Source organism: Oncorhynchus gorbuscha, unplaced genomic scaffold (assembly GCF_021184085.1).
Source record: "Oncorhynchus gorbuscha isolate QuinsamMale2020 ecotype Even-year unplaced genomic scaffold, OgorEven_v1.0 Un_scaffold_1187, whole genome shotgun sequence".
Taxonomy (NCBI): domain Eukaryota; kingdom Metazoa; phylum Chordata; class Actinopteri; order Salmoniformes; family Salmonidae; genus Oncorhynchus; species Oncorhynchus gorbuscha.
The window spans coordinates 15,216-87,304 of NW_025746043.1; the positions used below are offsets into that span (position 1 = coordinate 15,216).

The 72,089-nt window shown below is 41.1% G+C and overlaps 1 protein-coding gene and 1 pseudogene across 9 annotated transcripts; both read right to left on the minus strand.

Annotated features, from left to right (window-relative positions):
* Nucleotides 1–852: 852 nt before the first annotated feature.
* On the minus strand, nucleotides 853–59,474 carry LOC124021730 (zinc finger protein OZF-like). 9 transcript variants are annotated; one of them, XR_006836298.1, is made up of 7 exons: nucleotides 44,929–45,288; nucleotides 39,570–39,818; nucleotides 37,920–38,594; nucleotides 25,405–25,653; nucleotides 21,221–21,304; nucleotides 17,117–17,320; nucleotides 16,702–16,819 (listed from the first exon to the last, which is right to left on the minus strand). XR_006836298.1 is itself a non-coding variant. In XM_046336859.1 (6 exons), exons 2-6 carry the CDS (start codon nucleotides 39,670–39,672, stop codon nucleotides 17,313–17,315), a joined length of 1,119 nt encoding a protein of 372 aa, XP_046192815.1. In that variant the 5' UTR covers nucleotides 39,673–39,818; nucleotides 44,929–45,288; the 3' UTR covers nucleotides 17,071–17,312. The 9 variants fall into 9 exon arrangements, 8 of the variants coding, with proteins under 8 accessions (XP_046192817.1, XP_046192816.1, XP_046192819.1 ...); XM_046336859.1 differs by lacking the exon at nucleotides 16,702–16,819 and having other exon boundaries at nucleotides 17,071–17,320; XM_046336856.1 differs by lacking the exons at nucleotides 16,702–16,819; nucleotides 17,117–17,320 and having other exon boundaries at nucleotides 19,781–21,304; nucleotides 38,511–38,594.
* Nucleotides 59,475–66,785: 7,311 nt separating this feature from the next.
* Nucleotides 66,786–72,089, minus strand: part of LOC124021732 — a 14,458-nt pseudogene continuing 9,154 nt past the window's right edge.

Consider the following 72,089-nt stretch of genomic DNA (forward strand, 5'->3'; position numbering starts at 1 on the left):
CACGGCTGTGACTATAACAGAGCCTGCGTTTCATCGAAAAGCGGAAGAAAAACTGATCACTGAAAACTGGAAAAAGTATCAATGCGCCACTTGCATGTATTGTTGAATGGAAACCAAATTACCTGGAGCCGAGATTGCAATTCCTACAGCTTCCACACGATGTCACCTGTCTTGTCAATTGTCTAGGCTTTGTTTCTTGGTCAAACGAACAAGAGACAGCCCATTTCCTCTGGTCTCCGACAGGATGTTTTGGAGTAGAAATTTCTGAACATGATTTGAAGACGTGGAGCTATAGAATATACATCGCCCAGTGATCATTTTGATAGATTATTAAAGTTTACTAATACCTAAAGTTGCATTACAAAAGTATTTCGAAGTATTTTGTGAAAGTTTATCGTAGACTTTTTTAATTTTTAAAAATGACGTTGCGTTATAAAACGCTGTTTTTTCCTTGATCACATAGTCTTCATAGATCGATATCTAGGCTATATATGGACCGATTTAATCGAAAAAAAGACCCAATAGTGATGTTTATGGGACATCTAGGAGTGCCAACAAAGAAGATCGTCAAAGGTAATGAATGTTTTATATTTTATTTCTGTGTTTTGTGTGCAGGTCTTTTGGGGTGTTGCATGCTATCGACTATGCTAATTATTTTGTTTACGTCCCCATTTGAGCAGGTCTTTTGGGGTGTTGCATGCTATCAGATAATTTTAAAAGCTTCTCATGCTTTCGCCCCTTTCCTCTGCACAGTTCTCTCACAGTGAGAAACATGTTCTAAGCTTTCTTCATTTGATCCAATTCAACATCGCCAATTATTTTATGGGATGAGGATTAATTGATAGAGTGACTTTAATCTTAGTTGGTCTGAGAGAAGTGATGAGGCTTCTCTCCTTTATGTATACATTGATGTGTTTTTAAGGTAGCCAATCGGGAAAAACTCTTCCCACAGTCAGAGCAGTAGTAAGGCTTCTCTCCTGTGTGTGTTCTCTGATGAGATTTTAGCTCAGTTGATGTTGTGAAGCATTTTCCACAGTCAGAACAGGAATAAGGCTTCTCTCCTTTATGTATACGTTGGTGTATTTTTAAGTTGCCCTGTTGGGAGAAACTCTTCCCACAGTCAGAGCAGGAGTAAGGCTTATCTCCTGTATGTATTCGCTGGTGACATTTTAATATATCCAATCGGGTGAAACTCTTTCCACAGTCAGAGCAGGAGTAAGGCTTCTCTCCTGTGTGTATTCGCTGGTGACATTTTAAGTGGACCTGTTGAGAGAAACTTTTCCCACAGTCAGAGCAGCAGTAAGGCTTCTCTCCTGTGTGTGTTCTCTGATGAACTCTTAACTCAGCTGATGTTGTGAAGAATTTTCCGCAGTCAGAGCAGAAGTAATGCTTCTCTCCTGTGTGTATATGTTGGTGGGTTTGTAAGTGGCTCTGTTGAGAGAAACTCGCCCCACAGTCAGAGCAGAAGTAAGGCTTCTCCCCGGTGTGTATTTTTAGGTGTGTTTTTAAGTTGCTTGATACCGAGAAACTCTTCCCACAGTCAGAGCATGAGTAAGGCTTCTCTCCTGTGTGTATACGTTGGTGTGTTTTTAAGCTGCTCTGTTGAGAGAAACTCTCCCCACAGTCAGAGCAGGAGTAAGGTTTTTCTCCAGTGTGGACTCGCAGATGAACTGTCAGAGCCTGTGATGTTGTGAAACTCTTCCCACAGTCAGTGCAGGAATACAGATTATCTCCTGTGTGTATTTTTAGGTGTATTTCTAGTTTTGATAGAATTGGGAAAATCTCCTCACAATGTGGGCAGTGGTGAGACCTCTTAGCTCTGTGATCTTCCTGCTGTTGCTCTCTGGATGTAGAGAATGTCTCAACATGGTCTCCTGTGTGAACAACATCAGAAGAACCAGTCAGTTGGTGTGATATACATATGACTTCATAACAGTAGGCTGTACAATACAGGGAATAAAGCTATTAGGGCTGTCCCGACAAAAAAATTATTCCCGTTCGACCGAGAGTCTTGTTTTCTTTCAACCAAATGTTTTAATTTTAAAAACGTGTATTTTTTCCATATATATGTGCTGGAAAAAAATCACCTATATGGAGGCTACAGAGCTTGTCTGATGCTTTAAGCAACTTAAAAATGCAACTTAAAAAATGAAGACACACAAAATACTCAAGAGGGAGCCAGAGATCAATATAGTGTAACCAAAATAAAATACATCTGTTCTGGACTCTCCTCCTCCCGCTGCTGCGTTATGATTTTCATTTCATTTATAATAAAGTCTTTACATCTCAAATCAATGTCATGTGATTAATCAAAATTATATCTAAATTAAAATGAATCTAAAAGTAACTTCCATTGCCAATATGTAAAAATAGCCTACATAAAGCCAACAAATAAAAACATTGCAACCTGCAGGTAGAAAATACCCTGATGAAAATAGATATCCTATAAATCAAATTGGCTGCACATGGCCTGTCTGCAAGAAACTTGAAACATAATATCAACTATTAATTTGGTCTGGCCTGTGCTAGCAAACTTGCAACCTTGTATAAAATATTTTGGGCCCTTACAGAGTTTCTCATGCCAGTGAGCTCCAGACAGACAGAGCTGTAGGCTATTTTGCGCAAGGGATAAGAAGTAATCTGGTAGGCCTATTTTATGACATTTCCACTGGATCAGAGCATTACATTTTTTCCCCTGTCATGCTGAGTGGTTATCAAAAGGGAGAGAGATGGAAATACTTTTAAATAGGCTACATTGAGGAACTATTGTCATTCTCAATGGATATAGAAACATACTTTGTTTACTTGCTGTTTCAGGTGAAGACATTTTTTATTTGAGAAACTCCACAGTGACGGTGAGTGAAGACAATCAGAAATAGTTTCAGATCCCCAAATGTGCACATTTATAGGCCTACATTTGCACTAGAGGCCAGCTATCCTATAGGCCTACTTCAATGTGTAATCAGGCCAGCTAGCCTCTAGGCATACTTCAATGTGTAATCAGGCCAGGTAGACTATAGGCCTACTTCTATGTGTAATCAGGCCAGGTAGCCTATAGGCCTACTTCTATGTGTAATCAGGCCAGCTAGCCTATATCTCTACTTCTATGTCTAATCAGGCAGGCTAGCCTATAGGCCTGACTTCAATGTGTATTCAGGTAGACCTATAATCAGACTATATAATGCAAATCAGGCCAGCCTAAATATGCCTACATTTGTAACTCAGGCCAGGTAGATTGTCTTAACTTCCATGTGTAGTTTCTCAAACAGAAAAAGGCCTACTTCTATGTCAAACAGCAATCAGCCTAATAGGCATAATCAGGTGTGTGTCCTTACTCAACATTGACAGGAGCACTCTTAACAAAAGACAAAAAATAAATTGTAAACTCGCAAATGGAAGGAAATACACCAAAACCTTTCTCACAAGTGTAGCCTAGGTTGTACGCTCTGCAAACAATGTGTACACTCCTACAATGACAATGGTACAATGACAATGGTAACCAAAAACATTGTAATAAAATATATTGAATGTATTACTGGTGATAGTGGTGTGCCATCCCCTCCGCAATGGACTAGTCCACCCAGACAAATGGACTAGTCCACCCAGACAGGCAGTGGACTAAAGTCCACCCAGACAGGCAAATGGACTAGTCCACCCAGACAGGCAAATGGACTAGTCCACCCAGACAGGCAAATGGACTAGTCCACCCAGACAGGCAAATGGACTAGTCCACCCAGACAGGCAAATGGACTAGTCCACCCAGACAGGCAAATGGACTAGTCCACCCAGACAGGCAAATGGACTAGTCCACCCAGACAGGCAAATGGACTAGTCCACCCAGACAGGCAAATGGACTAGTCCACCCAGGCAGGCAAATGGACTAGTCCACCCAGGCAGGCAAATGGACTAGTCCACCCAGACAGGCAAATGGACTAGTCCACCCAGACAGGCAAATGGACTAGTCCACCCAGACAGGCAAATGGACTAGTCCACCCAGACAGGCAAATGGACTAGTCCACCCAGACAGGCAAATGGACTAGTCCACCCAGACAGGCAAATGGACTAGTCCACCCAGACAGGCAAATGGACTAGTCCACCCAGACAGGCGTGAATCAGACAGATGGCTTGTGTGCATTTTTTATATATTCAGTACCAGCCAACAGTTTGGACACACCTACTCATTCAAGGGTTTTTCTTTACTTTTACTATTTTCTACATTGTAGAATAATAGTGAAGACATCAAAACTATGAAATAACACATATGGAATCATGTAGTAACCAAAAAAGTGTTAAACAAATCAAAGATAATTTTATATTTGAGATTCTTCAAAGTTGACACCCTTTGCCTTGATGACAGCGCTGCACACTCTTGGCATTCTCTCAACCCGCTTCATGAGGTAGTCACCTGGAATGCATTTCAATTAACAGGTGTGCCTTGTTAAAAGTTCATTTGTGGAATTTCTTATCTTCTTAATGCGTTTGAGCCTAGTATACAGAAGTATACAAAAGAGCCCTATTTGGTAAAAGACCAAATCCATATTATGACAATAACTGCTCAAATAAGCAAAGAGAACCGACAGTCCATCATTACCTTAATACACGGTCAGTCAATCCGGAAGATGTCAAGAACTTTGAAAGATTCTTCAAGTGCATTCGCAAAAAACATCAAGTGCTATGATGAAACTGGCTTTCATGAGGACCGCCACAGGAAAGGAAGACCCAGACTCTGCTGCAGAGGATAAGTTCATTAGAGTTTACCAGCCTCAAAAATTGCAGCCCAAATAACTGCTTCACAGAGTTCAAGTAACAGACATCCCAACATCAACTGAGATTTTTTATTTCAACCACCGTATCTTTGTGAGGAGCAGACTAGGTCCTCCTTCCCACCGTGAAGCATGGAGGAGCAGACTAGGTCCTCCTTCCCACCGTGAAGCATGGAGGAGCAGGACTGATGGTGTGGGGGTGCTCTGCTGGTGACACTGTCAGTGATTTATTTAGAATTCAAGGCACACTTAACCATCATGACTACCACAGCATTCTGCAGCAATACGCCACCCCAACTGGTTTGCGCTTAGTGGGGCTATTATTTGTTTTTCAACAGGACAATGACCCAACACACCTCCAGGCTGTGTAAGGGCTATTTGACCAAGAAGGAAAGTGATGGAGTGCTGCATCAGATGACCCCACTACCCAATTGAGATGGTTTAGAATGAGTTGGACCGCAGAGTGAAGGAAAAGCAGCTAACAAGTGCTCAGCATATGTGGGAACCCCTTCAAGACTGTTGGAAAAGCATTCCTCATGAAGTTGGTTGAGTGAATGCCAAGAGTGTGCAAAGCTGTCATCAAGGCAAAGGGTGGCTACTTTGAACAATCTAAAATAACACTTTTTTGGTTACTACATGATTCTATGTGTTATTTCGTAGTTTTGATGTCATCAGTATTATTCTACAATGTAGAAAATAGTAAAAAATAAAGAATGGGTGTGTCCAAACTTTTGGCTGGTACTGTATATTTGCTTGACTAAAAAAAATATTGGTCAACTAACAGCCTATTGACCAACAATTGACCAGTCGACTAAATGGGGTCTATGGCCCTAAAAGCTGTTCCACAGTTGAGGGCAGAAAGGAGTGAATATTATGAGTCATATAATCCTCCACTCACTATTACAAGGGTTAGTAACTACACAGACTCATTTCGTAGAACTTTAAAACGCTGACAGTTTGTCTACTTCACTTCTTTAGTCTCCTCTCTGATCACTTCAGATAACCCAGTTGTTCAGGGACATGTTGTCAGAATTACAGAATTCAACCTATCAATAGACTGGGTCATAACTTATGGAGGTCTAACTTCTGAAGATATAGTTAGAACCTGTTCTTACCGTGATAAACAGATTTCCCAATCTTCTCCTCCTCTTCTTCATCTTTAATGTTGACATTCAGCTCCAGTGTTTGACTGCAGTCTTCCAGCTTCACTGATGCCATCTCTGGATCCTGCAGTGCAAACTGGGCTCCACTGTCACAATCAGGACCCAGTGACTGTAGGTTTGGACTCAGTGTGGAAGGAGAGAGGCAGGCTGGTTTGTCCTCAATGTTGATGTTACTGGCCTCAGACTTAATCTGAGTCGGCCTGTAGTAATAAAGAGAAAAGTACAAAGTATGAGTCTTGAAAGTTCTGACACAATCTTTATTCTCAAACTATAACTATTTGATCAGGTAGCTAAGAGCTGACAACAAAACATTCAATTCATCCTTACATTAGACACAAAGTTCACACTATAAAGGGTTCACTACGTAAATGAACTTAGCGTCTTCTAAACTAGATTTCCTAAACAGTGCATTCAGATAATATTCAGAACTCGACATTTTACACATTTTGTTACGTTACAGCCTTATTCTAAAATGTATTAAATAGTTTTTTCCCCTCATCAATCTACAGACAATACACCCCATAATGACAAAGCGAAAACAGGTTTTAAGAATATTTTGCAAATGTATTAAAAATGTAAAACAGAAATATCATATTTATATAAGTATTCAGACCCATTTACTCAGTACTTTGTTGAAGCACCTTTGGCAGCCTTAAGTCTTTTTGGGTTTGACATTATAATCTGTATTTGGAGAGTTTCTTTCATTCTTCTCTGCAGATCCTATCAAGCTCTGTCAGGATGGATGGGGAGCGTCGCTGCACAGTCATTTTCAGGTCTCTCCAGAGATGTTCAATCTGGATCAAGTCCGGGCTCTGGCTGGGTCACTCAAGGACATTCAGAGACTTGTCCCAAAGCCACTCCTGCATTGTCTTGGCTGTGTACTTAGGGTCGTTGTCCTGTTGGAAGGTGAACCTTCACCCCAGTCTGAGGTCCTTAGCAGGTTTTCATCAAGGATCTCCCTGCTCCATTCATCTTTCCCTCGATCCTGACTTGTCTCTCAGTCCCTGCCGCTGAAAAACATCCACACAACATGACGCTGCCACCACCATGACTCACTGTAGGGATGGTGCCACGTTTCCTCCAGATGTGACACTTGGCATTCAGCCCAAAGAGATTAATCTTGGTTTCATCAGACCAGAGAATCTTGTTCGTCATGGTCAGAGTCCTTTAGGTGCCTTTTGGCAAACTCCAACCGGGCTGTCATGTGCCTTTACTAAGGAGTTGCTTCCATCTGGCCACTCTACAATAAAGGACTGACTGGTGGAGTGCTGCATAGATGGTTGTCCTTCTGGAAAGTTCTCCCATTTCCACAGAGGAAGTCTGGAGTTCTGTCAGAGTGACCATTGGGTTCTTGGTCACCTCCTGACCAAGGACCTACTCCCCCTATTGCCCAGTTTGGCAGGGCGGCCAGCTCTAGGAAGAGTCAATCCTGTCTCAGAGCTCTACGGACAATTCCTTTGACCTCATGACTTGGTTTTTGCTCTGACATGCACTGTCAAATGTGGGACCTTATATTGCCAGGTGTGTGCCTTTCCAAATCATGTCCGATCAATTGAATTTACTACAGGTGGACAACAATCAAGTTGTAGAAACATCAAGGATGATCAATGGAAACAGGATGCACCTGAGCTCAATTCTGAGTCTCATAGCAAAGGGTCTGAATAAATATGGAAATAAAGCATTGCGGTTTTGAATTTTTTTTGTAAATTTGCAAAAAATTCTAAAAATCTGTTTTTGCTTTGTCATTATGTGTGTAGATTGATGAGGAAAAAACATTTCATTTAATCAATTTTAGTATAAGGGTAAATACAAAATGTGGAAAAGGGGTCTGAAAACCTTCAGAATGCACTGTAAGCAACTTGTTCTCATTCTGAGAAATAAGGTTTTGGCCACTTGATTTAACATCTGAACAAAGCGAACAGGCTAAAATGCTTTTCAAACAGTTGGAGACAGAAATAAGGGTGTGTTCATAACAATTCATAACAATTAAACTGTTCAACCTTGTTAGCAAATAGATCCAATTTGACTAAATGTAACGGATGTGAAACGGCTAGTTAGCGTTTTAATCGTTGACGTCACTTGCTCTGAGACCTTGAAGTCGTAGTTCCCCCCCCCGAGTATGGGCGAGGGGACGGTCTAAAGTTACACTGTTACATAAACTTGAAACATAAAGATTAGCAGGTTAATCACCAGCACCTGGGCTTGAGAGAAGTGATTATTGCAACAACAAAAAATAGCAGGTTAAACTATTTTGATAAAATAATACAATGATTAATGGGTGTTAGACTTCATTAGATTATTGACTGTTAGAAATGCAGTGTATTCAACCTTTAATTGTACAAGGATCATTTAGAGAAGAAAAAAAATATGTATTAATATGTTGTGAATTGCCAATAAATAAATTTAAACATTTAAAAACTCAAGATACACGTTATACTGTACTATACTCTGTATTGTTGTACTCTACTAAACTTTACGTTCCTGTACTCTGCTGTACTATGCGTTCCAATCTTGTGAAACAGTAGCTGTCTCCAATAACTTGTCCAATTATTTTTTTTGTCGACATTTAGAGAAAGTTCGTATAGAAAATAGATCAGACAATGGCCCGCTAGTGCTTTCATTTAATTATCTTGTATCGATAAAAACAGCTGTTAGTAATGACGCACCTCGTACCGTCAAAATGATTCCGCAATCATACGTTGTTGTTTTTTAACACAGCTTCTATCCTCACTTGTCGGGAATAAAGAAACTTTGACAAAAGAAAAATCCATCATCAAACGATTAAAAATGTTGTTGAGCTTTATAACATTTCTCATATCTGCCGCCGCAAAGATTTTTTGTCACATTACTTTTGTCGAACGCACCCGGGTCAATGAAATCCTGCCTAATGATGTGATTGGTTCAGATCTGGTCCGGTCTAATGTTTGGGCCAAGTCAAACAAAGACATTCAAAAGACGTCGGTCTGTGTTTACTGGGGTGTATCCTACAGTGTCGGCCTATAACTTTATGAATGTCCATCCATGTGGAAGGCCTAGCGTTTGTAAAACAGCCAGTTGCATTGGCTTTATTAGTCCTGGTTCCTGTGACTAATCATGTTGTCTATTTAAGCGCTGAATAGGCCCATCAGCTACCCAACTTTATCAGGAGTTATCCTGAGTCTATTGGCAATGAGAATCTATGTGTTTAACACAGAGGGAAATGCAGAAGTATTAATTTATTGTTGTTATCATCTCCTCAAAAATGTACAGAGAAACTTGAAACCACTGATTATCATGACAATTTAGCTGACGGGGTTCAACTCCAGGACAGCAGAGGTTTCAGAGTCCTGCTCCAGTTTCAACTGTTCTGCCTTACTATTATTCGACCATGCTGGTCATTTATGAACATTTGAACATCTTGGCCATGTTCTGTTATAATCTCCACCCGGCACAGCCAGAAGAGGACTGGCCACCCCACATAGCCTGGTTCCTCTCTAGGTTTCTTCCTAGGTTTTGGCCTTTCTAGGGAGTTTTTCCCAGCCACCGTGCTTCTACACCTGCATTGCTTGCTGTTTGGGGTTTTAGGCTGGGTTTCTGTACAGAACTTTGAGATATCAGCTGATGTACGAAGGGCTATATAAATAAATTTGATTTGATTTGCAATAGAGCTGAGATGCTAATATTTGTGTAAACTCTACATAGTTGTGTTCTGTGGGTGTCACTGAGTAGGCTGAACAATCCATAGGTAAGACTGTAGAGTGCAATATGAATGTCCAACACAAACAAAAGACCCTCCATACTCAACTGGTCGACCTCAGTCCGGATCCAGAGTGGGTCAATACGGACCTCGGCCCGGATCCAGAGTGGGTCAATACGGACCACGGCCCGGATCCAGACTGGGTCAATACGGACCACGGCCCGGATCCAGACTGGGTCAATACGGACCACGGCCCGGATCCAGACTGGGTCAATACGGACCACGGCCCGGATCCAGACTGGGTCAATACGGACCACGGCCCGGATCCAGACTGGGTCAATACGGACCTCGGTCCGGATCCAGACTGGGTCAATACGGACCTCGGTCCGGATCCAGACTGGGTCAATACGGACCTCGGTCCGGATCCAGACTGGGTCAATACGGACCTCGGTCCGGATCCAGACTGGGTCAATACGGACCACGGTCCAGATCCAGAGCGGGTCAATACGGACCTCGGTCCAGATCCAGAGCGGGTCAATACGGACCTCGGTCCACATCCAGAACGGGTCAATACGGACCACGGAACCCAAATATATACATAATAATACTTTTTTGGGGTTGGGTTTCGACCCCTGGTATCATATAAACACAGAAGACATGGAAATGTGTAAAATTGCAGGAAATTAGCTTTAAAACTGCAACAACAAAAAATGTTGCCCCACGTCTCAAAATGTATGCCTCACCACACTCGACACAGTAACTCATCCACTATTGTCTTGATTGATTGTTGACACCTTTTATTGTTGGTTATAATTAGTGATTCAGAACCTATTCCCTGAATATTTTTGGTCAAATAACTTGAGCATAGATTAGGAACTTTTTTTCTTCTAATTTGGCAAACAGAAACTCGATGGCCTGGGTTGTCCAAAAGAATGGCACCAATTGGCCTATTTCTGGCGCTGTTATAAGCAGTCTCACTTAAACCCTCATAGCCTTCGCCCTGTTTGACTTCAAACCAATTATATGTAAACTCAGCAAAACGAAACAATTTGTAAGTCGCTCTGGATAAGAGCGTCTGATAAATGACTTAAATGTAAATGTAAAATGTATTGTGTGATATTACATTTAAACCTGCCAACAACAGGGTTGTGAAGATTTTGGGGTTGCAAGTTGGGGGTTTGTTACACCAATAAATTACAATATCCATCTGAACTTTTGGAAATGTGTGTGACTGGACCTTCTCAAATAGTACTGGAGAACCCCTGTAATAGACTGACTGGGAAGGTGATTTTTGAGTCAAAGTCCTGCAATAAGAGCTAAGACATTAATATGTGTTAACTCTTGGTAATTGTATTCTGTGGGTATCACCTGTTTCCTGGGTGCACAATCCAACCAGTTTCATAAGTACATATAAAAATGACCCCAATGCAAATGATGCAGTCCAACATATACACAGTGGGATTTCAAACGTTCTTTTCTCTTTTTTCCCCCAATTTAATCAATTATTGTAATTCATTTTAAATTAAGTAACATTCCAATCATGTTATCATTATCTAACCCAAATATGGAATGATTCCACTATTTTCTATTCGTTCATCACTTTCAATTACCGTAGGTACTTTTACTGTGAGGTTGAACCGCAAATTCCACTATTGTGGCTAATCGTTATTGTAGCAATCTTCACATAGGTAGGGACAAGCGGGGAGGACGGAGACGTTGGCCACGATCAGATATAGATGTATTATGTAGAACAAACATGCATCTGATTCTAAGGAATCATGTCAGTTCTATTCAAGGCATTTCTATCTGCAACTTCCACAGCGTTTTTGTACTGAACATCCCCAGGCGAAACCCACTGAGCTGTATACGAACAATGAAAGCCTTACAATTGAAAACGTGTGGTGGACACCACGCCGTGTGCTCGTAAATGTTTTTTTCTCACGTTCTTCACTCACTCGGTTTGACACAAAACCTTATCCAAACGTTATTTCGATGTTAGTCCGTTTAAACGTTCTATTACATACCTGTAATAATAAAGAGAAACGGTCAGCACAGTTCTGGCGTTTTCTTTATTCTGTAGAATGGTGGGCACCAACCCGGAACTTCCTGTTCCCCCCACTACCACAGCGACATTATTGGACTGATGGACTAACTACTACTAAACCATGTAGAATATAAAAGGGAGATTGATTAGCTAGACAAATAAGCCTTGTTTGTTTTAACTAAGGGGGTGTCTGTTGTAGTGTCTAAGTTTTTCAACTCATTACATATGCATTGTAGATGATCTCTGTGGAAGGCTAGGAAGATCATCAAAAACCTCAGCCACCAGAGACAGGCCTGTTCACCCTGTTACCATCTTGGAAAGGGGGATATCTAGTCAGTTGTACAACTGAATGGCTTCAACGGAAATGTGTCATCAGCATTTAACCAAATCCCTCTGAATCAGAGAGGTGTGAGGGGCTGCCATAATCGACATCCACGTCTTCGGCGCCCGGGGAACAGTGGGTTAACAACAGATAGTTAACTTGTCAGCTCACTCTGACCACTCGGCTACCTGCCGCCCCTAGCAGTTGGAGACAGTACAGGTGCATCAAAGCTGGGACTGAGAGAATGAAGCCACTTCTATCTCCAGGCCATAAGACTGTTAAACAGTCATCACCAATTTGATTTAGAGAATATTGGTGACTAGTAAATTGTCTTGACCCAGTGTGTAGAGGTGTCATGACACGTATTGTGTAGATAAATACAGATATATTTGTTGGAATTTCATGAATTAAACAAAGCATTATATTTAGTGTAAAGTTAACACCCCAAAACTATGATGATTCAGTAGATCAATAAAGAGAATGTCAGATTTAGCTTTGTGATGCTCATTTAAACTTCCTGTCTTGCTAAGCTTCAGAAAAGCACTATATATGTCACTTAAAGTATGTTTTTTTGGTAATTCGTTACAAAAAAAGAGAAGGGTTTGGCCAGTACAAATTAATGTACAATCTTTACTTTTCATTGGAAGATACATTAAGCAGGCTTCAATTAAGTTATCCAAACATATGTAAAATTAATAAATAGTCTAGTTTTAAAATACTATTTCATAAACAAAAATAATCCACCCAACCGAATGGTGAAAACTGATCACACCATCTCTATCTGATACATGTTGTGTCTACCAGCTCATTCCCACAGAAAACTGCAGAGGGAAGCAGCACCACCCAGTCAACCAGCCTCACAGAGGATATTCAACCCTCAGGGCAAATCCAAGGTCATATCAATATCTTTACAGTAGAAGCTATCAAAACGCACCAGAACTGACAAGGTGAATACTGATCAGTAAAGTAGAGGCTAAAATTCTATAACGCTCCCTTTTCTCACAGTGAGAAACAACAGGAATACAATAGAGTATACTATGATTTCTGGAGAATTAAGTGAAGGAATGATTTTAATCTTAGCTAGTCAGAGAACTGATGAGGATTCTCACATGTATGTATATGTTGGTGTCTTTTTAAGTGGCCATGTTGAGAGAAACTCTTCCAACAGTCAGAGCAGGAGTAAGGCTTTTTTTACAAAGACTAAAACTCCACAGAGCAAAGCAATGCAGACGCCCAGTGGCGAGGAAAAACTTCCTAGAATTCTCCCATCTCCACAGAGGAACTCTAGAGCTCTGTCAGAGTGACTATCAGGTTCTGCTCACCTACCTGACCAAGGCCCTTCTCCCCTGCTTCCTCAGTTTGCCCGGGCTGCCAGCTCAAGCAAGCATCTTGGTGGTTCCAAACTTCTTCCATTTAAGAATGATGGAGGCCACTGTGTTCTTGGGGACCTTCAATGCTGCAGATATTTTTTGGTACCCTTCCCCAGATCTGTGCCTCTATACAATTCAGTCTCGGAGCTCTACGGACAATTCCTTCGACATCATGGCTTGGTTTTAGCTCCAACATGCACTGTCAGCTGTGGGACCTTACATAGACAGGTCTGTGCCTTTCCAAAGCATGTCCAATCAATTGAATTTACCACAGCTGGACTCCAATCAAGTTGTAGAAACATCTCAAGGATGATCAATGGAAACAGGATGCACCAGAGCTCAATTTCGAGTCTCATAGCAAAGTGTCTGAATACTTATGTTCATAAAGTTGTTTTTTAAAGATATATTTTGAAAAAATATATATAAAAACCTGTTTTCACTTTGGCATTATGGGGTGTGTGTCGATTGCAGAGGACATTTTAATTTAATCAATTTTAGAATAAGGCTGTAATGTAACAAAATGTGGAAAAAGTCAAGGGTCTGAATACTTTCCGAATGCACTGTAGCTAATTTAGAAAAACGGGATAGTCTTCTTGTCCTCCTTTTTAACATCACAAACAACAATGGAAATCAATAACTATGTCTCTGTTGTCATATGTTTCTTTCTGGTAAGTCTTTCCCATCCTGGAGTCTGAGATCTTGTGGAAATCTGTGGTAGAGAATAATGTATGACAATTTAGACACAACATTATCGTACAATAGTTATCATCATGCTTTCCATAGTTTAGGGCTATAGCTACCTAGGCCTTGACAACTAGTTATTGGGTTATCCAGCTAGCTACAAAAGTGTATACTAACACGAAATATATGTATTACTAACGCAATACTGTTGTTTCCAATTGGGGACTTTTATTGTGAAGGCGAACCGTAAATTCCACTGTTATTTATAATCCTTATTGTGGCTAACTTCACACAAAGGTGAGCCCAGCTAGCTAGCGAGTAGCGACCATATCATAGCTATTTGTCAGCTGTAGGTTAGGTAATTTAGCTAGCTACAGTAGCTAATCAATGTTAGAAAACTAGCTAGCTAATACAAAAACAAACTCAATATACTACATGGAAAGTTTACTCTGTACAATGTGCTATAACTCGTTAGCTAGCTGGCCTAGTTGTTAGGCCTAATATTATCGCCAGCTAACGTTTGCTACCTAGCTAAATGTAGTTAAGTACGTTTGCTAACGTTAGCTAGCTACTGTTATGCCTCTGCAGTTAGCTAGCCAACACTTGGTGAGCATAATAATAAGGAAATCCCCATCAAAAACCTTCTGTTTAAGCATTAGATGTATTTTTGCATGGGCTGCGTCTCAGTCCACCGCATCCGCTGATGTCTCTCCGTGGCAGAGCTGCGGTGTTGTTTGTCACCAGGAGACACCAACTTCTGTCTGTATCGCCCGAAAAATTCGGCCTACAAGCTGAGACTCATGAACAAACACATTTTTCTCTAGGACGCCCACAAGTGTCTGAATGTAGCAGGTACCAGTAACAAACATATTTTAAGTATATATTGAAGTACTTTAGTTTTTTAAAAAGGTGCAAAATACAGGTAAATGTGTTTTACTGATCTTAATCTCTCAGGTTCAGAAACTTCAATACCAATTTGTCTTTGAAAAGTGTTAGCTATATCATCCCCCACTCATTATCGCAAAGGGTTATCAACTGTCAGGGTCAATTCCATTTCAATTAGTCAATTCCACATTTTCCTCATTCAAAAGCGTTGAAGAGAATTGGATGTCAGAATTACAGAATTCAACCTAACAAAAGACTGGGTGATAATTTATGGAGGTCTAATTTATAGTTAGATATAACCTGCTCTTACCATGATTAACAGATTTCCCAATCTTCTCCTCCTCTTCTTCATCTTTAATGTTGACATTCAGCTCCAGTGTTTGACTGCAGTCTTCCAGCTTCACTGATGCCATCTCTGGACCCTGCAGTGCAAACTGGGCTCCACTGTCACAATCAGGACCCAGTGACTGTAGGTTTGGAGTGTGTAATTTGTCAACTCTGTATAGTATCCCAGTCCTAAATAGAAGTCTGGGATCAACTTCCTCCACTGTGCATGCCACACCCCCTCTCATTGTAATGTACATATGAACACAATTTGAACAATAGCTTCCTAAAATGCTGTGGTGCTGGCTAACACAATAGGAAAGGTTGTGGTAGATGTGGGCCATCACAGGAGAGTTCACAGCTCTTTGACTCTGAACATTCATATCAATGACTCACCCTGAAATGGGTCATCAATACCAGAGTTCTACAATACTATTTACATAATCAACTGGGCATTACAACAGTCTGACCCTCATTATAGTCTTGGGTATATATTGAGCTCTAACAAGGGGTCGTGGAAAAGGTCTTCTGAAATGAATACTGTAGTGGTGTGAGAAAGGAAACACAATCTTCCTCTCTGGTTCCATTCCCTAATATTAAGTGGTTCGTTGTTGATTTGTGGTGGTAATGCTGTCCCTGGACTTTGGTACCACATAAAACACTTGAAAAATGACAATTTGTTTTAGTTTTATTTAACTTAATAATAAACATGTTTAAGTCCTTTACACTGCAAAACATTAATTTTTTATGCATTGTAGCAAATTGGCTTGTCCCAATGGTGATGTGTAAAGGTGTAGTGACATGTTTTGACTAGATATATATTTTGAATGCCATGAATTGAACAAAAACGTTTTTTGGGTTTAACTATATAGAAAATACAAAAGGTTAAACCAGCACAAATTCATGTAGAATGTTTATTTGTCATAGTCAGATCAATTACCCAAATAAATGTATCAATGACTACTAAAGTAATCAATCTAGTTTTATAAGACAATAATAAACACGGAGTCATTTCACAGCCTGTGTATCATTAAACACAAGTCATTATGTAGTAAAAAAAGAACCCACCCAAACTAATGTTGAAAACTGATCACACCATCTCTATCTGATACATGTATCTACTAACTCATTCCCACAGAGAACTGATCATCACACCATCTCTATCTGATACCTGTTGTCTACTAACTCATTCCCACAGAGAACTGATCATCACATCATCTCTATCTGATACCTGTTGTCTACTAACTCATTCCCACAGAAAACTGATCATCACATCATCTCTATCTGATACCTGTTGTCTACTAACTCATTCCCACAGAGAACTGATCATCACATCATCTCTATCTGATACCTGTTGTCTACTAACTCATTCCCACAGAGAACTGATCATCACACCATCTCTATCTGATACCTGTTGTCTACTAACTCATTCCCACAGAAAACTGATCATCACACCATCTCTACCTGATACATGTTGTCTACTAACTCATTCCCACAGAGAACTGATCATCACATCATCTCTATCTGATACCTGTTGTCTACTAACTCATTCCCACAGAGAACTGATCATCACATCATCTCTATCTGATACCTGTTGTCTACTAACTCATTCCCACAGAAAAATGATCATCACATCATCTCTATCTGATACCTGTTGTCTACTAACTCATTCCCACAGAGAACTTCATCACATCATCTCTATCTGATACATGTATCTACTAACTCATTCCCACAGAGAACTGATCATCACACCATCTCTATCTGATACCTGTTGTCTACTAACTCATTCCCACAGAGAACTGATCATCACATCATCTCTATCTGATACCTGTTGTCTACTAACTCATTCCCACAGAGAACTGATCATCACACCATCTCTATCTGATACATGTATCTACTAACTCATTCCCACAGAGAACTGATCATCACACCATCTCTACCTGCAGAGGAATAGCTTTTTATTTTATTATCATTGTTGAATATTTAAAACATACGATCTATTTGCAGTGAAGCCGCTTGACATCTACATCACATTAGTCATCTGACAGACGCCCATCCAGAGCGATCCACAGATGCAGCAACGGTCAAAGCCCTGAGGGACAACTTGGTGTCAGATCAAAACGTATTATATCTTACAAAAATCCATACCGCTCACTTTAGTATGACACTGGCCTATGAATGTAATATGAGTCGTACAATATAATACGATTTGTAGGATGTTTAAGTATTTTACGAATTACAATATGTTACAAATATGCAATACGTATGATATTTTACTTATTCCAATTTGATGTTAACATTAATTAACATGCTAAATAGTTGCATGCTAACTTTACATGCTGAGTACACTATATAAACTCAGCAAAAAAAGAAACATCCCTTTTTCAGGACCCAGTCTTTCAAATATAAGTAGTAAAAATCCAAATAACTTAACAGATCTTCATTGGACTGCAGATGTGGCCAGGGCAATAAATTACAATGTCCGTACTGTGAGACGCCTAAGACAGCGCTACAGGGAGACAGGACGGACAGCTGATCATCCTCACAGTGGCAGACCACGTGTAACAACACCTGCACAGGATCGGGAATCAGAACATCACACCTGCAGTACAGGATGGCAACAACAGCTGCCCGAGTTACACCAGGAACGCACAATCCCTCCATCAGTGCTCAGACTGTCCCCAATAGGCTGAGAGAGGCTGGACTGAGGGCTTGTAGGCCTGTTGTAAGGCAGGTCCTCACCAGACCGGCAACAACGTCGCCTATGGGCACAAACCAACCTTTGCAGACAGGACTGGCAAAAAGTGCTCTTCACTGACGAGTCACGGTTTTGTCTCACCAGGGGTGATGGTTGGAATCGCATTTATTGTTGAAGGAATGAGCGTTACACCGAGGCCTGTACTCTCGAGTGGGATCGATTTGGTTGAGTGTCCGTCATTGGTCTGGGGCGGTGTGTCACAGCATCATCAGACTGAGCTTGTTGTCATTGCAGGCGATCTCAACGCTGTGCTTTACAGGGAAGACATCATCCTCCCTCATGAGGTACCCTTCCTGCAGGCTCATCCTGACATGACCCTCCAGCATGACAATGCCACCAGACATACTGCTCGTTCTGTGCATGATTTCCTGCAAGACAGGAATGGCCAACGAAGAGCCCGGATCTCAATCCCATTGAGCACGCCTGGGACCTGTTGGATCGGAGGGTGAGGGCTAGGGCCATTCCCCCCAGAATTGTCCGGGAACTTGCAGATGCATGGGTGGAAGAGTAGGGTAACATCTCACAGCAAGAACTGGTAAATCTGGTGCAGTCCATGAGGAGGAGATGCACTGCAGTACTTAAAGCAGCTGGTGGCCACACCAGATACTGACTGTTACTTTTGATTTTGACCCCCCCCCCCCCCTCCTTTGTTCAGGGACACATTATTCCATTTCTGTTAGTCATGTCTGAGGAACGTGTTCTGTTTATGCCTCAGTTGTTGAATCTTATGTTCATACAAATATTTACACACGTTAAGTTTGCTGAAAATAAACGCACTTGACAGTGAGAGTACGTTTCTTTTTTTTGCTGAGATATCTATATATATACAAAAGTATGTGGACACCCCGTCAAATGAGTGGTTTCGGCCATTTCAGCCACACACTTTACTGACCGGTGTATACAATTGAGCACACAGCCATGCAATCTCCATAGACACATTTTGGCAGTAGAATGGCCTGAAGAGCTCAGCAACTTTCAAAGTGGCATTGTCATAGGATGCCACCTTTCCAACAAGTCAGTTTGTCAAATTTCTGCACTGCTAGAGCTGCCCCGGTCAGTGGTAGGCCACACAAGCTTACAGAACGGGACCGCCAAGTGCTGAAGCGCGTAAAAATAATTTGTCCTCAGTTGCAACACTCACTACCAAGTTCCAAACTGCCTCTGTAAGCAACGTCAACACAAGAACTGTTCGTTAGGAGCTTCACAAAAAAAATGGGTTTCTATGGCCGAGCAGCCACACACAAGACTAAAATCACCAAGATGTGCAATGCCAAGCGTCAGCTGGAGTGGTGTAACGCTATTGGACTTTCTGGAGTGATGAATCACACCTCATCTGGAAGTCTGATGGACAAATCTGGGTTTGGTGGATGCTAGGCGAACGATACCTGCCGCAATGCATAGTGCCAACTGTAAAGTGTGGTGGAGATATAATGGTCAAGGGCTGTTTTTCATGGTTCGGATTAGTCCCCTTAGTTCCAGTGAAGGGAAATCTTAATGCTACAGCATACAATGACATTCTAGATGATTCTGTGCTTCCAACTTTGTGGTAACAGTTTGGGAAGGCCCTTTCCTGTTTCCGCATGACAGTTTCCCTCTGCACAAAGCAAGGTCCATACAAAAATGGTTTATTGAGATCGGTGTGGAAGAACTTGACTGGCCTGCACAGAGCCCTGACCTCAACCCCATCGAACACCTTTGGGATGAATTGGAACGCTGACTTCGAGCCGAATGAAAGAAAGTCCCCACAGCAATGTTCCAGCATCTACTGGAAAGTCTTCCCAGAAGAGTGGAAGCTGTTATAGCAGCAGAGGGCGGAGGACCAAGTCCATATTAATGCCCATGATTTTGTAATGAGATGTTCGACGAGCAGGTGTCCACATACTCCTGGCCATGTAGTGTAGTTGCAAAGTTGCTTATTAGCTAAAATGCAAAAGTTGTCTATGATGAGATTCGAACATGAAACCTTTGGGTTGCAATACGTTCATGTTATATGCAGACCCATCTATACACCCGACCAACCAACCACCCTCCTTTTGTTTTTGCCTTAAAAGGAAAATGTTTAAACTTCATATTCAATATTCATCTCCAGCACCACCCCCTCTGCACAGTTGTCAATGAGAAACAATAGGATTACAATTGAGTGTTCTTCTTAATGTTATCAAATTCACTGTTAACAATTCCTTTATGAGATGAGAATGAAGCGATGGAGTGACTAATCTTAACTGGACTGAGACAACTGATGAGGCTTCTTGCCTTTATGTATACGTTGATGTGTTTTTAAGGTAGCCAATTGGGAGAAACTCTTCCCACAGTCAGAGCAGGAGTAAGGCTTCTCTCCTGTGTGTCTTCTTTGATGAATTTTTAGCTCAGTTGATGTTGTGAAGCACTTCCCACAGTCAGAGCAGGAGTAAGGCTTCTCTCCTTTATGTATACGTTGGTGTATTTTTAAGCTGCCCTGTTGGGAGAAACTCTTCCCACAGTCAGAGCAGGAGTAAGGCTTCTCTCCTGTGTGTCCTCTTTGATGAACTTTTAGCTCAGTTGATGTTGTGAAGCACTTCCCACAGTCAGAGCAGGAGTAAGGCTTCTCTCCTTTATGTATGCGTTGGTGACATTTTAAGTTGCTCTGTTGGGAGAAACCCTTCCCACAGTCAGAGCAGGAGTAAGGCTTCTCTCCTGTGTGTATTCGCTGGTGACATATTAAGTGGATCTGTTGAGAGAAACCCTTCCCACAGTCAGAGCAGTAGTAAGGCTTATCTCCTGTGTGTGTACGTTGGTGTGTTTTAAAATTGCTCTGTTGAGAGAAACTCTCCCCACAATCAGAGCAGTAGTAAGGTTTCTCTCCAGTGTGCATTTTCTGATGAACTGTCAGAGTCCTTGATGTTATGAAACTCCTCCCACAGTCAGAACAGAAGTAAGGCTTCTCTCCTGTGTGTGTTCTCTGATGAACTGTTAGTCCAGTTGATGTTGTGAAACATTTTCCACAGTCAGAGCAGTTGTAAGGCTTCTCACCTGTGTGTATACGTTGGTGTGTTTTTAAGTTGCTCTGATGAGAGAAACGCTCCCCACAATCAGAGCAAGAGTAAGGTTTCTCTCCAGTGTGCACTCTCTGATGAACTGTCAGAGCCTGTGATGTTTTTAAACTCTTCCCACAGTCAGTGCAGGAATACAGATTATCTCCTGTGTGTATTTTTAAGTGTATTTTTAGTTTTGATAGAAATGGGAAAATCTCCTCACAATGTGGGCAGGGATGAGACCTCTTAGCTCTGTGACCTTCCTGCTGTTGCTCTCTGGATGTAGAGAATGTCTCAACATGGTCTCCTGTGTGAACAACATCAGAAGAACCAGTCAGTTGGTGTGATATACATATGACTTCATAACAATAGGCTGTACAATACAGGGAATAAAGCTATTAGGGCCATGCCGACAAAAACAAAACATCCTGGTCGACAGTCATCTGTTCTTTCGACCAATCGATTTGTATACATTTTAAAACGTGTATTTTTCCAAATATTAGACACACTTTTTGTTTGAATAAAATCAAATATATGTAGGCTACTGAGCTTGTCTGATGCTTTAAGCACGGCAATACATTTAAAAAAAAATCAAGACATAAATTACTAAAGAGGGAGCCAGAGATCAACCTGTTCCCGACCCTCCTAATCCTCACTGCTGCTGGCCTTCTCAGACTCTGCTGTTACCCTCCTGAAGTAGCTGATAACAGGCTACACCAGCAGTCAACAGATTTCTCCATTTGGAGTGGCAGATTATCGTGCCATTTCTACTGATCTGCATGTCAGTTATGGTTTTCATGGAACCTTTTCATTTAATTTAAAATAACGTCTAGTAACCTCACCTATCTGCACCTCATTGTCTCACGTCATATACTGTGATCATAATGCCATGGCCGTCTGAGAGGACAATGCATGGCAGACTACTTGAGGTGCAGACATTGTCCCCTGTCCTTGGACTATCCAACTCACTAGCGATGCCTCTTGTATCAATGAATGTGATTGGTAAAAGGAAAGGTAGACATGGTAGGGGCACAATTGGATCCCCAGGTCCATGATAATGTGAGACCTCTTATGTTAGGACATTTCTGAGAAAGAAGAACTGAGTATTTTAAGAGGGAAGTGTTGCATGTAGTCACGCTCACACCTGGAAATGTAGACATAATGATAGTGTTAGGACACAGTTTGGTCACTCGTCAGGGTAGCATGTAGCTAGCTAGTTAGCCACCCATGTGTCGAACGTTGGACCCTGTGTGATTGCCAGAGAAAGCTAACATGTAGCAGTCAATGTAAATGGTGAGAGTCTAAGGACAGCTCTAAACGTACTGGAGAGGTGTTACATGAAAGACAGTTCCATTTCAAATGCATTATACAAGCTTGGAATTGAGTTTCCTTCCCTTGCAATTAACAGCATGTGACTATTATTTGACCCTGCTGGTCAACTATGAATGTTTGAACATCTTGAAGAAAGATCTGGCCTTATTGGCCATGTACTCTTATAATCTCTACCCGGCACAGTCAAAAGAAGACTGGCCACCCCTCAGAGCATGGTTCTTCTCTAGGTTGCTTCCAAGGTTCCTGCCTTTTTAGGGAGTTTTTCCTAGCCACCGTGCTTCTGCATAGCTTGCTGTTTGGGGTTTTCGGCAGAGTTTCTGTATAAGCACTTTGTGACATCTGCTGATGTAAAAAGGGCTTTATAAATACATTTGATGATGATGATGATGATGATGATGATGATGATGATGATGATGTCTTCATATCTCAAATCAATGTCACGTGGTTAATAAATTATATCTAAATTAAAATAATTCAATTCAAAAAGTTACTTCTATTGTCAATATGTAAAAACAGCCTACAAATAGCCAACAATAACACTGCAGCCTGCATGTAGAACATATTTATTATGAAAATAAATATTCTATAAATCACATTGGCTATGCATGGCCTGACTGCAAGGAACTTTAAACATTGCATCCAACTAATAATTTGGTCTGGCCTGTGCTAGCAAACTTGCAACATTGTATAAAATATTCTGGGCCCTCAAGAGTTTCCTTGGCCAGTGAGCTCAGGAAAGACAGACACAGTTGTAGGCTATTTGCGCAAGGGATGAGAAGTAATCAGGTAGGCCTATTTTATGATGTTAAACCGGATCAGAGCATGACATTTTTCCCCTTTCATGCTGAGTCATTATCGAAAGGAAGAGAGATGAAAATATGAGTAAAATAGTCTACATTGAGGAACTATTGTCATTCTCACTGGTTGTAAAAACAGACTTTGTTTACTTGTTGTTTGAGGCGAAGAAAAATGACTTTGAGAAACTCCACAGTGATGGTGAGTTAAGACAATCAAAATTGGAAAGAAGTTGAAGGTGCTCAAGCAATGTGAGTAGAGGTGCAACCTAAAAATGTGTAAACATCATTTTACAGCAAAGGTGCAACACTCTCTCACCATTTAAAAAAATCGTAGTTTTGTTAAGCAAGTTTAAAAGATTGACGTTTCGGTCTTCAATGCCGTTCAAACGGCAATATTTTAAACTTGCTTAATTAAAATTTGAAAAAGTGATTGAGTGAGAGTTGTGCCTTTTCCTGTCCATTGAGTTAAGACATTCAGTAATAGTATCAGATCCCTTCCTGGGCACATTTATAGGCCTACATTTACACAGAGGCCAGGTTGCCTATAGGCCAACATTTACACAGAGAAGTAGGCATACCTTGTAGCCAAGGTTGTTCCTTTGCAAACAAAATGTAAACTCTTACATTGACAACAGTAAGAGTGTTGTAATAATAATATATTGAATTCATCACCATAATTAAACAAACATTGTAGATTAGAAATTATGTGAATTAACAGTAAAAGTACTACTGGTGAGCCATCACACTCAGCGGCCTCTCAGACAGGCAATGGACTAGTCCACAGACAGGCAATGGACAGACAGGCAATGGACTAGTCCACTCAGACAGGCAATGGACTAGTCCACTCAGACAGGCAATGGACTAGTCCACTCAGAGGCAATGGACTAGTCCACTCAGACAGGCAATGGACTAGTCCACTCAGACAGGCAATGGACTAGTCCACTCAGACAGGCAATGGACAGTCCACTCAGACAGGCAATGGACTAGTCCACTCAGACAGGCAATGGACTAGTCCACTCAGACAGGCAATGGACAGGCAATGGACAACTAGTCCACTCAGACAGGCAATGGACTAGTCCACTCAGACAGGCAATGGACTAGTCCACTCAGACAGGCAATGGACTAGTCCACTCAGACAGGCAATGGACTAGTCCACTCAGACAGGCAATGGACTAGTCCACTCAGACAGGCAATGGACTAGTCCACTCAATGGACTAGTCCACTCAGACAGGCAATGGACTAGCAATGGACTAGTCCACACAGACAGGCAATGGACTAGTCCACTCAGACAGGCAATGGACTAGTCCACTCAGAGGCAATGGACTAGTCCACTCAGACAGGCAATGGAGTCCATCTCAGACAGGCAATGGACTAGTCCACTCAGACAGGTGTGAATCTGACAGGTGTCTTGTGTGCCATACATTAATTTATTTATATATATATATGCCACTGCTCGACTAAAAACATATTGGTCGACCAACAGCCTATCGACCAATTGACTAAATTGGGTCAGCCTTAAAAGCTATTCAACAACCTCAGCCGAAAAAAGGGGTGCGAAAATGATGAGTCATATAATCCTCCACTCACTATCACAAGGGTTAGTAACTACACAGACTCATTTCATATCATCCTCTACTCACTATCACAAGGGTTAGTAACTACACAGACTCATTTCATATCATCCTCACTCACTATCACAAGGGTTAGTAACTACACAGACTCATTTCATATCATCCTCCACTCACTACTCAGACTCATTTCATATCATCCTTCAGGGTTATCACAGACTCATTTCATATCATCCTCCACTCACTATCACAAGGGTTAGTAACTACAGACTCATTTCATATCATCCTCCACTCACTATCACAAGGGTTAGTAACTACACAGACTCATTTCATATCATCCTCCACTCACTATCACAAGGGTTAGTAACTACACAGACTCATTTCATATCATCCTCCACTCACTATCACAAGGGTTAGTAACTACACAGACTCATTTCATATCATCCTCCACTCACTATCACAAGGGTTAGTAACTACACAGACTCATTTCATATCATCCTCCACTCACTATCACAAGGGTTAGTAACTACACAGACTCATTTCATAGAACTTTAAAACACTGGCAGTTTGTCTACTTCACCTCTTTAGTCTCCTCTCTGATCACTCCAGACAGACCAGTCATTCAGGGATATGTGTTGTCAAAACTACAGAATTAAACCTATTAATAGACTGGGTCAAAACGTATGGCGGTCTATTACTCCTGCTCTTACCATCAGAAACAGATGTCCCAACCTTCTCCTCCTCATCTTCATCTTTAATGTTGACATTCAGCTCCAGTGTTTGACTGCAGTCTTCCAGCTTCACTGATGTCATCTCTGGATCCTGCAGTGCAAACTGGGCTCCACTGTCACAATCAGGACCCAGTGACTGTAGGTTTGGACTCAGTGTGGAAGGAGAGAGGCAGGCTGGGTTTGTCCTCACTGTTGATGTTACTGGCCTCAGACTTAATCTGAGTCGGTCTGTAGTAATAAAGACAAACGGACACAAAAGTTATTTTCTTGACAGTTCTGCCACTTTATTCTGTAAAAATATTTTCTATTTTTTTCTTGTTCAATTATCTAATTTCAGTAGATCAGGTAGCTAATCCCTGACAAAACATTCATTCACATTAGACACAAAGTACACATTTTAAATTGTACAACATAAGTGCACTTAATCTTTCGTAGATTTCCTAAATTCACATAAATGCATAAATGACTCAAAAAACATTTAGTACAAGATCGCAGTAAGTTACTTTCCGAATACACTGTAAGGAATTAGCCACTCGTTCTTATTCTGAGAAATAAGGTTGGCCACTTGATTTCAACATCTGAACAAAGTGGACAGGCTAACATGCTTTTCAAACAGTTGGAGACAGAAGGGTGTGTTCATAACAATTCAACTGTTCAACCTTGTTAGCTAGCAGATAGATCCATGTTGGCTGAACTTGAAATATAAAGATTAGCTGGCTAGTCACTAGCATGTGGGCTTGAGAGGTTGTTGATGAGACGTGTTAATATTCTGTAGCCTAATGCCTGCTACAAGAAGTAAGTCATTGTTAGTGAATGTGCATTATGCTTGGTTCTAGTTACATTTGTAACAAAAAAAGGGCATTTTCATAGACTTGAAAGCCAGATCAGTGATTATTGCAAAAAACAACAAAAACCAGGTTAAACCATCTTGATAAAACAATACAATGATTAGTGGGTGTCATGGTTGTGGAAGGCTTATATTTAGCCTCAGTATAACTTCACAAGCCCTGAATTCATTAGATTATTGACTGTTAGAAATGCAGTGGATTCAACCTTTAATTGTACAACGCTTATTTAGAGAAAAACTAAATGTAGATATCTCGAATCGCCCAGAAGTTTGAAAAACTGAAGATACAGCTGTATGATATTTAGTCCACATCGCCCAGCCCCAATGGAGTACATTAGAGTAAAGTACAATACTTTATACTGTACTATACTCTGTACTGTTGTACTCTACTGTACTGAATTAAACTTTACTTTCCTGTACTCTGCTGTAGTTCTTTCCAATCTTGTGAAATATTAGCTGTTTCCAAAAACTTGTCCAGTAACTTTTTTGTCGACTTTTAGAAAACATTTGCATAGAAAACAGATCTGACAATTGCCAGCTAGGTTGTTTCCATTTAACAATCTTGTGTTGATAAAAACAGCTGTACTTAATGATGCAACCCGATCCCACAAACATTATTATATATATATATTTTCTAACACTTTCTATCCTCAAATGCAATTTGTTTTTGAGCTTTTGAACATTTCTCCTGCCGTCCAAGTCAAAAAATGACATCCAAAAGACGTCGGTCTGTGTTTACTGGGGTGTATCCTACAGTGTCGGTCTATAACTTTATGAATGTCCATCCATGTGGAAGGCCTAGCGTTAGTAAAACAGTCAGTTGCATTGGCTTTATTAGTCCTGGTTCCTGTGATTAATCATTTTGGCTATTTAAGCTCTGAATAGGCCCATCAGCTACCCAACTTTATCAGGAGTTATCCTGAACCTATTGGCAATGAGAATCAACTCTTATCAGGAGTTATCCTGAACCTATTGGTAATGAGAATCAACTCTATCAGGAGTTATCCTGAACTGATTGGCAATGAGAATCAACTCTATCAGGAGTTATCCTGAACCTATTGGTAATGAGAATCAACTCTATCAGGAGTTATCCTGAACCTATTGGTAATGAGAATCAACTCTATCAGGAGTTATCCTGAACCTATTGGTAATGAGAATCAACTCTATCAGGAGTTATCCTGAGCTGATTGGCAATGAGAATCAACTCTATCAGGACTTATCCTGAACCTATTGGTAATGAGAATCAACTCTATCAGGAGTTATCCTGAACCTATTGGTAATGAGAATCAACTCTATCAGGAGTTATCCTGAGCTGATTGGTAATGAGAATCAATGTGTTTAACACAGCGGGAAATGCAGAAGTTATTATTTTTTGCTGTGATCATCTCGTCAAAAATGCACAGAGAGAAACTTGAAACCACTGATTATCATGACAATTTAGCTGACGGGGTTCAACGGGGTTCAATTTAGCTGACGGGGATATCCCTCTAGTGGTGTGGGGGCTGTGCTTTGGCGAAGTGGGTGGGGTTATATCCTTCCTGTTTGGCCCTGTCCGGGGGTGTCCTCTGACCCCTCCTGTCTCCGCCTCCAGTATTTATGCTGCAGTAGTTTGTGTCGGGGGGCTAGGGTCAGTTTGTTATATCTGGAGTACTTCTCCTGTCCTATTCGGTGTCCTGTGTGAATTTAAGTGTGCGTTCTCTAATTCTCTCTTTCTTTCTCTCTCTCGGAGGACTTGAGCCCTAGGACCATGCCTCAGGACTACCTGACATGATGACTCCTTGCTGTCCCCAGTCCACCTGGCCGTGCTGCTGCTCCAGTTTCAACTGTTCTGCCTTATTATTATTGGACCATGCTGGTCATTTATGAACATTTGAACATCTTGGCCATGTTCTGTTATAATCTCCACCCGGCACAGCCAGAAGAGGACTGGCCACCCCACATAGCCTGGTTCCTCTCTAGGTTTCTTCCTAGGTTTTGGCCTTTCTAGGGAGTTTTTCCTAGCCACCGTGCTTCTACACCTGCATTGCTTGCTGTTTGGGGTTTTAGGCTGGGTATCTGTACAGCACTTTGAGATATCAGCTGATGTACGAAGGGCTATATAAATACATTTGATTTGATTTGTGTAAACTCTACATAGTTGTGTTCTGTGGGTTTCACTGTCAATACGGACCTCGGTCCAAATCCAGACTGGGTCACCTTAGACTGAACAATCCATAGGTAAGACTGTAGAGTGCAATATGAATGTCCAACACAAACAAAAGACCCTCCATACTCAACTGGTGGACCTCGGTCCAGATCCAGACTGGGTCAATACGGACCACGGCCCGGATCCAGACTGGGTCAATACGGACCACGGCCCGGATCCAGACTGGGTCAATACGGACCACAGAACCCAAAATATATATAATAATACTTTTTTGGTTGCAAAAAAAATGCTGCCCCATTGCAAAATGTATAGAATTGAGTGATATTACATTTAAACCTGCCAACAAGAGGGTTGTGAAGATTTTGTGGTTGCAAGTTGGGAGTTTGTTACTACGCCAATAAATGACAATATCCATCTGGACCTTTGCCACCTAGGAAACTTGTGTGACTGGACCTTCTCAAATAGTACTGGAGAACCCCTGTAATAGACTGACTGGGAAGGTGAGTATTCAGTCAAAGTCCTGCAATAAGAGCTAAGACATTAATATGTGTTAACTCTTGGTAATTGTATTCTGTGGGTATCACCTGTTTCCTGGGTGCACAAACCAACCAGTTTCACAAGTACATATAAAAATGACCCCAATGCAATTATATGGTCTAATACATCCACAGTGGGATTTCAAACGTTGTGTTCGGTCTATTTTCAAATTAATTAATTATTGTAATTCATTTTAAATTAAGTTACATTCCAAACATGTTTAGCGTTTCTAGTCCAAATATGACACGATTCCATTCATTTTAATCATTTTCAATGAGAGCGAAACGCAAATTCCACTATTGTGGCTAATCGTTATTGTGGCTATCTTCACATACGTAGGGACAAGCGGGGAGGACGGAGACGTTGTCCACAATCAGATATAAATGTATTATGTAGAACAAACATGCCTCTGATTTTAAGGAATCATGTCAGTTCTATTCAGAGAATTTATATCTGCAACTTTCCACAACGTTTTTGTACTGAACATCCCCAGGCGAAACACACCGAGCTGTATACGAACAATGAAAGCCTCACAATTGAAAACGTGTGGTGCACACCACGCTGTGTGCTTGTAAAACATTTGTTATCACGTTCTTCACTCACTCGGTTTGACATAACCACAAAACCTTTCCCAAACGTGGTAATATATTGACGGATTTGTTTTTTTTAACATGTTATGACGTTCTTTCGATATTAGTGCTATTACATACCTGTAGAAACAACGATAAACGGACAGCACAGTTCTGGCCTTTTCTTTATTCCAAAGAATGGTGGGCGCCAACCCGGAACTTCCTGTCCCCCCTCCACTACCACAGTGCAACAGCGACATTATTGGACTGATGGACTAACTACTACTAAACCATGTAGAATATAAAAGTGAGATTGATTATCTCGACAAATAAACCTTGTTTTAAAAAACTAAAGTGTTGTCTGTTTTAGTGTCTAAGTTTTTCAACTCATTACATATGTATTGTAGATGATCTCTGTGGAAGGCCAAGAAGATCATCAAGAACCTCAGCCACCAGAGACACTCTGCTACCATCAGGCGGAGACGGTTCAGGAGCATAAAAGCTGGTACCAAGAGAATGAAACTGCTTCTATCTCCAGGCCATAAGACTGTTAAACAGTCATCACTGATTTGATTGAGATAATATTGGTGAATAACAAATTGGCTTGTCCCAATGTGTAGAGATGTTGTGAGATGCTCATTTCAACTTCCTGTCCTCCTTGGCTTCAGAAACAAACTAAATATGTCACTTGAAACATTGTTTATTGTAATTTATTATACAAAAGTTTGACCAGCATAAATTCATATGCAAACTTTATTTTTCATTGGCAGATCAATTTAGTTGGCTTGAATATGGTTTTCCCAAACACATTAATTATCAATGACTAACATAATACATCTAGTTTTGAAAAGACAATTTAATAAATATATGACGTCGTTTCATAGCCTGTTTATCATTAAAGAAATAGTCAGTTAGTAGTAAAGAATGATCCCAAACTAGTGGTGAAAACTGATCATCACACCATCTCTATCTGATATAACTGATCATGATACATGTTGTCTACTAGCTCATTCCCACAGAAAACTGCAGAGGGAAGCAGCACCAAAGCACCCTCACACCATCACGCCTCCTCCTCCATGCTTTACGGTGGGAAATACACATGTGGAGATCATCTGTTCACCTACACCACGTATCACAAAGACACAGCGTTTGGAACCAAAAATATCCAATTTGGACTCGAGACCAAAGGACAAATTTCCACCGGTCTAATGAACATTGGTCATGTTTCTTGACCCAAGCAAGTCTCTTCTTCTTATTGGTGTCCTTTAGTTATTGGTGTCCTTTAGTACTGGTTTCTTTGCAGCAATTTGACCATGAAGCCTGATTCACACAGTCTGCAATGAACAGTTGATGTTGAGATGTGTCTGTTACTTGAACTCTGTGAAGCATTTATTTGGGTTGCAATTTCTGAGACTGGTAACTCTAATGAACTTATCCTCTGCAGTAGAGGTAACTCTGGGTCTTCCTTTCCTGTGGCGGTCAAAACGCTTGATGGTTTTGCGACTGCACTTGAAGAAACTTTCAAAGTTCTTGGCATTTTCAGTATTGACTGACCTTCATGTCTTAAGGTAATGATGGACTGTCATTTCTCTTTGCTTATTTGAGCTGTTCTTGCCATAATATGGTATTTAACCAAATAGGGCTATCTTCTGTATAGGCATATTGATTGAGGGATCAATATCTTGTCACAACACAACTAATTGGCTCAAACGCATTAAGAAGGAAAGAAATTCCACAAATTAACTTTTAAGAAGGCTCACCTGTTAATTGAAATGAATTCCAGGTGACTACCTCATGAAGCTGGTTGAGATAATGCCAAGAGTGTGCAAAGCTGTCATCAAGGCAAATGGTGGCTATTTGAAGAATCTCAATTTTGATTTGTTTAACACTTTTTTGTTACTACATGATTCCATGTGTGTTATTTCATAGTTTTGATGTCTTCACTATTATTCTACAATGTAGAAAATAGTAAAAATAAAGAAAAACCCTTGAATGAGTAGGTGTTATAAAACGTTTGACCAGTAGTGTGTATATATATATTTATATGTATATATATATATATTTTTTTATATGTATATATATATATTTGTATGCGGCTTTATTAACTCAATGTTTTTTTACATTGTTTGCAAACTGATACGTGACACGTATTAATGCCAAAATAACCTTTTATTTTTTTAGTTAAACAGGTGGGGCTCAAAACAGGCTCTGTTCCACCTGCACTGAATGAAGCGTTGTTGGAGAATAATCAGAATTAGTTGGTAACATAGGTAAGATGTTTTATATTCATCATATGTTTATAATTCACTTCTCATCAGAATGTGTTTGTATAATACTGTGGCGGGGTTGCAGTATCTGTTCTGTCAAGACTAAGTTACTTGGGCCGGAGAGAGGGGTTGAGGTCAAGCGTAGATCTCTTGGCCCCACAATGTCTGTGTGCCAGTAAATGTGTCTCTGTGATCTTGTCAAGATAGGATGGATTTGATATATGCCTGTTGATATGGAGGATTGGTTTATGGTTCTGAGTTTGAGAAAAGAACATAGTTTAGGAGACAAAGCTGAACAATAAATTATGCCAATGCTGTCTGGCTATGTGTCTTTACGATAAAGGATCTCAATTGCAATGTGTAAGGGACTCTCAGAGAATTCATTGATAGACACTGAATTAATCTGAGAGTCACAGGGTTGTGATGGAGCTCATATAATTAAAGATGGACTTTGTGATAACTAACTCTGACTTGTGTGTGGTTTGCTCTCATGATTTGGTAAATACAGAAAATTTCCACGACAGCGTCACCACTGCCCTAAATCTATCATCACTGCGCTTTCAACCATATAAAAGCACAACAAAGTCCAAATGGGAAAACAATGTTAGATATTTAGTTTATTTATCCAACAACAATGTGTTCTCACTGCTTTAGTTGAGTTTGCATTAATCGTACATGGTGCAAGTGGTAAACGCTGTTCAATAAGGTTCTGACTGATTATTACAACAATTATGAAGATTTCACAGACATATAACCTGCTGTCCTGAGCAAGAATGTTTTGTTTAAGAACATAACATAAGAACATTATAGTTACAGTCACCACAAAATATGTCCATGGATGTTTTATTTGTTTAAAGGTTGAATAAATACTTTTACATTAGTTTGTAAGACAACCAAAAAAGTCAAAAGTGAAGGTTAGTACATGATTCCATGTGTGTTATTTAATAGTTTTGATGTCTTCACTATTCTACAATGTAGAAAATAGTACAAATAAATATCAATTTGAGTTAATAAAGCCGCATACAAACATGGTCTCTTTTTTGCTTTCTTGAGTAAGGCAGCTCCAAAATACAGGTGTTTCAGCCCAGATCAGTGCTTTCTGTGGTGGTGGGGTAGCCAGTGGAGAATACAGGGCGTAGGGGTTGATAATGTTCTCTAGTTGAGCCGTGATTGGCTCAATGTTCTGTCACTCATGGGGACAAAACGTCACCGCAAAATCTATGGGTAGAGCTCAAAAAATTTTAGGCCCTTGGGTGCTGGCATAGACTCACATTATAAATGGCCACCCAAGAAATCTCAAGGTCAGATAAAATGACGTCAAATCACGTGCGCTGCCCTATGAGACCCCTGATCACAGCCGGTTGTGACCCAGCCCAGGATCGAACCAGGATCTGTAGAGAAGAGAAATTATAGATAAAACGTATATTGGTGCTCAGTGCTCAGTTGGAAACTGTAAATTCAACAATGAGTGCCAAGGCGCCACTGCAGCCCCGGGATCAATCCAAGGCTGTATCACATGACCCATGAGGCGCACAATTGGTCCAGCATCGTCCAAGTTAGGGAGGGTTTGGCTGGCTGGGATGTCTTTGTCTCATGGTGCTCCAGCGACCCCTTGTGTGGCGGGCCGGGCGACTGCAAGCTGACTTTGGTCATCAGTTCAACGGTGTTTCCTCCAACACATTGGTGCGGCTTGGCTCTTGAGTTAAACGAGCAGTGTGGCTCTCGACCTTTGCCAAGTCCGTAGGGGAGTTGCAGCAATGAGAAAAAAATCGTAACTACCAATTGGATATCACAAAAAAGGAGGTAACGCCAGGGGCCAGAAGAGTTTGAATACATTGGCCATAATGTCAATCCAGCATGACTTCTGTTGCATTCAAAACAACTGGAAAGTCAGAACTGGGAAATCTCAGACTTCAGTGAGTTCAAGACAACTGGGAACTCGGATAAAACTCCAACTGGTGAAAATACAGAACAAAAAAACATTTTGAACGGTCATCCAACTCTGAATTCCAAGTTGGGAACTCGGGCTTCTTTCTAGAGCACACAAGAAGGACCGCCGCATAACCTTCCTGTTCAAGTGAACACAGCACAACAAGGTGAGTCCAAAAATGTCTTGAATGCTGCTGCATAAATTATGTAATATGCCAGGGAGATGTGTATACTGTAGCTAAGAAAGTAATACTAAGTGTATGTTGTGTAGTAAGATGTTAGTAGCCCCTGTGCCTCACCCTATTTTCAACACAATTGGCTGGAAGACCTCAATGATTCAGGAAACTTTGATTCCCCAGCACTAGAAACAATTAACAAAAAACCTGATGTTTTCAAAATAAATGTACTTACAAAATGTTTCATTGTGTGTGGTCACTGAATGCACACCCAATGTTTTGCAGCATGGTGAATGGGTGTGGTCACTAAGTATACATTCTTCTTCTATGGTGTTTATTGGTAGTGTGCAAACCAACATTAACTGTACATCACTGCCACATTCTGGGCTGGAGTGTAATAGAGACATGTGGTTCTGTCCTGGTGACATCACCGGGTCAGAGAGAACTCCTGACTGTAGTCATACAAAAACACTCCAGGCACTCAGTAAGAACCATTCATCAGATCTAATATGAAGAACTGAATACAACCATAAGAACCATTCATACTGTCAGATCTAATATGAAGAACTGAATACAACCATAAGAACCAATACAACCATAAGAACCATTCATACTGTCAGATCTAATATGAAGAACTGAAGAACTACAACCATATGAAGAACCAGAACCATTCATACTGTCAGATCTAATATTCATGTACAATTGAATGTTTTTTTAAATTGTTTATTATTATTTATTTAGTAAATCGGCAGATCAGTTAAGTTGCAGCTATCTAAACATATTCATCATCAATGACAAAAATAGCTAATCTAGTTTTAAAGTGCAACTGAATAAACAAATGTAGTTGTTTCATAACCTGTATTTAATTAAACAATTAGTTGTTTAGTAAATCAAATAATCCCCCAAACTAGTGGTGAAAACTGATCATCACACCAGGTCTATCTGATACATGTTGTGTCTACCAGCTCATTACCACAGAGACCTGATCATCATCAGTGTCACCATTAAACTGATCATCACACCATCTCTATCTGATACATGTTGTGTCTACCAGCTCATTACCACAGACCTGATCATCACACCATCTCTATCTGATACATGTTGTGTCTACCAGCTCATTACCACAGAGACCTGATCATCACACCATCTCTATCTGATACATGTTGTGTCTACCAGCTCATTACCACAGAGACCTGATCATCACACCATCTCTATCTGATACATGCTGTGTCTACCAGCTCATTACCACAGAGACCTGATCATCACACCATCTCTATCTGATACATGCTGTCTACCAGCTCATTACCACAGAGACCTGATCATCACACCATCTCTATCTGATACATGCTGTCTACCAGCTCATTACCACAGAGACCTGATCATCACACCATCTCTATCTGATACATGCTGTCTACCAGCTCATTACCACAGAGACCTGATCATCACACCATCTCTATCTGATACATGCTGTCTACCAGCTCATTACCACAGAGAACTGATCATCACACCATCTCTATCTGATACATGTTGTGTCTACCAGCTCATTACCACAGAGACCTGATCATCACACCATCTCTATCTGATACATGTCTGTGTCTACCAGCTCATTACCACAGAGACCTGATCATCACACCATCTCTATCATCACACCATCTCTATCTGATACATGCTGTCTACCAGCTCATTACCACAGAGACCTGATCATCACACCATCTCTATCTGATACATGCTGTCTACCAGCTCATTACCACAGAGACCTGATCATCACACCATCTCTATCTGATACATGTTGTGTCTACCAGCTCATTACCACAGAGACCTGATCATCACCACCATCTCTATCTGATACATGCTGCTGTCTACCAGCTCATTACCACAGAGACCTGATCATCACACCATCTCTATCTGATACATGCTGTCTACCAGCTCATTACCACAGAGACCTGATCATCACACCATCTCTATCTGATACATGTTGTCTGTCTGTCTCTATCTGATACATGTTGTGTCTACCAGCTCATTACCACAGAGACCTGATCATCACACCATCTCTATCTGATACATGTTGTGTCTACCAGCTCATTACCACAGAGAACTGATCATCACACCGTCTCTATCTGATACATGTTGTGTCTACCAGCTCATATTACACCACCACAGAGACAGAGAACTGATCATCACACCATCTCTATCTGATACATGTAGTGTCTACCAGCTCATTACCACAGAGACCACTGATCATCACACCATCTCTATCTGATACATGTTGTGTCTACCAGCTCATTACCACAGAGACCTGATCATCACACCATCTCTATCTGATACATGCTGTCTACCAGCTCATTACCACAGAGAACTGATCATCACACCATCTCTATCTGATACATGTTGTGTCTACCAGCTCATTACCACAGAGACCTGATCATCACACCATCTCTATCTGATACATGTTGTCTACCAGCTCATTACCACAGAGACCTGATCATCACACCATCTCATCTGATACATGCTGTCTACCAGCTCATTACCACAGAGACCTGATCATCACACCATCTCTATCTGATACATGTTGTGTCTGCCAGCTCATTACCACAGAGACCTGATCATCACACCATCTCTATCTGATACATGTAGTGTCTACCAGCTCATTACCACAGAGACCTGATCATCACACCATCTCTATCTGATACATGTTGTCTACCAGCTCATTACCACAGAGAACTCACCGTCTCTATCTGATACATGTTGTGTCTACCAGCTCATTACCACAGAGACCTGATCATCACACCATCTCACCATGTTGTGTCTACCAGCTCATTACCACAGAGAACTGATCATCACACCGTCTCTATCTGATACATGTTGTGTCTACCAGCTCATTACACCATCTCTATCTGATACATGTAGTGTCTGCCAGTTCATTACCACAGAGAACTGATCATCACACCATCTCTATCTGATACATGTAGTGTCTGCCAGCTCATTCCCACAGAACTGATCATCACACCATCTCTATCTGATACATCTGTCTACCAGCTCATTACCACAGAGACCTGATCATCACACCATCTCATCTGATACATGTGTCTACCAGCTCATTCTGATTCACACCATCTCTAGATACATGCTGTCTACCAGCTCATTACCACAGAGGATCATTCAATATCTTTACTAGATACAGTCTACCAATTACACCAAAACTGACAAGATCTCTATCTGATACATGTTGTGTCTGACCAGCTCATTACCACAGAGTCACACCAACATGTTGTCTACCAGCTCATTACCACAGAGGCAAATCTCTATCTGATACATGCTGTCTCCAGCTCATTCATTCACACCATCTCTATCTGATACATGTTGTGTCTGCCAGCTCATTACCACAGAGACCTATCACAGGAATCTCAATCTGATACATGTAGTGTCTACCAGCTCATTACCACAGAGAGATCATCACAATCTCTAGATACATGTTTGAGTCATTATTTTACCAGCTCATTACCACAGAACCTGATCATAAAAACTTTACAAGGCATCTTATCTACATAGTGTCTGAATTAACAATCAACACCATCTCTATCTGATACAGTGTCCCAGCTCATTCCCACAGAAAACTGGGAAGCAGCACCACCCAGTCAACCAGCCTCAGAGTGTATTCCACCCTAAGGGCAAATCCAAGGTCATTCAATATCTTTACAGTAGAAGCTAACAAAACACACCAAAACTGACAAGATGCTCACTGATCAGTAGAGAAAGAGAGGTGCTCCCTTTTCTCACAGTGAGAAACAACAGGAATACAATAGAGTATACTATGATTTCTGGAGAATTAAGTGATGTAATGACTTTAATTTTAGCTGGTCTGGGAGAACTGATAATGCTTCTCTCCTTTATGTATACGTTGGTGTGTTGTTAAGGTATACAATCTGGAGAAACTCTTCCCACAGTCAGAGCAGTAGTAAGGCTTCTCTCCTGTGTGTGCTCTTTTATGAACTTTTACATCAGTTGATGTTGTGAAGCACTTACCACAATCAGAGCAGGAGTAAGGCTTCTCTCCGTTATGTATAAGTTGGTGTGTTTTTAAGTTACCCAGTTGGGAGAAACTCTTCCCACACTCAGAGCAGCAATAAGGCTTCTCTCCTGTATGTATTCGCTGGTGGCATTTTAAAATATCCAATCGGATGAAACTCTTCCCACAGTCAGGGCAGGAGTAAGGCTTCTCGCCTGTATGTATTCGCTGGTGACATTTTAAGTGGTTCTGTTGAGAGAAACTCTTCCCACAGTCAGAGCAGCAGTAAGGCTTCTCTCCAGTATGAATATGTTGGTGTTTTTGTAAATGGATCTGTTGAGAGAACCTCTTCCCACAGTCAGAGCAGGAGTAAGGCTTCTCTCCAGTGTGCACTCTCTGATGAATTGTCAGAGTTCCTGATGTTGTGAAGCTTTTCCCACAGTCAGTACAGAAATACGGATCATTTCCTGTATGTATACGTTCATGCGTTTTTAAGGTATCCAATCGGGAGAAAGTCTTCCCACAGTCAGAGCAGGAATACGGATTCTCGCCAGTGTGTATTTTTAGGTGTATTTTTAGCTTTGATAGAATTGGGAAAATCTCCTCACAATGTGGGCAGTGGTGAGACCTCTTAGCTCTGTGATCTTCCGGCTGTTGCTCTCTGGATGTAGAGAATGTCTCAACATGGTGTCCTGTGTGAAGAACATCAGAAGAACCAGTCAGTTGGTGTGATATACATGTCAATCAATTGTATATGATGAAGCCCTTTTTACGTCTGCAGTTGTCAGAAAGTGCTTTACAAAAACCCAAAGAGCAAGCAATGCAGATGTAGAAGCACAGCAGCCAGGAAAAACTCCCTAGAAGTCAGGAACCTAGAAAGAAACAGAGAGGAACCAGAAGGGGCCAGTCCTCTTCTGTCTGTACCGGGTGACATATGTATTCATATCAGTAGGCTGGTACTGTACGTATTCATATCAGCAGGCTGGTACTGTACGTATTCATATCAACAGGCTGGTACTGTATGTATTCATATCAGTAGGCTGGTACTGTATGTATTCATATCAGTAGGCTGGTACTGTATGTATTCATATCAGTAGGCTGGTACTGTATGTATTCATATCAGTAGGCTGGTACTGTATGTATTCATATCAGTAGGCTGTACAATACTGGGGAATAAAACTATTCTAAAAGTGGATAAGAGATGAAAGCTAAAAAGGGGCGTGTCATCCTCCAATCAGCATCACAAGGGTTCGTAACTACAGACTTATTTCATATCATCCTCCAATCAGCATCACAAGGGTTCGTAACTACAGACTTATTTCATATCATCCTCCAATCAGCATCACAAGGGTTCGTAACTACAGACTTATTTCATATCATCCTCCAATCAGCATCACAAGGGTTCGTAACTACAGACTTATTTCATAGAACTTTAAAACACTGGCAGTTTGTCTACTTCACTTCTTTAGTCTCCTCTCTGATCACTCCAGACAGCTCAATGAATAAAACACTCCCTTTACTAGTGTTAAACCAGGCAAGTGTCAGTAGCATGAAATAACATCTACCTTCTCATTGAAACAGTTTATCATGAAACAGTTCTACTGCAACGTTTCATTCACAGTGGGAAGTTGGAACAAACAACAGACTGAGACAGAACCTGCTCTTACCATGAGTAACAGTTGTCCCAATCTTCTCCTCCTCTTCTTCATCTTTAATTTTGACATTCAGCTCCAGTGTTTGACTGCAGTCTTCCAGCTTCACTGATGCCATCTCTGGATCCTGCAGAGCAAACTGGGCTCCACTGTCACAATCAGGACCCAGTGACTGTAGGTTTGGACTCAGTGTGGAAGGAGAGAGGCAGGCTGGGTTTGTCCTCACTGTGGATGTTACCGGCCTCAGACTTAATTCTAGTCGTCCTGTAGTAACAATGAGAAACAGACACAAGAAGTTAATTGTCTTGACAGTTCTGGCACTTTCTTTATTCTCTAAAAATACAGGATTATTTATTCTTGTTCAATTCTCACTTCAATAGATCAGGTACCTAAGCATTGAGAACCAAACATTCATTCATTCACATTAGACACAAAGTACACACTTTAAAATGACACAACGTAAGTCCACTTTAACCTATAGTAGATATCCTGATTTCAAATAAATGAAAAAGCCCATTTCGTACAAAGTTAGTATGTTTTAAGCAGCACTATGTGCTATTTTACAATAACCTGGTCTTAACTATTATTTCAGTCACACACATTCCCATTCACACCATATTAACAATTATAGATCAAGACAGAAACAACTTAAGTGTCTGAACATTAGTACACATGTAGAAAACTGATAATCATTACATTCAGCTTCAAAACAGTAGTGCGGCCGTGAAATAGTCTCTCTCTGATCAGAGTAAGAGCAAGCTCATTGTGACTGGGGCACGGAGCAAGATGCCCACCGGCTGGAGTGTCAGCCTTCTCGCCCGCTCCAATCTCTCTCCAGCAGCGCTCACTTCATGAGCTCAGGGCCCAGCTTGTATTGGTAGTCTACTTGTGTGCTGCTATAACCCCTTGCTTTAGCTACAGTCATGGGAGTTCGCTAAATATTTTCATAAAGAAACTGATTTTAAAAAAAAATACACAGGTGCAAAATTGAGGTGACTTACAAAGATGAGGACCAAGAGCCATTTCTTGTGATGTAAATGTCCACAACTAAAGAACCATTGTGGAATCTGAAAAGATCTATCCTGAAAGCATGATGGTGTAGTTTAATTAATGCACATGCTAAAAGAAAGGAACGAGGTGGGTAGCTATTGAAGTGTGTCATTGTAGCAAAGTATTTATAAACTAAAAATCAGATATCTTAAAAGTTTCCTTCATTTTGGTTATATTATCTATTCAATAAGCCATCATTGAATTAGGCCCAATAGGCCTCTGGCATAGTCACACTTTCAAGGAGCTTTATATTTAGGTTTGAGTTATTTTGCCTAAAAACTTTAAGGCCTTTCTATAGGAAGAACAACAACAACTCTGCATCCCTGCCCAGCCTGGAAAGAGTGGCTAAACAGGTGTTTGCCATCCCCAGAGGCTCTGCATCCCTGCCCAGCCTGGAAAGAGTGACAAAACAGGTGTTTTCCATCCCAAGAGGCTCTGCATCCCTGCCCAGCCTGGAAAGAGTGGCTAAACAGGTGTTTTCCATCCCCAGAGGCTCTACATCCCTGCCCAGCCTGGAAAGAGTGACAAAACAGGTGTTTTCCATCCCCAGAGGCTCTGCAAGCACAGAGAGGATATTCTCCACTGCTGACCTACTCTCCAGGCACCATCACATGATCCAGAAGCAAACAAACTCTGGCCAAACTGCTGTTTCTAAATATAAATTCAAAGTCACTGAGCCTAAGCAAGTCACAGCCTACAGAGCATTCAGAAAGTATTCAGACCCCTTTCCTTTTTCAAAATGTTGTTATGTTACAGCCTTGTTCTAAAATGGATTAAATCATTTTTCTCCTCATCAATCGACACACAATAACACATAATGACAAAGCAAAAACAGGTTTTTTTTATACATTTTAGCAAATATATTCAAAAAATATATAGAAATACCTAATTTACATAAGTATTCTGACCCTTTGCTATGAGACTTGACATTGAGCTCAGGTACATCCTGTTTCCACTGATCATCCTTGAGATGTTTCTACAACTTGATTAGAGTCCACATGTGGTAAAAATCAATTGATTGAACAGGCGGCAGGGTAGCCTAGTGGTTAGAGCGTTGGACTAGTAACCGAAAGGTTGCAAGTTCAAATCCCCGAGCTGACAAGGTACAAATCTGTCGTTCTGCCCCTGAACAGGCAGTTAACCCACTGTTCCTAGGCAGTCATTGAAAATAAGAATTTGTTCTTAACTGACTTGCCTAGTAAAATAAAATGAAAATATAGAAAGGCACACACCTGGTCCCACAGTTCATGTCGGAGCAAAAACCAAGCCATGAGGTTGAAGGAATTGTCCATAGAGCTCCGAGACAGGATTGTGTCGAGGCACAAATCTGGGGAAGGTACCAACAACATTTCTGAAGCATTGAAGGTCCCCCAAGTATAGCGGCCTTCATCATTTTTAAATGGAAGAAGTTGGAACCACCAAGACCTTTCCTAGAGCTGGCCGCCCGGCCAAACTTAGCAATCGGCGGCGAAGGGCCTCGGTCAGGGAGGTGACCAAGAACCCGATGGTCACTCTGACAGAGCTCCAGAGTTCCTCTGTGGAGATGGGAGAACTTTCCAGAAGGACAATCAACTCTGTATCACTCCAACAATCAGGCCTTTATGGTAGAGTAGCCAGATGGAAGCCACTCCTCAGTAAAAGCCACATGACAGACTGCTTGGAGTTTACCAAAAGGCACCTAAAGGACTCTCATACCATGAGGAACAAGATTTTATGGTCTGATTAAACCAAGATTGAACTCTTTGGCCTGAATGCCAAGCGTCACATCTGGTGGAAGCATCATGCTGTGGGGATGTCTTTCAGAGGCAGGGATTGTGAGACTAGTCAGGAACGAGGGAACGATGAACAGAGCAAAGTACAGAGAGATCCTCGATGAAAACGGGCCCAGAATACTCAATACCTCAGACTGGGGCGAAGGTTCACCTTCCAACAGGACCATGACCCTAAACACACAGACCACACAAGAGTGGCTTCGGGACAAGTCTCTGAATGTCCTTGAGTGGCCCAGCTAGAGCCTGGACTTTTGATCGAACATCTTGGGAGAGACCTGAGAATAGCTGTGCAGCGACGTTAACCATCCAACCTGACAGAGCTTGAGAGGATCTGCAGACAATGGGAGAAACTCCCCAAATACAGGTGTGCCAAGCTTGTAGCGTCATACCCAGAAGCCTCAAGGCTGTAATCGCTGCCAAAGGTGCTTCAACAAAGTACTGAGTAAAGGGTCTGAATGTGGAAATGCTATATATATACTTTTTTTGATAAATTGACAAAAATGTCTAAAAAACAGTTTTTGCTTTGTCATTATGGGGTATTGTGTGTAGATTGTTGAAGGAAAAAAACGATTTAATCCATTTCAGAATAACACTAACTTTAATGTAATAAAATGTGGGAAAAGTCAAGGGGTCTGAATGCACTGTATATTCTATATTACCGGTATTATAGGCCGATTTAATACAACTAAATGCTGTTAAAAATGCTGAGCGCTTAAAGTCCCTGACTCCCTACCAGTCTTGTGTCGCACTTAGGGTTGCCAACTGTACCGTATTAGCCGGGATGTCCCTTATATTGGGCTAAATTGGTTTGTCCCATACGAGACCTCCCTTGTCCCGTATATTCATCCAATCACAGTATAGCGTAAACGCGCCAAATCCTGCAAAGTCATTTCTGTTGTTGTTCGCTCGGTTTTGCATATCAAGGAAATATGGATAAACCTGCAAAAAAAAGAGAAGGCTGTGCAGCTACAGCAAACAACGTGAAGTAACAAAGACGTGGGTTAAGCCCGTCAGTGGTGACTCGACGAAAGCTTTCTGTACTTTATGCCGTCAGGAATTCTCAATTGGCCAATGGAGGGGAGAGTGACCTAACTCCGCATGCATCCACAGAAATACACTAGGTCACGCTAGCTAAAGGCGCTAGCAATATCGGCGCATTCTTCGTGACGTCTACTGCGGAAAATGATGATCTGCCTCCTACGGAAGGTGAGCGTGTATTTCTCAGTTGCCAGTGATGCCTCAAACAAGGGAAATAGACAAATGTTTCCAGTGTGCGTGAGATATTTCTCTGTGTCTGATGGTGCAGTGCAAGTTTCTTGACTTTTAATGTAGACAGTGATGAAACTGCAAATGGCAAACATCAAGCTCTGATGAACTGTCTGGAAAAGCATGAGCAGGATATTAGACATCACAGCCTATGCAGCAGATCATGTCCAATCGCATTCTGAAAGCTACTTGCCCAGATCACATAACTCATAATACCTTTTGCCTTTCCAATTGAATCCACTGTATATTCATTCCCATAACACCACATTCATTCCCATAACACCATAGTGTCACATTCATTCCCATAACACCATACCCACACCGCCGTGTCACATATTAATTCCCATAACACCATAGTGTCACATTCATTCCCATAACACCATAGTGTCACATTCATTCCCATAACACCATACCCACACCGCCGTGTCACATATTCATTCCCATAACACCATACCCACACCACCGTGTCACCGTGCACGCCACCTTTTGTACCTTACTTGGTAGTGAGAAAGTTGGCAACCCTAGTCGCGCTCGCTTCACAATGTATTTCCTTGTTGGCTATTGCCTTGAAATAAATCATTGAAATAATATCACCTAAATGATTAATTTCCTTCTTGGGCTCCCTGTCCGGCACCTGGCCTATTCATAGTGTTATGTGCTGTTTAATATGACAGGTAGCCTATTTGAAATGAGCGCTTCTTAAGTTCACCTTTTCATGCTTATTAAAAACTTTTAATTCAAATCAAATGGCTTGTTTTCAATACTTCAAAACCAAAATGGTAGGTCCGTGTAGTCACAAAAATAGATGGGTGTTGGCCACATTGTGATTTTAATGAAAGGGAGCGGCAATTGTCTTTCCTGTAAACTAAATGCCGTTTTTAGCCGAGCATTTGGAAAGCCGGAGCAGTGAGCGGGATTTCCGAGCGATCATCTACTCTCTGTCTCTGATGCATCCGCACTGCCTGTACTGAAGTCTGGTGACGCAGTTGTTGGCGCCGCCATTTTAGCAGCTCGCGTCACTAATTTAGAAATATCAAATAAATGGATTCTTTATGAAATGACCTTGCTGAAATGTACATTCACTTAGACAAACCAAGGTCTCTAGCTATGTGACTTGTAAAATAACTTTTATCGCGTTCTTCACCTCATTCGGTTTAACGGGGGGGAAAAACAGCACATAAAACATTTACCAAACGTTACACCGAACACGATAGTCTACGGATTTGTTACCTGATATGTTATGACATATTCTTTCGAAATGAGGTTTAAAATGTGGTATTACATACCTGTAGTAATACAACAGCTATCGTTTCGACAGCACAGTTCTGCGGCTTTCTCTGTTGTTGTTTTTACTTCCTGTTCCTCCACGACCACAGTTCAACAGCGACATCACAGATGGAACAATGAGACAGATATTTCACCGGATGTATAAAATGTGAAGCATCCGCTTGGCGTTTACACTCTGGCTGGCAGTAGGAGAAGATGGAAAGAGATGGATTTTACCCGACATTTAGCATTTTCTCATCGAAGAAACATCTGATCTCAATACAGTTTTTTGTTCCCAAAACTAAAATGCTATGAAAAGAGTAGAATAAGGTTAGTAGACTTCACCCTTGCAAAAGTTAACAATCGCGTCGTTTATAAGGCGTGCAAATCGCGTCGTTTATAAGGCGTGCAAATCGCGTCGTTTATAAGGTGTGCAAAGGCGAATTGACGTTACCGAACGAAATATGCAGATGAATGCTAGAATGCGCCACTAGGATCTTGCTAGCTCGTGCTTGGCTCTGCCCAGCTCCTTGCTTATTCTGCACACTGACTAATTTGGTCCCGTTGGAAGGCGGTAGTTTATCTTGGTTATAAAACCCTTTGGTGACATCTTATTTTTGGTATAATGGCATTCTGCCACCTACACTACAAGTGGGTAATAAATAAATAAATATAAAGACGAATCCATACAAACTATCAACATTTATTAAATTAGACTGAATCAGCCTGCTTTTCTGTTGCAGTGAGGTCTTGGAGGCCCAACAACTCCTCAAATGCAGATATAAGGATGTCCATCTTACTGGATTTCTTGTGCAGTACAATTAATAACTGTGGCTATAAATGCTACAAAATCCATCTTCTTCGCAATAAGTGTATCCAGATCACTTAAATGACCTACAATATTTGCAACTGGTTGCGATTTTCTTCAAACCTGTGGCCTTTTTCCCCTTCAACTCTCTTCACTGTCTCCACATTGGCGATTTGCTGTACAGCCCTGATCCTTGACCCCTCAACCTCTTTCACCCTAACAGGGCACTCTGGGAATTCAGGAATATGACCCCCACCACAGTTGAAACATTTTACATTCAGACTCTTCAATAACATATTCCTTCTGTCTGCAAACACTTTACACTTTTTAGACTTCTTGCATTGCATCAGGTTTTACACGAACGCTCTTACTACGTAACTGATATATCCCAGCTTTACAGAGTGTGGTGACAGAAATTAAGATTATTAGGAATTACTGTTTGTTTGTGATTAAATGCTTAAACTACTGCATTAATGAACTTGTGTGTGGGTAAATAGACCTATGACCATAAGAGAACAAGCACTGCAGACTTCACAAGTTTCTCTGTGGCTTCCTCTTAGGGCTGTTCCTCTTTCTCCTAAATATTCTCTGTTCCTCTTTCTCCTAAATATTCTCTGTCCCTCTTTCTCCTAAATATTCTCTGTACCTCTTTCTCCTAAATATTCTCTGTACCTCTTTCTCCTAAATATTCTCTGTTCCTCTTTCTCCTAAATATTCTCTGTTCCTCTTTCTCCTAAATATTCTCTGTTCCTCTTTCTCCTAAATATTCTCTGTTCCTCTTTCTCCTAAATATTCTCTGTTCCTCTTTCTCCTAAATATTCTCTTCCTCTTTCTCCTAAATATTCTCTGTTCCTCTTTCTCCTAAATATTCTCTGTTCCTCTTTCTCCTAAATATTCTCTGTTCTTCTTTCTCCTAAATATTCTCTTAACTCTTTCTCCTAAATATTCTCTGTTCCTAAATATTCTTTCTCTCCTAAATATTCTCTGTTCCTCTTTCTCCTAAATATTCTCTGTTCCTCTTTCTCTAAATATTTCTGTCCTCTTTCTCCTAAATATTCTCTGTACCTCTTTCTCCTAAATATTCTCTGTCCCTCTTTCTCCTAAATATTCTCTGTTCCTCTTTCTCCTAAATATTCTCTGTTCCTCTTTCTCCTAAATATTCTCTGTTCCTCTTTCTCCTAAATATTCTCTGTACCTCTTTTCTAAATATTCTCTGTTCCTCTTTCTCCTAAATATTCTCTGTTCCTCTTTCTCCTAAATATTCTCTGTTCCTCTTTCTCCTAAATATTCTCTGTTCCTCTTTCTCCTAAATATTCTCTGTTCCTCTTTCTCCTAAATATTCTCTGTTCCTCTTTCTCCTAAATATTCTCTGTACCTCTTTCTCCTAAATATTCTCTGTACATCTTTCTCCTAAATATTCTCTGTTCCTCTTTCTCCTAAATATTCTCTGTTCCTCTTTCTCCTAAATATTCTCTGTACCTCTTTCTCCTTAACGTCTAGATGTAGCGCCAACATAGCTTGCAACCATGATAATGTACGGGGTCAATTTCACGCCATATGTATTGAATTCAAAATCATTTGTGAACATAAAAATAAAGTTGAGAATGTAAACATATTTTTGAGGACGGGTGAAATAATAGATGTTTAAATCAAAAACCAATCAATTGAAAGCAAAATGTATAGAATTGTAAACAAAAATAAGATATCAAAAGCAAAACCCCAAAACTTGTAAGCAAATCATTTTAAAAAACAAGACAAATTGTTTTTTTAAATATTTGAATTGAGTGGTTTTTGATTTAAACATCCATTATTTCACCCATCCTCGAAAATATGTTTACATTCTCAACTTTATTTTTAAATGTTCACAATTTTTTTTTTTTGAATTCAATATGACGTGACCCCATAATAATGCATCCTATTGCTGAGACGAACAAAGTAACATAGTCAACATGACTCAGCATGATGAGCTGAGGGGCCCTGGCATGTGTCCTATTGGCTAGGGCCTAGAGAAAAGGAGAACGCCTCTTCACTCTGCACCTATGATTATTGGGTAGAATGTTGTGCTATAAAATAACCTATCTTTGTATCACTGGGCTCTCAACCATACACCATCGAGGTTATGTTTGACCAGTCTCAGTTTGGCAAATCTGAATTAAAATTCAGGTTGTTTGAAGAATCTAGTCTCTCTCCTTTCTCGTTAGAATTTCCATGACAACAAGGCGGTACACACTCAGCAAAACATCAATACTACAGATAAACTTTGCTTCTATTCCCCACTCTCCATACAGTGGTACACACTCCGCAAAACATCAACATTTAGTTCAGAAATTCAGACATTGATAAGGAATTAGTATATTTCAATATTCTCAGGAGACTAAAAATATTTGGTATGGGTCCCCAGATCCTGAAAAGTTCTACAGCTGCACCATCAAGAGCATCTTGACCAGTTGCATCTCTGCCTGGTATGGCAACTGTTCTGCATCTGATAAGGCGCTACAGAGGGTAGTGCGTACGGCCCAGTAAATCACTAGGACCAAGCAGTAGACTAAATAATATTTGTCATGGGAAAGCCCCAAAGATTTAAGGTCATAGACTTTCTCAGCTGCTACCCATCAGAAGAGCATCTTGACCAGTTCTACCCCCATCTGCCTGGTACTCCAGCAGCTGTACACAAGAATAATACAGAGAGAAAGATTGACCAACACAAATACACGTACAAAATGTATTGGCAGATCAATGCAGTTATCCAAACATGTTCATCATCAATGACTAAAGGACAAATGTAGGACAACTTAATAAACATTACAGTTTCATAGCCTGTGTATCATTAAACATGTCGTTTAGTAGCCTGCTGTATCATTAAAATGTTGTCATTTAGAATATCATTAAACATGTAGTCGTTTCAAGCCTGTGTATCATTAAACATGTCGTTTCAAGCCTGTGTATCATTAAAAATGTATTGTCAAAGATCAATGTCGTTATCCACATTAAACAGGTCATAGACTGTATCATTAAAAATGTTGTTAAAAGTAGACCTGTATCATAAACATAGTCGTTTAGTAGCCTGTGTATCATTAAACATGTCGTTTATAGCCTGTGTATCATTAAACATGTCATTTAGTAGCCTGTGTATCATTAAACATGTTGTCATTTGTAGCCTGTGTATCATTAAACATGTCGTTTCATAGCCTGTGTATCATTAAACATGTTGTCATTTAGTAGCCTGTGTATCATTAAACATGTCGTTTAGTAGCCTGTGTATCATTAAACATGTTGTCATTTAGTAGCCTGTGTATCATTAAACATGTTGTTTAGTAGCCTGTGTATCATTAAACATGTCGTTTAGTAGCCTGTGTATCATTAAACATGCAGTTTTAGCCTGTGTATCATTAAACATGTTGTCATTTAGTAGCCTGTGTATCATTAAACATGTTGTCGTTTAGTAGCCTGTGTGTCATTAAACATGTTGTCGTTTAGTAGCCTGTGTATCATTAAACATGTCGTTTAGTAGCCTGTGTATCATTAAACATGTCGTTTAGTAGCCTGTGTATCATTAAACATGTCGTTTAGTAGCCTGTGTATCATTAAACATGTTGTCATTTAGTAGCCTGTGTATCATTAAACATGTTGTCATTTAGTAGCCTGTGTATCATTAAACATGTCGTTTAGTAGCCTATGTATCATTAAACATGTAGTCGTTTAGTAGCCTGTGTATCATTAAACATGTCGTTTAGTAGCCTATGTATCATTAAACATGTTGTCATTTAGTAGCCTGTGTATCATTAAACATGTAGTCATTTAGTAGCCTGTGTATCATTAAACATGTCGTTTAGTAGCCTGTGTATCATTATACATGTCGTTTAGTAGCCTGTGTATCATTAAACATGTTGTTGTTTAGTAGCCTGTGTATCATTAAACATGTCGTTTAGTAGCCTGTGTATCATTAAACATGTCGTTTAGTAGCCTGTGTATCATTAAACATGTTGTCATTTAGTAGCCTGTGTATCATTAAACATGTCGTCGTTTAGTAGCCTGTGTATCATTAAACATGTAGTCGTTTAGTAGCCTGTGTATCATTAAACATGTCGTTTAGTAGCCTATGTATCATTAAACATGTTGTCATTTAGTAGCCTGTGTATCATTAAACATGTAGTCATTTAGTAGCCTGTGTATCATTAAACATGTCGTTTAGTAGCCTGTGTATCATTAAACATGTCGTTTAGTAGCCTGTGTATCATTAAACATGTTGTCATTTAGTAGCCTGTGTATCATTAAACATGTAGTCGTTTAGTAGCCTGTGTATCATTAAACATGTAGTCGTTTAGTAGCCTGTGTATCATTAAACATGTTGTCATTTAGTAGCCTGTGTATCATTAAACATGTAGTCGTTTCATAGCCTGTGTATCATTAAACATGTCATTTAGTCGTTTAGTAGCATTTAGTACTGTGTATCATTAAACATGTCGTTTAGTAATGTATCATTAAACATGTTGTTTAGTAGCCTGTGTATCATTAAACATGTAGTCATTTAGTAGCCTGTGTATCATTAAACATGTCGTTTAGTAGCCTGTGTATCATTAAACATGTAGTCGTTTAGTAGCAACAAATAATCCAGCCAAATTTATGGTGAAAACTGATGATCTCTATCTGATACATGTTGTATCTACTAACTCATTCCCACAGAAAACTGATCATCACACCATCTCTATCTGATACATGTTGTGTCTAACAGCTCATTACCACAGAGAACTGATCATCACACCATCTCTATCTGATATATGTTGTCTACCAGCTCATTACCACAGAAAAGTTTAGATGAAAGCAGTACCAGCCAGTCAACCCTCAGACTTTATTGTTTCAATGAGAGACACCTCAGAGGGTATTCAACCCTAAGGGCAAATCCATGGTGATCTCAATATCTCTACAGTAGAAGCTAACAAAACCCACCGATCAGTAAAGTAGAGGCTAACGTTGTAGAAAACGCTCCTCTTCCACTGCACAGTGAGAAACAACAGTGTGCTATGCTTTCCTCTTTTGATCAAATTAACTTCCTTTATGAGATGAGAATTAAGTGATGGAGTGACTTTACTCTCCGCTGGTCTGAGAGAACTGATGATGCTTCTCTCCTTTATGTTGGTGTGTTTTTAAGGTAAACAATCTGGAGAAACTCTTGTCCACAGTCACAGTGGTAAGGCTTCTCTCCTGTGTGTTCTGCAATGAACGTTTACCTCAGCATTTACCACGAGCAGAGCAGGAGTAAGGCTTCTCTCCTTTATGTATACAATGGTGGGTTTTTAGGTTGCCCGATATGGAGAAACTCTTCCCACAGTCAGAGCAGGAGTAAGGCTTCACTCCTGTGTGTATACGTTGGTGGGTTTTTAGGTTGCATGATACAGAGAAACTCTTCCCACAGACAGAGCAGGAGAATGGCTTTTCGCCTGTGTGTATACGTTGGTGGGTTTTTAAGGTATTCAACCTGGAGAAACTTTTCCCACAGTCACAGTGGTAAGGCTTCTCTCCTGTGTGTGTTCTCCAATGAACATTTACCTCTGCTGATGTTTTGAAGCATTTCCCACAGTCAGAACAGGAGTAAGGCTTCTCTCCTTTATGGATACGTAGGTGGGTTTTTAAGTTGCCTGACATGGAGAAACTCTTCCCACAATCAGTGCAGGAGAATGGCTTCTCTCCTTTATGTATACGTTGGTGGGTTTTTAGGTTGCCCGATACTGAGAATCCCATCCCACAGTCAGAACAGGAGAATGGCTTCTCTCCTGAGTGTATACGTTGGTGGGTTTTTAAGTTTCCCAGTTGAGAGAAACTCTTCCCACAGTCAGAGCAGACGTAAGGTTTCTGTCCTTTATGTATTAGTTGGTGACTTTTTAAGGCATCCAATCGGGAGAAACTCTCTCCACAGTCAGAGCAGGTGTAAGGCTTCTCTCCAGTGTGCACTCTCTGATGAATGGTTAATTTAGCTGATTTAATGAAGCATTTCCCACAGTCAGAGCAGGAGTACGGCTTCTGTCCTTGATGTATTAATTGGTGATTTTTTAAAGTGTCCAATCGGGAGAAACTCTTCCCACAGTCAGCGCAGAAATAAGGCTTCTCTCCAGTGTGCACTCTCTGATGAATTGTCAGAGCCCTCGATGTTGTGAAGCTATTCCCACAGTCAGCGCAGAAGTATGGCTTCTCTCCGGTGTGTATACGTTGGTGTGATTTTAAGTGGCCATATTGGGAGAAACTCGATCCACAATCGGAGCAGGAGTAAGGCTTCTCTCCTGTGTGCACTCTCTGATGAATGGTTAATTTAGATGATCTATTGAAGCATTTCCCACAGTCAGTGCAGGAGTAATACTTTTCTCCAGTGTGCTCTCTCTGATGAACTGTCAGAGCCCTTGATGTTGTGAAGCTCTTCTCACAGTCAGTGCAGGAATACAGATTCTCTCCTCTTTGCATTTTTAGGTGTATTTTTAGCTTTGATAGAATTGGGAAAATCTCCTCACAATGTGGGCAGTGGTGAGACCTCTTAGCTCTGTGATCTTCCTGCTGTTGCTCTCTGGATGTAGAGAATGTCTCAACATGGTCTCCTGTGTGAACAACATCAGAAGAACCAGTCAGTGAGATATACATACGACTTCATATACAGTGTGTTCAGATAGTATTCACAGCCCTTGACCTTTTCTACATTGTGTTTCAGCCTGAATTTAAAATGGATTAAATTGAGATTGTATCATTGGCCTACACACAATACCACACATACAAGGGCATGGATACATGACGAGATATTGGATATTGTTGTACCAACATGAATGCTACTACGACTATGTAGCATCTGAATATGAATACCACATCTGTAGATTCTAAACCACCAGTTGGAGGACAGATGGAACTAAACCACCAGTTGGAGGACAGATGGAACTAAACCACCAGTTGTAGGACAGATGGAACTAAACCACCAGTTGGAGGACAGATGGAACTAAACCACCAGTTGGAGGACAGATGGAACTAAACCACCAGTTGGAGGACAGATGGAACTAAACCACCAGTTGGAGGACAGATGGAACTAAACCACCAGTTGGAGGACAGATGGATCTAAACCACCAGTTGGAGGACAGATGGATCTAAACCACCAGTTGGAGGACAGATGGATCTAAACCACCAGTTGGAGGACAGATGGAACTAAACCACCAGTTGGAGGACAGATGGATCTAAACCACCAGTTGGAGGACAGATGTATCTAAACCACCAGTTGGAGGACAGATGGAACTAAACCACCAGTTGGAGGACAGATGGATCTAAACCACCAGTTGGAGGACAGATGGAACTAAACCACCAGTTGGAGGACAGATGGATCTAAACCACCAGTTGGAGGACAGATGGTTAAACCACCAGTTGGAGGACAGATGGAACTAAACCACCAGTTGGAGGACAGATGGAACTAAACCACCAGTTGGAGGACAGATGGATCTAAACCACCAGTTGGAGGACAGATGGATCTAAACCACCAGTTGGAGGACAGAGTTGGATGGATCTAAACCACCAGTTGGAGGACAGATGGATCTAAACCACCAGTTGGAGGACAGATGGAACTAAACCAACAGTTGGAGGACAGATGGATCTAAACCAACAGTTGGAGGACAGATGGAACTAAACCACCAGTTGGAGGACAGATGGAACTAAACCACCAGTTGGAGGACAGATGGAACTAAACCACCAGTTGGAGGACAGATGGAACTAAACCACCAGTTGGAGGACAGATGGAACTAAACCACCAGTTGGAGGACAGATGGAACTAAACCACCAGTTGGAGGACAGATGGAACTAAACCACCAGTTGGAGGACAGATGGAACTAAACCACCAGTTGGAGGACAGATGGATCTAAACCACCAGTTGGAGGACAGATGGAACTAAACCACCAGTTGGAGGACAGATGGATCTAAACCACCAGTTGGAGGACAGATGGATCTAAACCACCAGTTGGAGGACAGATGGAACTAAACCACCAGTTGGAGGACAGATGGATCTATACCACCAGTTGGAGGACAGATGGAACTAAACCACCAGTTGGAGGACAGATGGATCTAAACCACCAGTTGGAGGACAGATGGAACTAAACCACCAGTTGGAGGACAGATGGATCTAAACCACCAGTTGGAGGACAGATGGAACTAAACCACCAGTTGGAGGACAGATGGAACTAAACCACCAGTTGGAGGACAGATGGAACTAAACCACCAGTTGGAGGACAGATGGAACTAAACCACCAGTTGGAGGACAGATGGATCTAAACCACCAGTTGGAGGACAGATGGAACTAAACCAACAGTTGGAGGACAGATGGAACTAAACCACCAGTTGGAGGACAGATGGAACTAAACCACCAGTTGGAGGACAGATGGAACTAAACCAACAGTTGGAGGACAGATGGAACTAAACCAACAGTTGGAGGACAGATGGAACTAAACCAACAGTTGGAGGACAGATGGAACTAAACCAACAGTTGGAGGACAGTTGGAACTAAACCACCAGTTGGAGGACAGATGGATCTAAACCACCAGTTGGAGGACAGATGGAACTAAACCACCAGTTGGAGGACAGATGGAACTAAACCAACAGTTGGAGGACAGTTGGAACTAAACCACCAGTTGGAGGACAGATGGATCTAAACCACCAGTTGGAGGACAGATGGAACTAAACCACCAGTTGGAGGACAGATGTATCTAAACCACCAGTTGGAGGACAGATGTATCTAAACCACCAGTTGGAGGACAGATGGAACTAAACCAACAGTTGGAGGACAGATGTATCTAAACCAACAGTTGGAGGACAGATGGAACTAAACCACCAGTTGGAGGACAGATGGAACTAAACCAACAGTTGGCCAGAAAGTGTTATACAGTGGGGAGAACAAGTATTTGAAACACTGCCGATTTTGCAGGTTTTCCCACTTACAAAGCATGTAGAGGTCTGTAATTTTTATCATAGGTACACTTCAACTGTGAGAGACGGAATCTAAAACAAAAATCCAGAAAATCACATTGTATGATTTGTAAGTCATTAATTTGCATTTTATTGCATTTATTGCAAAATCTATGGCAAGACATGAAAATCGATGTCTCGCCATGATCAACAACCAACTTGACAGAGCTTAAAGAATTTGTACAACATTGTACCATCCAGGTGTGTAAAGCTCTTAGAGATTTACCCAGAAAGACTCACAGCTGTGATCGCTGCCAAAGGTGTTTCTACAAAGTATTGACTCAGGGGTGTGAATACTTATGTAAATGAGATATTTCTGCACTTCAATTTGTATAAATTTGTAAATACATTATGTATGTTATTATTAGGTATTGGGTATATTAAATATCAATTTCATCCATTTTGAATTTAGGCTGGAACATAAAATGTGGAATAAGTCAAGGGGTATGAATACTTTCTGAAGGCTCTATACTGTACAATACAAAAGGGGAATACAACCATTCTAAAAGTGTTCAAAAAGCTGATTGCAAAAAGTAGTGAAAATTATGAGCCATATCATCCTCCACTCACTATCACAAGGGTTAGTAACTACACAGACTCATTTCATATCATCCTCCACTCACTATCACAAGGGTTAGTCACTACACAGACTCATTTCATATCATCCTCCACTCACTATCACAAGGGTTAGTAACGACACAGACTCATTTAATTGAACTTTAAAACACTGACAGTTTGTCTACTTCACTTCTTTAGTCCACCCTCGCAGACTCCAGACAACCCAGTGAATTAAATAAATGCTGGCAATACTGGTGTTGGAAAGAACAACACAAGCTTTGTACAGTCTGGTGTTCTTCAGGGATGTGATGGCAGAATTACAGAAGTTACAATAGCAAAAGACTGGGTCATAACTTAGTAAGATATAACCTGCCTTTATCATGAGAAACAGATGTCCCAATCTTCTCCTCCTCTTCTTCATCTTTAATGTTGACATTCAGCTCCAGTGTTTGACTGCAGTCTTCCAGCTTCACTGATGCCATCTCTGGATCCTGCAGTGCAAACTGGGCTCCACTGTCACAATCAGGACCCAGTGACTGTGGGTTTCTACTCAGTGTGGAAGGAGAGAGGCAGGCTGGGTTTGTCCTCACTGTTGATGTTACAAACCTCAGACTTAATCTGAGTCGGTCTGTAGTAATGAAGAGAAACGGACACAAAAGTTATTGTCTTGACAGTTCTGGCACTTTATTCTCTAAAAATGTTTTCTATTTTTTTCTTGTTCAATTATCTCATTTCAACAGATCAGGTAGTTAAGTATTCACAACAAAACATTAATTCACATTAGACACAAGTGCACAAATTTACACAACGTAAGTGCACTTAATCTATAGTAGATTTCCTAAATTCACATAAATGACTCAAAAAAACATTTAGTACAAGATCACAGTATGTTTCAGGCATCACTATGTACTATTCTATGAATAACCTTGTCTTCACTGTATTATTTCACTCACAAAAACCAAATGTATTTCCCGTTCACACCATATTAACAATTATAGATAAAGATAGAAACTGAATGTGTTTAAATTCTACTACACATTCAGCTTCAAAACAGTAGAGCGACTGTCACGCCTTGGTCATAGTATTTTGTGTTTTTGGTATATGTTTGGGTAGGCCAGGGTGTGATATGGGTTTATATGTTGTGTTTCGTATTGGGGTTTGTATTAATTGGGATTGTGTATGATTAGGGGTGTGTCTAGTTAGGCTTGGCTGCCTGAGGTGATTCTCAATTGGAGTCAGGTGATTCTCGTTGTCTCGGATTGGGAACCGTATTTAGGTAGCCTGAGTTCACGTTGTATTTTGTGGGTGTTTGTTCCTGTCTCTGTGTTGTTGTCACCAGATAGGCTGTAATTAGTTTAGTTTCGTTTGTTGTTTTCTTATATCAGTTATTTCATGTACCGCGATACTTTCATTAAAGTCATGAGTAACCTACACGCTGCATTTCGGTCTGACTCTTTTCATTCAACAGACGAACGACGTTACAGCGACCTTGAAATGCTGTCTCTCAATCACCCACTTTGCCTGAACTGAAGTCCGTTGACGCTACTGAGTTAGCGCCACCTACAGTACTGGAGTAAACATATCGAATGAATATGAATTTGTTTTTGCGCTATATTCCATATGCCTGTATCGCAAGGCTTTGTTATTTTTATGAGCGTTTATGTCGGCTTGGTGTCATGTTGTATTTTTGGTCTCGTCTCCGTCGGGTCTCTGTGCCGTGTGCACCTTCCCATTTACACCAGAGATCTGTATATAATGATGCACGTCTCCGCCCTGACAATGGGAGTCGGTGTCCCAAAGGCGGGAAGGCAGGGGACAAGCTTAGGTCCAAAGCAAGCCCATAGAAAAGCATTGGCCTTGTTGTGGACAGATTATTTGTGAGAGTGAATTCTCTCGCTTCGCCTCTTCCTCTAGGAGATCCAAACACACCAGTTGCGAGACCACATCTTCATATTTATAAATGTTTTATTTAACCTTTATTTAACTAGGCAAGTCCGTTAAGAACAAATGATTATTTACAATGACAGCCAAACCCGGAAGACGCTGTGCGCTGCCCCTCTGGCAAGCGGTTTCAACAAGCTATTTGTGGTTTGGTCCAAAAGAACGGTTCATATTGACACCAAAACACATTGAGACATTATTCGACTGTAATAGAGGAGAAGTTACCTTTTCTATCAAAACCCTTTTTATGTCTCAACTACTCAGATTGAGAGCAGAGTTACACTACTAAAACCAGAGTATCAATGAACATTGATTCTGGAAAATGAATGTTCAGTTTGTCTCATGCGTCATTGGTACCGCTAGCAGTATTTTAGTTAAAGACCATCATACCAGATGTCCAGTCTGTGTTTTATAAATGTGTAATAAGCATAAAAACACAATTATATAAAGTATTGGCAACTCGTTCTCATTCTGAGAAATAAGGTTGGCCACTTGATTTAACATCTGAACAAAGTAGACAGGCTAACAAGCTTTTCAAACAGGGTGTGTTCATAACAATTCAACTGTTCAACCTTGTTATCTAGCAGATAGATCCATGTTGGCTGAACTTGAAATATAAAGATTAGCTGGCTAATCACTAGCACATAGCCTCAAGAGATTGATGATGAGACCTGTGTTTATGTTCTATAGCCTAATACCTGCCACAATTAGTTAGTCAATTTGTAACAAAAAAGGGCATTTTCATTTACAGACTTGAAAACCAGATCAGTGTTTATTGCAACAACAAAAAAGCAGGTTAAACTATTTTGATAAAATATTACAATGAGAAAAAAAGAGCATACACCCATACAACAGAGGTTCAACTCCCATACAACAGAGGTTCAACTCCCATACAACAGAGGTTCAACTCCCATACAACAGAGGTTTCAGAGTCCTGCAATAGAGCTGAGATGCTAATATTTGTGTAAACTCTACATAGTTGTGTTCTGTGGGTTTCACTGAGTAGACTGAACAATCCATAGGTAAGACTGTAGAGTGCAATATGAATGTCCAACACAAACAAAAGACCCTCCATACTCAACTGGTCGACCTCGGTCCGGATCCAGATCGGGTCAATACGGACCTCGGTCCAGATCGGGTCAATACGGACCTCGGTCCAGATCCAGACTGGGTCAATACGGACCACGGTCCAGATCCAGACTGGGTCAATACGGACCTTGGTCCAGATCCAGAACGGGTCAATACGGACCACGGTCCAGATCCAGAACGGGTCAATACAGACCACGGTCCGGATCCAGAACGGGTCAATACGGACCACGGTCCAGATCCAGACTGGGTCAATACGGACCACGGTCCGGATCCAGAACGGGTCAATACGGACCACGGTCCAGATCCAGACTGGGTCAATATGGACCACGGTCCGGATCCAGACTGGGTCAATACGGACCACGGTCCAGACTGGGTCAATACGGACCACGGTCCAGACTGGGTCAATACGGACCACGGTCCAGACTGGGTCAATACGGACCACGGTCCAGACTGGGTCAATACGGACCTCGGTCCAGAGCGGGTCAATACAGACCACGGGACCCAGAATATATATAATAATAAAGAATGTATATATGCAATTATACCTCTAATACATCCACAGTGGGATTTCAACCGTTTTTCCTGTTTATTCTCAATTTAATGAATTATTGTAATTCATTTTTAATGAAGTAACATTCCAACCATGTTTAGCGTTTCTAGTCCAAATATGGTATGATTCCACTATTTTCTATCCGTTCATCACTTTCATTTGGGACTTTTATTTTGAGGTCGAAACGCAAATTCCACTATTGTAGCTATCTTCACATACGTAGGGACAAGCAGGGAGACGGAGACGTTGGCCACGATCAGAATATACATGCATTATGTAGAACAAACATGCCTCTGATTCTAAGGAATCATGTCAGTTCTATTCAGAGGATTTCTATCTGCAACTTTCCAAAACGTTTCGTACTGAAATCCCCAGGCGAAACACACTGAGCTATATACGAAAGCCTCACAAATGAAAACGTGTGTGCTTGTAAAATAGTTTATCACGTTCTTCACAGAACAACAAGACAAAAACTTTCCCAAACGTGATAATACCTTGAAGGATGTGTTATCTAACACGTTATGACGTTATTTCGACATTAGACAGTTTAAACGTGCTATTACATACCTGTAGTAATAACGATAAACTGACAACACAGTTCTGACGTTCTTTATTCCCGAAGAATGGTGGGCACCTACCGGAACTTCCTGTCCCCCCACTACCACAGTGCAACAGCGACATTATTGGACTGATGGACTAACTACTACTAAACCATGTAGAATATAAAAGTGAAATTGATTATCTCGACAAATAAACTTTGGTTCAAGAAAACTAAAGCAGTGTCTGTTTTAGTATCTAAAGTTTTCAACCCATTACATATGTATTGTAGATGATCTCTGTGGAAGGCCAAGAAGATCATCAAGAACCTCAGCCACCAGAGACACTCTGCTACCATCAGGCGGAGACGGTTCAGGTGCATCAAAGCTGGTACCAAGAGAATGAAACCGCTTCTATCTCCAGGCCATAAGACTGTTAAACAGTCATCACTGATTTGATTTAGATAATATTGGTGAATAGCAAATTCGCTTGCCCCAATGTGTACTGTTGTCGTGACATGTATTAAGTAGATAAATATATATTATTTTGAATTCCATGAATTTAACAAAGCATTATATTTACTGTAAAGTTACCCCCCATAACTACAATGATTCAGTAGATCAATAAAGTTCCAGTACTCTAGCAGGTCTCACAGCTGCTTACACTGACAAAACATGTTAGAGAGAATAGGTCAGATTTAGCTTGGTGATGCTCATTTCAACTTCCTGTCTTATTCAGCTTCAGAAAAAGCCTACATATGTCACTTGAAACACTTTTTTGTAATTCAATACACAAAAGAGAAGAGTTCATTCAGAATAAATTCATATACAAACTTGATTGAATTGAATTTATTTGGCTTGAATGTGGTTTTCCAAACACATTTATTATCAATGACTAAAATAACTAATCTAGTTTTTAAAAGACAATTTAATAAATACATGAAGTCGTTTCATAGCCTGTTTATCATTAAAGAAATAGTAATTTAGTTGTAAAAAATGATCCCAAACTTGTGGTGAAAACTGATCATCACATCATCTCTATCTGATAAATGTTGTGTCTACCAGCTCATTCCCACAGAAAACTGCAGAGGGAAGCAGCCCCATCCAGTCAACTGTCAGACTCCATTGTCTTAATGTAGTCTGACAGGCAACAATATGGAAAATATACATCAATCAACAGTAGGATTTTTTTAACAGATATCGACCAAACTCAGGAGGTTGGTGGCACCTTAATTGGGGAGGCCAGGTAGGTGGTAATGGTTGGAATTGTATCAAATACAGTGGGGCAAAAAAGTATTTAGTCAGCCACCAATTGTGCAAGTTCTCCCCCTTAAAAGATGAGAGAGGCCTGTAATTTTCATCATAGGTACACTTCAACTATGAAAGACAAAATGAGGAAAAAAATCCAGAAAATCACATTGTAGGATTTTTTTATTAATTTATTTGCAAATTATGGTGGAAAATAAGTATTTGGTCACCTACAAACAAGCAAGATTTCTGGCTCTCACAGACCTGTAACTTCTTCTTTAAGTGGCTCCTCTGTCCTCCACTCGTTACCTGTATTAATGGCACCTGTTTGAACAGTACAATGTTCCCTCTAATCTGTGCGACTGCTCGGGCACTCAGCTCCCCTCAGGCAGCCCTGCAGAAGAAATGTCATCCAGCGCAGAGAAGCACAAGATTGAACTTCACTCAACTTCCCAGAGTTTCCCCCTTTAGTTGACACTATCAACGTTTCACTCTACTGTGGGAATTGTGCTCGAATCAACGCAATATTAGCCATGTCAATGTAACATACTCAATCAAAACAAACTATGCAAAGACTTTTAGTATGATAAACTGTGTAATAAATGTTCTTGAAGACAGAACGCATTGGAGTAGGATTCTATTGCATTGACAGACAATATGCAGGTCATTACTCTACACAGACCATCGCGCCATAACCAATCAGAGCTGCTGTAGCCCTAAATGCAAATAGCCCATTGTCATATATGGATCTGCCATTCACTTTGAACTGGACTGTGTTTACAGTATGAGTGGTCACAAGTAGATGTGCTTGTTTTGAGATCAAAGCGAGAGCTGCATGTAGCCACCTGTGCACCTTTGTTCATAAGCTTTGGTAGTTAGTGAGTTATTATTCCAGTTATAGATCATTTCTAGTCAACAATGGGGGACTGGTTGCTTCCTACAAGAGCACAAAATGTCTGCATTTATAGCCATCTTTGAAAAGCCAGTAAGGTAAAAAGCTTATTTTTTAAAAACCTCTTAAAGGGGCACTGTTGTATTTTGAGAAGGTCTTGAATAAGCCAAGTAGCCAATAGGCAGAGGGTAGCATAATTAATCCTATTCTTTATGATAATGATATGGGAATAATAACGCATTTTGTTTTCTAAAGTGATTTCTTGCATCAAACAACACATGTTTAGTCACCTCCTTGTCTGAAGGACAAGTGGATAAACAGGTTAATGTCAAGACCTGCATGTTTTTATTTTAAAGTCTCATGGAATGTAGGTCTACATTGAACACCACACATTTGCTGCTACTGTAGACTGAATGATAGAACAGCTATGTCCATGTTAAAATATTATGGGATGCATTCTTCTCCATTGTTTTTGATGGTATGCCACTCTGGTAGGCCTACATTATGATTAAATAGCCACAGTAGCCTACTTGGCCACGGTTAGAACTGTAACTTAAAGCAGGTACAGGAAGTTGCACAGAATGTTGACAACATTAATGTTTTTGCTCAGCAGACCTGAAATTTGCTCAATGCCCAAAACAATTATAGGGAACATTGATTGAGGGATCCTCAATAATTGACATGTTCGATTCACGTCTCCATCTCAACCAATAATCCAAGTTAAAGAATAGGACTAAGCCAGTGGCACATATGGAACTATCCAAGCAGCAGATACATCTCCTTCAAATGTTATTATTAAACGCAATTCAATATTACTTTTGTGATAAAGTATATAGTCAGAAGTGAAGGTTATCTTACAAACGAATGTAATAGTATTTATTCAACCTTAAAACAAATAAAACATCCATGGACATATTTTGTGGTGACTGTAACTATAATGTTCTTATGTTATGTTCTTAAACAAAACATTCTTGCTCAGGACAGCAGGTTATATGTCTGTGAGATCTTCATAATTGTTGTAATAATCAGTCAGAACCTTATTGAACAGCGTTTACCACTTGCACCATGTACGATTAATGCAAACTCAACTAAAGCACAGTGAGAACACATTGTTGTTGGATAAATAAACTAAATATCTAACATTGTTTTCCCATTTGGACTTTGTTGTGCTTTTATATGGTTGAAAGCGCAGTGATGATAGATTTAGGGCAGTGGCCACGTGTCCTTCAGGGCAGAGCCTGTTTTGAGCCCCACCGGTTTAACAAAAAATAAATACATGTTCATCGCAAATTCAACAATGAGTGCTAAGGCGTCACTACAGACCTGGGTTCAATCCCAGGCTGTGTCACAGCCGGCCGTGACACCCATGAGGTGGGGCACAATTGGCTCAGCATCATCTGGGTTAGGGGAGGGTTTGGACGGCCAAGATGTCCTTGTCTCATGGTGCTCTAGCGACTCCTTGTGGCGGGCTGAGTGCCTGCAAGCTGACTCGGTCATCAGTTCAACAGTGTTTCCTCCAACACATTTGTGTGGCTTGGCTCTCGACCTTCGCTGAGTCTGTAGGGGAGTTGCAGCGATGAGACAAGATCGTAACTACCAATTGGATATCACAAAAAAAAAAAACGGGTAACGCCATGGGCCAGAAGAGTTTGAATACATTGGCCATAATGTCAATCCAGCATGACTTCTGTTGCGTTGACTTCAGACTTCAGTGAGTTCAAGACAACAAGGAACTCCGATAAAACTAGCTCGCAACTGGGAAAATATGGGAAATAATTTTGAACGGTAATCCAATTCGGAATTCCAATTCGGGAACTCTGGCCTCGTTCTAGAGCCTACAAGAAGGACCACCGCGTCACCTTCCTGTTCAAGTGAACACGGCACAACAAGGTGAGTCCAAAAATGTCTTGAATGCTGCTGCATAAATAATGTAATATGCCAGGGAGATATGAATACTGTAGCTAAGAAAGTAATACTAAGTGTATGTTGTGTAGCAATATGTTAGTAGCCCCTGTGCCTCACCCTAATAATTTGGTCCCTTTCCACCCCATAACTTAGCCTACTGACTTGGTGGTGCACATGTAGCCTATAGCCTGTTTTAAGAGAAATGTAATCATCGAATATTGTACAAGCTTTCATTGTCTGCTTACATTACCCCTTTATTTATCCTACGGTTCTGACTTGGTATTACAAGGGGAATACTTTAAGAACGGCCGATGTTCTGAATTCTGTCACTGTACATTTCAAAAGTGCTGAACAAATAGTTATTGACTACGTCCATCCTGGCTCGCTCATTAATGTCTTAATCAAAATTATGGATTGCCTCTTATCCGCTCATCGTCCCCTTATGCCGTAGTTTGTACATCTGAATTGTCAATAGAAACCACATTTGTTTAAGGAAGTCAGCCATATCAGCTATGTTTTATATAGGGAGTAAATTAGGCTGGACGACTGTTTCACTGCCAGACAAAGGTCTGCTGATAGCCAGGTGTAGCAGTGGTAAGAATTCACTCCATGTTGCTGAAATAACAGCTCTGATGTTGGGACAGCTTTATGTAGAGGCCCTAACAGTTTGTGGGCAACGTTATAGTGCAATTGATGTATTGTGCAGTGGCATTGCAGGTATCAAAAACATTTTGGGGAGTATTCCCCACCAAGATTTACATGCTAAAATCAACACTGCATTTAGGTGACAATTAGTGATGTTACATTTAATGCCAGACCACTGAGGCATGCGTCGTAGTCGCTAAGCAGTGTACTTGGAAGAAGTGTGCCTATATCACTTTATCAGAAGGACGTGATCAATGACGTCCGAAACTTTGTTTCTTCAAACAACCACCTCATTGGTTTGCTTGAAGGGAAAAAGACTACGGTGCGCAAGCGCTACAGGACAGTAGATCTCCAGGAAGAGGGTGGGACTGAACACCTACAGGACAGTAGATCTCCAGGAAGAGGGTCGGACTGAAAACCTACAGGACAGTAGATCTCCAGGAAGAGGGTCAGGGAGTGAAAACCCACAGGACAGTAGATCTACAGGAAGAAGGTCGGACTGAAAACCTACAGGACAGTAGATCTCCAGGAAGAGGGTCGGAGTGAAAACCCACAGGACAGTAGATCTACAGGAAGAAGGTCGGACTGAAAACCTACAGGACAGTAGATCTCCAGGAAGAGGGTCGGAGTGAAAACCCACAGGACAGTAGATCTACAGGAAGAGGGTTGGACTGAACACCTACAGGACAGTAGATCTCCAGGAAGAGGGTCGGAGTGAAAACCCACAGGACAGTAGATCTACAGGAAGAGGGTTGGACTGAACACCTACAGGACAGTAGATCTCCAGGAAGAGGGTCGGAGTGAAAACCCACAGGACAGTAGATCTCCAGGAAGAGGGTCGGAGTGAAAACCCACAGGACAGTAGATCTCCAGGAAGAGGGTCGGAGTGAAAACCCACAGGACAGTAGATCTACAGGAAGAGGGTTGGACTGAACACCTACAGGACAGTAGATCTCCAGGAAGAGGGTCGGAGTGAAAACCCACAGGACAGTAGATCTACAGGAAGAGGGTCGGACTGAACACCTACAGGACAGTAGGTCTCCAGGAAGAGGGTCGGACTGAAAACCCACAGGACAGTAGATCTCCAGGAAGAGGGTCGGACTGAAAACCTACAGGACAGTAAATCTCCAGGAAGAGGGTCGGACTGAAAACCCACAGGACAGTAAATCTCCAGGAAGAGGGTCGGACTGAAAACCCACAGGACAGTAGATCTCCAGGAAGAGGGTCGGACTGAAAACCTACAGGACAGTAAATCTCCAGGAAGAGGGTCGGACTGAAAACCCACAGGACAGTAGATCTCCAGGAAGAGGGTCGGACTGCAAACCCACAGGACAGTAGATCTCCAGGAAGAGGGTCGGACTGAAAACCTACAGGACAGTAAATCTCCAGGAAGAGGGTCGGACTGAAAACCCACAGGACAGTAGATCTCCAGGAAGAGGGTCGGACTGAAAACCTACAGGACAGTAAATCTCCAGGAAGAGGGTCGGACTGAAAACCCACAGGACAGTAGATCTCCAGGAAGAGGGTCGGACTGAAAACCTACAGGACAGTAAATCTCCAGGAAGAGGGTCGGACTGAAAACCTACAGGACAGTAGATCCCCAGGAAGAGGGTCTGACTGAACACCTACAGGACAGTAGATCTCCAGGAAGAGGGTTGGACAGCCCTGCGCTACAGGGTGTGGGACATCGTCCTTTAGAATTAGGCTGCTCTAAATGATTTTAACCAGCAGGTGCCACTAGCGTACACTGTGTTGATCAAAGACTTGAATAATAAATCTATTTGACACAATTGGCTGGAACACCTCAATGATTCAGGAAGCTTTGATTCCCCATCACTAGAGACAAACCAAAATCTGACATCTGTGTTAAATTAAAAGTACTAACAACTAAACTAAAGTTTAATTGTGTGCAGTCACTGAATGCACATAAATTGTTTTCCTGCATGGGGAGGTGGTGAGGTCACTAAGTATGCATTCTTCTTCTATGGTGTTTATTGGTGGTGTTCAGACCAACGTTAAATGTGCATCACTGCCAACTGGCCTGGAGTGGGATAGAGACATGTGGTTCTGTCCTGGTGACATCACAGGGTCAGAGAAAACTCCTGACTGTAGTCATACAAAAACACTCCAGGCACTCAGCCCATAAGAACCATTCATACTGTCAGATCTAATATGAAGAACTGAATACAACCATAAGAACCATTCATACTGTCAGATCTAATATGAAGAACTGAATACAACCATAAGAACCATTCATACTGTCAGATCTAATATGAAGAACTGAATACAACCATAAGAACCATTCATACTGTCAGATCTAATACGAAGAACTGAATACAACCATAAGAACCATTCATACTGTCAGATCTAATATAAAAGAAAAGAGTTTGACCAGTACAAATTCATTTACAATTTCATTTACTTTTTATTGGCATGTCAATGAAGTTGGCTTCAATAGAGTAACCTAAACATATCCATCATCAATGATGAAAATAACTAATCTAGTTTATAAATACAATGTAATAAAACACATGTAGTTGTTTCATAAACTGTATATAATTAAACAAATAGTCCTTTAATAGCTAAAACAATCCCCCAAAATAATGGTGAAAACTGATCACACCATCTCTATCTGATACATGTTGTCTACTAACTCATTCCCACAGAGAACTGATCACACCATCTCTATCTGATACATGTTGTATCTCATTCCTCACGGAAAATGCAGAAGAAAGCAGTACCACCCAGTCAACCAGCCTCAGGGGATATTCAACCCTAAGGGCAAATCCAAAGTCCTCTCGATATATGTAAAGTAGAAGCTAACAAAACACATCAAAACTGACCAGGTGCACACTGATCAGTAAAGTAAAGACAGGCTAACATTCTAGAACGCTCCCTTTTCTCGGCACAGTTCTCTCACAATGAGAGACAATAGGATTACAATAGTGTGCTATGCTTTCTTGAGAATTAAGTGATGCAATGATTTTAATCTTAGTTGGTCTGAGAGAACTGATTAGGCTTCTCCCCTTTATGTATACATTGATGTGTTTTTAAGGTATACAATCTGGCAAAACTCTTACCACAGTCAGAGCAGTAGTAAGGCTTCTCTCCTGTGTGTGCTCTTTTATGAACTTTTACATCAGTTGATGTTGTGAAGCACTTACCACAGTCAGAGCAGGAGTAAGGCTTCTCTCCTTTATGTATAAGTTGGTGTGTTTTTAAGTTGCCCAGTTGTGAGAAACTCTTCCCACAGTCAGAGCAGCAGTAAGGCTTCTCTCCTGTATGTATTCGCTGGTGGCATTTTAATATTTCCAATCGGATGAAACTCTTTCCACATTCAGAGCAGCAGTACGGCTTCTCTCCTGTATGTATTCGCTGGTGAGATCTGAAGTGGTTCTGTTGAGAGAAACTCTTCCCACAGTCAGAGCAGCAGTAAGGCTTCTCTCCTGTATGTAGACGTGTGTGTTTTTGTAAGTGGATATGTTGAGAGAACCTCTTCTCACAGCCAGAGCAGGAGTAAGGTTTCTCTCCAGTGTGCACTCTCTGATGAATTATCAGTGTCCCTGACGTTGTGAAGCTCTTCCCGCAGTCAGTACAGAATACGGATTCTCTCCTGTATGTATACGTTCATGTATTTTTAAGGTATCCAATCGGGAGAAAGTCTTCCCACAGTCAGTACAGGAATATGGATTCTCTCCTGTATGTATACGTTCATGTGTTTTTAAGGTATCCAATCGGGAGAAAGTTTTCCCACAGTCAGAGCAGGAGTATGGCTTCACTCCTGTATGTACATGTTGGTGTATTTGTAAGTGGAACTGTTGAGAGAACCTCTTCCCACACTCAGAGCAGGAGTGTGGCTTCACTCCTGTATGTACATGTTGGTGTGTTTGTAAGTGGATCTGTTGAGAGAACCTCTTCCCACACACAGAGCAAGAGTAAGGCTTCTCTCCAGTGTGCACTCTCTGATGAACTGTCAGAGATTGTGATGTTGTGAATCTCTTTCCACAGTTAGTGCAGGAATACGGATTCTCTCCTGTGTGTATTTTTATGTGTATTTTAAGCTTTGATAGAAATGGGAAAATCTCCTCACAATGTGGGCAGTGGTGAGACTTCTTAGCCCTGTGATCTTCCTGCTGTTGCTCTCTGGATGTAGAGAATGTCTCAACATGGTCTCCTGTGTGAACAACATCAGAAGAACCAGTCAGTGAGACATACATACGACTTCATATACAGTGTGTTCAGAAAGTATTCACATCCCTTGACCTTTTCTACATTTAGTTGTGTTTCAGCCTGAATTTTAACAGGATTACATTTGAGGATGTATGTCATTGGCCTACACACAATACCACACATGGATACATGACGAGATATTGGATATCGTTGTAAAAACATGAATTCTACTACGACTATGTAGCATCTGAATATGAATACCACATCTGTAGATTCTAAACCACCAGTTGGAGGACCGATCAGGACAGAAAGTGGTAGGCCCGAAAAGTGTTTAGTCCTTACCCCATAACACCAGTATAGTACCCCATAACACCAGTATAGTACCCCATAACGCCAGTATAGTACCCCATAACACCAGTATAGTACCCCATAACGCCAGTATAGTACCCCATAACACCAGTACCCCATAATGCCAGTGGAGTACCCCATAACGCCAGTGGAGTACCCCATAACGCCAGTATAGTACCCCATATAGTACCCCATAACGCCACCAGTGGAGTACCCCATAATGCCAGTGGAGTACCCCATAATGCCAGTGGAGTACCCCCCCATACCCCATAACGCCAGTATAGTACCCCATAACACCAGTGGAGTACCCCATAACACCAGTATAGTACCCCATAACACCAGTATAGTACCCCATAACACCAGTATAGTACCCCATAACGCCAGTATAGTACCCCATAACGCCAGTGGAGTACCCCATAACACCAGTATAGTACCCCATAACGCCAGTATAGTACCCCATAACGCCAGTGGAGTACCCCATAACACCAGTATAGTACCCCATAACGCCAGTGGAGTACCCCATAACGCCAGTATAGTACCCCATAACGCCAGTATAGTACCCCATAACGCCAGTGGAGTACCCCATAATGCCAGTGGAGTACCCCATAACGCCAGTATAGTACCCCATAACGCCAGTGGAGTACCCCATAACACCAGTATAGTACCCCATAACACCAGTATAGTACCCCATAACACCAGTATAGTACCCCATAACACCAGTATAGTACCCCATAACGCCAGTGGAGTACCCCATAACACCAGTATAGTACCCCATAACGCCAGTGGAGTACCCCATAACGCCAGTGGAGTACCCCATAACGCCAGTATAGTACCCCATAACGCCAGTATAGTACCCCATAACGCCAGTGGAGTACCACATAACACCAGTGGAGTACCCCATAACGCCAGTGGAGTACCCCATAACGCCAGTGGAGTACCCCATAACGCCAGTGGAGTACCCCATAACGCCAGTGGAGTACCCCATAACGCCAGTATAGTACCCCATAACACCAGTGGAGTACCCCATAACACCAGTATAGTACCCCATAACACCAGTGGAGTACCCCATAACGCCAGTGGAGTACTCCATAACACCAGGTGAGTACCCCATAACACCAGGTGAGTACCCCATAACACCAGGTGAGTACCCCATAACACCAGGTGAGTACCCCATAACGCCAGGTGAGTACCCCATAACGCCAGTGGAGTACCCCATAACGCCAGTGGAGTACCCCATAACACCAGTGGAGTACCCCATAACGCCAGTGGAGTACCCCCATAACGCCAGTGGAGTACCCCATAACGCCAGTGGAGTACCCCCATAACGCCAGTGGAGTACCCCATAACACCAGTGGAGTACCCCATAACACCAGTATAGTACCCCATAACACCAGTGGAGTACCCCATAACGCCAGTGGAGTACCCCATAACGCCAGTGGAGTACCCCATAACGCCAGTGGAGTACCCCATAACGCCAGTATAGTACCCCATAACGCCAGTATAGTACCCCATAACGCCAGTATAGTACCCCATAACACCAGTATAGTACCCCATAACACCAGTATAGTACCCCATAACGCCAGTGGAGTACCCCATAACGCCAGTGGAGTACCCCATAACGCCAGTGGAGTACCCCATAACGCCAGTGGAGTACCCCATAACACCAGTATAGTACCCCATAACACCAGTGGAGTACCCCATAACACCAGTGGAGTACCCCATAACGCCAGTGGAGTACCCCATAACGCCAGTGGAGTACCCCATAACGCCAGTGGAGTACCCCATAACACCAGTGGAGTACCCCATAACACCAGTGGAATTACGTTTTCTGAATGTTTACAAATTAATTTAAAAGGAAAAGCGGAAATCTGTATGCAATCTTTGTTGCGGCCTAAAATGTTGCATAACAAGTCACATAAGCAGTGTGGACTCATTCTGTGGGCAATAATAGTGTTTACAATTCATTTTGAATGACTACTGTGGTAGCAGGATTACAAGATTGTTACATTTAAGCACCAAATGGTAGTTTTATTAAATAAATCCTAATGGAGCAGAGTGATGATGTCAGAGAGGGATGTGGTGAGAACGGGATGGTCTGAGTAAGGTTCTTAGGACTCTCTCTCTCCCTTTCTGAGTTAACTGAGAGGAGTCTTTTTGAAGCTTGGGCTGGCAACTAATAAAGAGATGGTTTCCAGTCTAGCTTCCTGCAGTTAGTCTGGGCATAGGGTCAAGGAAATTGGTTTTTGCTAGATAGCTTGGGCTGACAATGACTTGGTGATAATTACCTAAAGCTGTCATTCCATAGACGATATGTGGTGTGTGTGACCCGAGATAGAGATAGAGATAGTCTGGAAGAGTTTAGAACAATGCCTCATTGTCTCATCTTCCTGGCATCTGGGAAACTAAGCCGGGTTGGGGGTAAAACCCCATCCTGTGTAAATAACCAAGGTGGCTTATGGGAGTTGGAACCAAGCCTGACTTAGCATTTTTAAGTCCTATATAAGGTCACGGTTTTATCATTATCTGTTAGGCTGCTCAGCTCAACAGTCAAGACTGTTGGGCTGACTGGTGTCATTATGGCAATAATTAATAAATATTTAAAAATATGATTTTTTTAAAGAAATGACCAAGTCTCTTACTTGAATAGAATATTCCACCACACTACCTCATCTCTGTAACCCACACATACAATTATCTGTAAGGTTCCTCAGTCAATCAGTATATTTCAAACATAGATTCAACCACAAAGATCAGGGAGGTTTTCTAAGGGCACCTTTTGGTAGATGAGTAAATGTTTTAATAAAAGACATTGAATATCCCTTTGAGCATGGTGAAGTTATTCATTTCACTTTGGATGATGTATCAATACACCCAGTTACTCCAAAGATACAGGCGTCCTTCCCAACTCCGTTCCCGGAGAAGAGGCCAATCTAACACAACACATCACTGAGTACCACTCTTCACTCTTCGCATGGTGGTAGCTGCATCATGTTATGGGTATGCTTGTCATCGGCAAGGACTTGGATGTTAATTTGGGGATATAAAATTAAACTAAATAGAGCTAAGCACTGGAAAACTCCTAGAGGAAAACCTGGTTCAGTCTGCTTTCCAACAGACACTGGAAGACAAATTCACATTTCAGCAGGAGGATAACCAATAACCTAAAACATAAGGCGAAATATACACTGGAGTTGCTTACCAAGACAACATTGAATGTTCCAGAGTGGCCTAGTCACAGTTTTGACTTAAATCGGCTTGAAAATCTATGACTTGAAAATGTCTGTCTAGCAATGATCAACCAACTTAAGAGAGCTTTAAGAATTTTAAAAATAATAAATGTGCAAATATTGTATCATCCAGGTGTGCTAAGCTCATCCTCCACTCACTATCACAAGGGTTAGTAACTCATCCTCCACTCACTCATTTCAGACTCATCATCCTCCACTCACTATCACAAGGGTTAGTAACTACACAGACTCATTTCATATCATCCTCCACTCACTATCACAAGGGTT

Excerpts from the sequence above, each read along its gene's own strand:
- LOC124021730 (XM_046336855.1), bottom strand. The coding sequence starts at position 39,672 with ATGGCATCAGTGAAGCTGGAAGACTGCAGTCAAACACTGGAGCTGAAT. Across the intron at positions 38,595-39,569 it reads TGGGACAACTGTTACTCATG|GACACCATGTTGAGACATTC; the intron begins GTAAGAGCAGGT and ends TTCTTCACACAG. Across the intron at positions 21,305-25,404 it reads TGGGACATCTGTTTCTGATG|GAGACCATGTTGAGACATTC; the intron begins GTAAGAGCAGGA and ends TTGTTCACACAG.